General features: G+C 46.9%; 1 protein-coding gene across 1 annotated transcript; it reads left to right on the plus strand.

Moving 5' to 3' along the window:
* Positions 1 to 7,875: 7,875 nt before the first annotated feature.
* On the plus strand, positions 7,876 to 54,282 carry LOC144819315 (uncharacterized). Its single transcript, XM_078677265.1, has 5 exons — positions 7,876 to 7,937; positions 10,783 to 10,892; positions 23,802 to 23,915; positions 52,744 to 52,890; positions 53,801 to 54,282. The coding sequence occupies exons 2-5, from the start codon at positions 10,842 to 10,844 to the stop codon at positions 54,041 to 54,043; spliced, it is 555 nt and encodes a 184-aa protein (XP_078533391.1). The 5' UTR covers positions 7,876 to 7,937; positions 10,783 to 10,841; the 3' UTR covers positions 54,044 to 54,282.
* The last annotated feature ends 17,807 nt before the right edge of the window (positions 54,283 to 72,089 follow it).

Here is a 72,089-nt window from a genome sequence, read left to right on the forward strand (position 1 = left end):
GGGTACAAACAGATCATCGGCCCCTGCAATGGCTCATGCAAATGCGGGGGGAGAATCCCAAACTATTGCGGTGGTCCATCTCCCTGCAGGGGATGGACTTCACGGTAAAGCATCGCCCTGGTCAAGACCACGCCAACGCGGACGGCCTGTCCCGCTTTTTCCGCCTCGACGAGGAAAGTCCCCAAGAGGATGGGTGACTCTCCCCGCCTTCAGCTGGGGGGGACGCATGTTGGACAGGCCCCATGAAGGGCTCGCTCCCTCCCCGCATGACAGGGCCCTGGTACCGGCCTTCCAGGTACTACCCGCAGAAGCAACCCCCACCCCGTCCCCCATGGGACGTCTGCTCCCGGGAATCCCTGTGTCCCTGGCCTGGTCCACCGTCAGCACCCTTGCCCGGACCAGCCGCCATCTTAGACACTGCGCCACGAGGCCGCGTGGCCTCAGCTCGACCCCAACCCCGGGCCTGGCCAGGTCCCGACATCCCGGCACCACCATCCACCCAGGAGGTGAACGGACCACTTGGCAGGTCAATGGGAGTAAGAAGTGTCGATGGCTCTCTCCCGCCAGGTGCCGATCACCCCCAGCCTCCCCGGGCGCTGGCTCCACCCCCCTGCTGGGTGTCTGGACTCCCTCATCCCGGACCTCCCGACCTCCAAGAGCGAGGGTCCGGACATCAAAGAGCGCCAGACCTATAACTGAGGCAGCCCCAGAACAGGAAGGCAGTTGTATCCTGGAGTCGAGAGACACCGCGACGAACTCATCCTTGTCGGACTGCTGGCGCTGCCGCAGCCCTGCCTTGTGAACTATTGTCCTGCCTGCTGGCGCTGCCGCGGCCTTCTGCAACCTTCATCCTCGTGGGACCTGCTGGCGCTGCCGCGGCCCGTTGTAACCTTCATCCTCGTGGGACCTGCTGGCGCTGCCGCGGCCCGTTGTAACCTTCATCCTCGTGGGACCTGCTGGCGCTGCCGCGGCCCGTTGTAACCTTCATCCTCGTGGGACCTGCTGGCGCTGCCGCGGCCCGTTGTAACCTTCATCCTCGTGGGACCTGCTGGCGCTGCCGCGGCCCGTTGTAACCGGCATCCTCGTTGGGACCTGCTGGCGCTGCCGCAGCCCGTTACCACCTACGCCCTCTTCGGGACCTGCTGGCGCTGCCGCGGTCTGACCCGTCCGAACACCGAGCTCGAGGATTGTGAGCTACCACCGTTTCACCTCCGTACCTGCGGGTACCAAGACTGTCCCACTACCCCCTTTCCCTAATAGAGACTAGAATTGAGAGGATCATCGTGTCCTGATCTCATTGTATCGTACTACCTTACTTCCAGAACTGCCTATAAAAGGTGTTAATCTGATCTTCGTGTGGTGTCCATCTGTGGGGGGGAAGTTACTTGTCTGTACGATCGCTGGAGACGGCCCTCACCGGAGGCCTCTCCCCTTGTGCTCGGCCGACCCTCCAGGTCCCCGTCTAACACCCAGCATTCCGTCTGTTCTTTTTTTCTGTCTTCGACAGTTGTTTGATGTTGGATGCTGGTGCTGCTCCTGCTGGGCTTGAGTGGCTTCTGTTCCTGTTTTCCCCATCCGGCTGCCTGGCTGTGCGGTTGGGGTTCCTGGTTCCTTGCCTCCTGGCCTGCTGGGCTTGCTGGGTGGCCTGGTTTCTGTGCCGGCTCTTTGTTTCCTCTGTTTGAGGTATCTGGCGGCCCTTTGCGGCTGGTGAGCCGGCCTCCCGAGGGGATCCTTCCGGGTTACTGGAGGCTCGTCTTCCTGTGCTGGGCTGGGTGGATTTCGAGCCGGTTTCCTTTTTCTCCGGGGCTCCTGCCGGATCTCTGCTGCCTGTGCTGCTGGTGAGGGCTTCCGGGATCCTGGATGGCGGCTGGGGGGGGGGGCCCTGTGGTTGGATGCGGCCCCTCCTCCGGGTGAGTTCCGCATGGCGGTTTTCGTTTCATGTACTAATGCTGTGCATGCCTTTTTCCCTGAGCGCTGGCTGTGGGGGTCTTGTTGTCTGTTGGCCCCCGCTGCCGCTGGGTGATGCTTCCTTGGACCGTTATGTATGCCGCTGTTTCCTTGGGGGCTGGGTTTGTGCCTAGGGTTCCTCTGCCTCCTGGGGGCCGTTCTTTGGGCCGGTCTCCTGTGGTCCTGGTCATGGGCGGAGGGGGGGCTTTTTCCTTGGGTTCGCCCCTCTCCTTCGTGTTTGTCCCGCTTGCCTGCCTCCGTGGGGTCCTGCTCGGGTGGGTGAGTCGGTCCTGGGCTCGCCCTGGTTGCCCGTGTGGTCTGCAGCTCCTGCCTCTGGGGATTTGACTCTGTTGGTTGGTCTTGGCTCCGTGGACAGATTTTGCTGCTGTGCCTGGTTCCTTGTGCTCTTCTGTGAGGTTGCCTGGTGTTGCGGTGGCTGTTTTTGGGAGTGCCCCTGGGGTTTGCTGGGGTTTGTCCCTGGGGCCTCTTGCTTGCAATGCCTGCGCTCTGCCGCTTCCCTGCTTCAGCGCTTGTGTCCGCGCCTCCTTGTCTTGGTGCTGCCTCGTTGGGCTCCCCTGGCTGCTCCTGGGTTTTCTTGCCCTGGTCGTGTGCCTTGGGTTGGGTCTCTCTTCTTGTGTTTGGCATTCTGTTGGCTCCCCTGGTGGGGGCTTCCTTTGGGGGCTCCTCTCTCCTCTCTGGTTGCCTTGGTGCTCTTCCTCCTGGGGCTCCCTGCCCTCGCCCCCCCCCCCCTTTGTGGCTTGAGTGTCTGGCCCAGGGTCTGTTCCGGTGGGCTCGTTTCCTGCTCTCGTAACCCTTGCTTTCCGTGGCTGGCCTCTGGTTCGGGTGCTGGCCTGTTTCCAGGTTCGGTGCTCTTTGGCCTCCGCTGCCCCTCGGTTGCCTTTGGCTTTGGCGCGGGCTTCCTGGGCCTGGGATTGTGGGTTTTTGCCTGGGCTTCTCCCTTGGTTCGCTGCCTTCTGGTGGTGCCTCTGCTCCTGGCCTCTCATGCTCCTGTGTTTTCTTTCGGGCGCTTTGGGGGGCGGGGGGATCCTCCTCTCCTCTCCCTGGCGTGAGTTGGCTGCTTCTCTGTGTTGGCCTTCGCTCTTTTTGTTTGGTGGCCTGCCTCTGTTTGACGTGGGTTCCTGTCGCCTCTGCGGTGGCTTTTTCCCTTTTTTCCTGGCCCCGTGTGTGCTTGCTCCTGGGTTTCCCTTTGGTTGGGGTCTCTCCTGCCTGCTTGCTTCCGCCTTGCCCTTTGCGGCTTTTGTTTCGGGGTCGCCTTTCGCTTCCTCTGCGGCGGTTTTTGGGGTTGCGCTTCTGTTTCCCCTTCTCCCGGTTCCTCTGCGGCTCCCTGCCCCTGGCTGCTGGTGGGTCGGTGTTCGGGCTTCTGGGGGGCTGCATGGGGGTGGGTCCTGTTGGCTCCCCTGGTTTTCTGTTCCCTGCCGCGGGTTTGTTTTTTCCTGCTTTTCTTTGTGTTCCTCTGCAGACGCCCGACCCCTGAGACTCTGGGCTATTGCTGGCGCCCCGGCTAGGGCGGCTGACTCCGGTATCTGGGGATCGCGGTTCGCTCCCCGGCACCGGCGGCGGATTGGCCCAGCTCCATGTGTCTCTGGGCGTTAGCTTGCTTGCTCTTCCCGACGGCCCCTAGCGCCTTGGGTCCCTTACGGGTGCTTGTGCGCTTTACGTGTGTATTGTTATAGCTCCTTCTAGAGTGGGGCCTTGTCTCCGCTGCGGCCTGGCTGTTGTTTTGTGGCCTATGCTCCGCTTGCCTGCTGGCTCTGCGCCTCCGCTTCCTGGCTTTGGCTTGATTGGTGGGGGTGTGGGGCTCGTGGTTTGTGCCTTTGTTTCTCCCGTCCCTTGGGGGCGCCTGGTCCTTGTTCGGTCTCCTGGTGTCCTTCCTGGTGCTCTCTGGGTGTTCGGCCTGCCTCCTCGGGGGTTCGTCGTGCCTTGGTTGTGACTGTTCGGTTCTCCTTTGCTCCGGCCTGGGGCTTCGGGTGTTGTCCCGGGGCCTTCTTTGTGCTTGGTTGCTTCTGGGGTTGGGCCGCTTCTGTTCTACCTTGCTCTTGCCCTGGTTTTCCCTGTGCCTGCCTTTGGCTTGCTTTGGGTGCTTTCCTGCCTGCCCCTCTTGGTGCTGCCTGTGTTCCTGTCTGGTTTGTTCCGGGTTGGGGCCTCCTGTGGGTGCCTGGTGCGGCTTCTCTGGCTGCTGTTGTTGGGCTCCTGCTCTTCCTGTCTGTGGTGCTTCCCGCTCGCCGGGTTGTTTTTCTGGTGGTGGTCCGCCTTTTGGGCCCTGGGGTTTGTGCCTCTGCTTTTTGGGCCTGGCTGTCGTTTGCGGTTTGCCTTGTCCTTGGCGGGGTGCCTGTTTTCCCCTCTTTTGGTCTCCGGTTCTCCCGGTTGGGGGCCTATAGCCGTGCTCCCGTTCTTCTTAATTTTGGGCTCTTCGTCCTTGTGTGGGCTCGCTTTGGTGTCCTGGCAGGGCGCTCTGCTGTTATGGCCGCTTCCTGGTGGGTTCTTCGGGGCCTCTTCCTGACGGCGGTTCTCTTGCCGGTCTTCTTTCGACTGGGTTGGGGCCTTGGTGGGTTCCTGTGGCTCCGGTGGTCTGCTGGATTCCTGCTTGTTCTGGTTGTCCTCGGGCTGTGCCTCCTGGGCTTCCTGGCTGTTTTTGCCTGCTCTGGGGAGTGTTTTCTGGTGCGTTTCCTGGTTTTTGGTGTCCTGGTTCGCCTCTGGCTCCCTTGCTGCTCCTGGCTTGGTTCCCGCCCCGTCCAGCTGCCTGTCTGTGCGGTCGGGGTGTCTACTGTCCTGCCTCCTGGCCTGCCGGGCTTGCTGGGTGGCGGGTTTCTTCGTGTCCCTGGCTTTGTGGTTGCGGGCCTCCGTGGTGTTCTTGCCTCGGTGGGGTCCTCCCCCCTGGCGGCGGGTTGTCTGGGGTCTCCTGCTGCATGGCCCTCTGCTTCTCTCCTTCCTCCGGCTTCCGCTTTGGCGGTTGTCTTTGTTTCTTTCCGGCCTTCTGTGTGGTCGACAGTGGTGTGCTGGGGGTTCCCTGTTCTTTCCTGCCCTTTTGCTGTGGCCTGGGCTTTGCGTGGGCTCCCTCCAGGGTGTTCTTGGGCCTGCGGGTCCGGCTCCTTGGTCCGGTTGCTTGGCTCTGGTCCTAGCTTCCTGGTTCCTTTGGCGTTTGATGCCCTGGTTTCTCCTGTTTTCTGGGCCCCTCTCCGACTTTGCTGGTGTCGGGCCTTGTGGGCTTTTGGTCTGGGTGCTGTGCGCCCTTTTGCTGTTTGTTTTTCCGCTGCTCCTGCCCGTGCTGTCTGCTTGGACGGGGTGTAGGGTGCTTGTACGGTCCTCTGCCGTGTGGGCGCCTGTTTTTTTCCTGCCCTCTGAGCCTGGTGTGGGGGCGGCTGGGTGTTTCCCGGTTGCTCTGGCCCCCGGTCCTGTTGCTTTCCCGTCCCTTTGGGGTTCGGGTTTTCTGTGGGCTCTGGCAGGTTGCTTTGTCCCCGCCTTTGTTGGGCTTGTTCGTTTTTCCGGTCTTGTTGGCCTTTCCTTTGTTGGTCGGCTTCGGCTGGTGCTTCCGGGGCCGTCTCTGGCCTGTGGTTTTTGGGTTGGCCTTGCCTTCCCCTGCTGTTTTGGGTTCGGTGGCCTTCCTGTTTTGGTTGGTGGCCTCCTTCCCTGTGGGGTTTTTCCCCTCCTGGGTTTTTGGGTGTTTTTCCCTTACCTGTCTCTGGTGCCGCGTTGTTCAGTTTTGTGGGGTGGGCCTGTTTCTGTCCTGTCCTTCCTCTTTTGGTCCGTGCCTTGGTGGCTGGCTTGTCCTGTGGCCTTCGCCTTGGTTCTGGGCTGGGCGGCCTTGTCTGGTGGGTTGCTTGGCTGTGTCCTTTGGGTCTTGGTTCCGGTTGCTCGGTTCCGGGTTTCTCTGGTTGGCGGCCTTCTTGTTGGTGCCCTGGCCTTCTGGGTTTTGGGCTGCCTCCGGTCCTTGTTTTGGCCCTGCTGTCCTGGGCTGCGGCTCGGTTGTTTCCTGTGGTTTCCTTTCCTCCTTCTCGGTGCTCCCTTGGGTTGCTGCTTTTGTTGTGGTTTCCTGGGTGTGCTTCTGGGTGCGGAAGGCCGGTTTCTGCTTTGGTATTCTCCACATGTTATTAAGAAGGTGTCGAGGACGGAGGGACCAGGGGGTAATGTCCTATTACTTACCGGTAATCTTCATTACTCCGGGTCCCGTAGTCCTCGACACCTTCTTACGCCCCTCCCTCCCTCCCGGGCGGCCGGCCTTCCTGTCTGGGCTTGGTTGTACAGACGGAATGCTGGGTAAGTACTGCTTATGTACTCCCGGTGGGAGGGGCAGTATTAGGGTCCCAGCATGCCTCTGTTCTTTTTTTCTGTCGGGAGATAGTTATCTCCACATGTTATTAAGAAGGTGTCGAGGACTACGGGACCCGGAGTAATGAAGATTACCGGTAAGTAATAGGACATCTTCACAGCTCTGTGAAATTGCAAAAGATTGTGGACTCGATGTAAAAATTGATTCGGAGGAGATTGCTAATATATTTTATTCATGGGAATTCTGTCACCAAAAGAGATTTATCATGCCATTTTTCCTTATTTTCACCAAACCCTATGTTCCAACATTGTTCTACTGATTTTTTAAAGGTTAGAAAATATCAGTCGGATTCACACTCTGCAGTATGTTTTTCGAACATTCTCTTCCACTGTATATAGGTTCGTTTTGATTCAAATTAGGGAAAATATGGGGAAATTTGAGTCAACACAGTGAAGGACCAGAATTTGGTGATTCCCACAAGCATAGTTGTTTTGTGAGTCCCATGAGCAGCGGGAAATACCCAATGTGCATGCGAAACAACTTAAGCAATTTCACATTCTGGGGTGGTTTGATGTACTGTGCCTCGGGGCTCCACCAGGTCTTGGTACACTACTATGACAGAAGGGTCTTCAGATGCTTGTGCGGCCCCTTCTGGAACACAAATAATGCTGATGCACATATAGCACTGGTGCTATCTAAACAGGGTGGTGTCTCATTTGCATGCAACCTAGCCTTATGCAAATGAGTGAAGCACTTTGCCTCTGTGCATGTGCCTTTTTATTGATGCAGGAGTAGAGGTAAAAAGCTGATGGGCAGTCAGTGCATCCTCTGAGGGCAGCCCTCTGGATATTGGAAGTGGGTCCCATACCCCCTGGTACATCCTGGTGCAGACCCCTAAAGGGCGATCTCTGCACCCTCTTTGAAGTGCAAGCAGGTACCGCCTGTACATGACTGACAGAGCAACTAATCCAAGTAGTGCTTCATATTTCACTAATACGCTGCCCCCCAGGGGATTCACAAGTTCGTATCTGCCCTGGTAGCACCAAATTATGTGTAACAGAATACATTATCAATATTAGTTAAATGTGTGCTGTGGCACAAAGAGGGACAGTGCCCCCTCTTTGTACTACATTTTTGATCTTTTACAATACTGCAGGTGGGTTACAAAACTGATGAAATAAGAATGAAAATGAATTTGCCCATCTTTGCACACCTACTAAATCTTCTTCTAAAACCAACATCAATGAGAGAGAATCCAGCCCTTCCTCATCTCTCAGGCTCCTTCCTTTTTCACAGTCAAGCCTCCTTTGGAGGCCATTGATATTGTCAGGAGTTAGTGTCATAGGAAATAAATAATTTACATTGACGTTTTAGAAAATGACCTCCTCTATCTATAATGTATGTAACACCGCCAATTGATAACTTCAATGAAATTTAATATAATCTTTTGTTTGCATTACAAACTGTTTAACTATTAACTTATAGCAATTGTTTTATAGATGGAGTTTTTGTACATGAACCCTGAAGTGATCTTTATTTCTTTTTTAGGGATTTGGAGGAATCCCCTGTATTAAAACTATAGTGAGACCAAATGGAGACAACGTTATAAGCCTTCCATCCAACTTGGCTGATCTGATGTACAATGCTACCTACACCCAGTCTGCAAATGCACTTGTGTGGAGATATTATTATAGTCTACCAGGTACATTATTTAAAAAGTATGTGATGGGAGTTAATAAAGTACTGCAGTTGCATAGAATTAGGGAGTGCATTTATATAGGGGTTTTTATATAATTACCTATGAGCAGGAGTTTATGATCCGGGTCACTTTTATCAACTTCATGTGATGTTAGAATGGCCACTGGATTGGCAATGATCTTCTATATATACTACGCAAATATTTGTTCAAATGACAGATTAATTACTATTAAAAAGGTAATGAGCTCTCAAAATTGGAATCCCAATGTTCTCGATTGCTTAATATGAGTTTCTATGGCATGATAGTCATCAGTTCCACACCCATTGCATAATTTCTTTTACTTTCCTATTGTGAAAAAAGTCAACGGCTGGTGCTGACTCCAGGTTCAGGTGGTGTATCTTGCTATGATATCATCAGGGTCTAAGGGTGGGGGGTAATTGTATAGCAGCAATTGTATAGCAGGTACAGCCCCTATTTGGGAAGCTGAATCATTTCCCTTGCAGATAGGTCCTCATGCCAGCTCCCCCTTTGACGGCCCTCCTGTCCACAGTCTACTACCCTCTGCTACCTTCGGTTTTGCACCTCCTCTACTCATTTCCTGCTCGCTTTCTGCTTCTTCACTGCTCGCTCCTTCTCTCTATTTTGCCTTTTTCTACACGTTCTGCCAGTTATTTTGCCTCTTTTTGCTCACTCCTGATCTTTATTTTGCCTCTTTCTGCTAATTTTTGTCCTTTATTCTGCCTCTTTTACTCATTTCGGACCTTTATTTTGCCTCTTGCTGATTGTTTCACAATGGGTATTTTGCCTCTTTCTGCTTGTTTCTGACCTTCATTCGGACGTCGCATCCAATGTGCCAAAATACCCCTAGGGGTGACCGGGTTGCATTATACAAATGTTGATTGATTGATTGATAGCAAGCTACACCTTGCATGGTTGGAGGTTGTTGTTTTTGTTTTGAGCCCATATGGAAAGTATTTTCATTCCATGCGTGGTGACAAACAAGGTACGGATATCGTATTATGGGGAGAGGTACCTAGAGTTGTGATGGTTGAGGGTTTGTGAAAGATACACACACAAATTATAAATATGGCAAGGACTAATCAGCTTAGCCACAGAGACAGATAGGGGGTAATCAAAGACGGCACCATAATCAATACAGTAACTTGTGCCAGGTAAATATGCTGTTGAAGGAGTAAAAAGATGCCAAAAGGGTAAGAATCGGGATTAGTGTCATAATCAGTAGTGTGCGCCATTTTGTTTTAATTTATGTTTCTTTGAAAGGTAGGAGCACTATTACTGCTGAACACATACATCCGATGCAGGAGGAAGGATGTGGAAGAGCAACCATGGCTAGCAATCTGAACAGACACTTTAAAAGGCCCAGATTAAACCTACTCCTGCTAGGCCGAAGGAAGTCAGAATTTTGAGCATGGGTTCACAACTAAATCCGCTCCCAGGCTCTCAAGCCTTTCAAAGGCGAACGATCACCAGGCGGGTGTTGTCACCAGTACCTAATTTGTAAAGAAATGTGCCAGGGCCCTCGTCAGAAGGACAGTGCAGCTTGAACCACCCATTGCCCCTGCCAGCGCCACCGATGAGACTACCAATACTAGTACTTACTATCACAATGCTACAAGTGTGACAATTCATATTACTTCAGGCCCCAAAGCTTTAGGAATGGTTTGGACAGCTATTATTAGTAACTTTTCATGTATATTGAATTAATAACAACTGTTGTACTCATCTCAATAAGTTAAACAATGCCACCATATGACAGACTGTCATAAGATTTGACAAATAAGTGCTGAAACCATCAGCTCAAATTAAGCACTGGTTGTCACTTTCACTTACTACAAGATTACATGAAAAGAAGCCAGGGATTAGAAACATGGATTCTTGATTAGAATTATGGATTCTTAGCCATGGTGTACCCCTTGGCTGCTTCACTATGCTCAACCTCTGGCAGGCTATGCATTTATTTTAAGTAATATTACTATTTCTGAAATATTATTATTAACATTATTACCTATTTTTATATGATGGTTCAAACCCTACTGCTATCCTTTTCTAAGTGTTATAAAAACAGACAATACCATCACTCCATGTAGCAACCTCTGAAAGATGGAAGGCTGAGTCAAGTGGTATAAAGAAAGGTAGACAGCGTGTCTTAAAGAACCATTTTCAGAACTTCAAAATTATTCTGCCTTGGTTGGCACATGAGAATATATAGTTCAAACTATAGCTCATGAACAATATACACATCCCAAAATGCAGGACTTGCTTAAAGGAATAGTGAAACTGTTTACTACAAAAAGGTCCATTCACAGTATCACCAGGTATACTGAGAAAACGAGGGGCATCAAAAACAGTTATTTAAATCAAGGAATATGCTGCTATCTACATTTGCTTTGAAAATATGTTAACCATGCAAATATGTGTTCCTTAAGTAGATCAAAAGCAAGCAATGGCAAAGCCAACAGGTCTGTCATTGACTGCAAACGTTTGGCTTTGCCAATGTTTGTGAAAGCTTTTTGTAGAACTGTACAAGGGGGCGACTTTCTGTGTGTCAGTGCACATTGTGCAAGAGGGAAATCCCATCACTTAGTGAGAGGTAAGCCATTGGCTGATGTGTCCTGACCCTGTGATGAATGCTCTGGTGGGCAGAACAAAAATGTGAATGACAGCATACCAAAGGATGAAGAGAGCTGACTGAAACCCCTAAAATCAACAGAACTAAAAATCATTCTGTACAGTTCCTTTTTTAAGGGGGGTGGTGTAAAGTGAAGAATATACATTGAATTGTCGTTCGTGTGTGCTCAAATTAACTCAATTGGGGCTCTTACCATAGGTGCCAGACTACTTATATACCAAGGCGGTCTAGCACAGTGGGCAAGGTGCTACCTGAACATGAAAACCCTGGCAAATAGGACTGCGACCTTCAGTGCATCCTTGCTCTCGGTAAGCAGATCTTATAAAAGAAATCTGATGGCTCAACATGTATGTTTTTCATAAATATTTGTTCACATTGGTCACTAGAGAACTGACACCTATTTTCAAGGAACCCAATATTGTATTACGATTTTGGAATATGAGTGTTTTATCAAATTAGCATAGTACAGTTTCCGCATTCCAACACACCACATTAGCCATATCACAGCACGTACGTCTAGGCCATCCTATTAAAAGCCATAATGCAATATACCTGTTGCTGCACCACAGATGATCCAATACCAAACCATACTCTACCACACTGTAGAAATTTCCCACATCAAACTATAGCATACAATACAGCACCATTTTGAAAAATACCACTCTACAAAACAACACAATACAACTTACAGTCCAACTTACTAAAGCTCACAATGGCAATTCACATAATACCTGATCCGTCCCTTCAACAAACCCTGCTATACCATGCCACGCTGCCAATGCTGCATTGTAAATTTCAACTCCACATCACACCACCAAGCCCCACATCCCAAAATCAGTCACCATATCTGTTAGAAACGGTGTAGCGTGGTGCGGAGCGAGTAGGCTAAACTCAGAGACATTGTGTAAAGCATCTGCGCAGCACACTCACAGGCGACACACTAGGCACACTAAAAAAAGAGACCACACCAGGTTAGGTGTAAAAAACAGCATATGTATTATGCAGAACACGTCATAAGGCTATCACAGTTGTAACACTGTGCCAACTGGCACCGGGTAACAGTCTACAGAGGGACTATATACACGGCAGGGCCAATCGGGCCGCTGCCCGAACCAGCACAAGTTCAAAGAAAGAATACATCTACTCATCAGTCATGACCGTAAAGCAGCCAGTACCTCCCGGCAAGATCATGAGCCTTAGCATCATGGCAATAAACATTAGGCATAAACACAAAGCATCACATGAAGCATCATCGTGAGCATAAATGCATTATTCATAAATCCTAGGCCCAGTATGCATAAATCCAGCAGTACAGGCCTTCGGGGAAGTAAATCATTACCAGCATAAACGTAACACTTGAGGCATTTCAATAAGCACATGAGGATGAAGTGTAAGAAATAAATGTAAAGTCCATCAGCACTAGATGAATAACAGCCAGTAGCTTCGGCAAGTCCATGCACATAGTTTAAACACATTAGCATAAAAGCATTAGGCATAACATGTGAGTATAAACATGAGGCCTCATAACGTGGCATGAAAGCATTAAACATGCACACTAGGCATAATCATATGCATTAGGCATCCTTGTTGGCATAAATATTAGGCAGAACACCAACAGCATTGGGCATACACTGAAAGCCTAGAATGAAAACATCTGGTCAGGTATATAAACACACTATGTGCAAACCCTATTAGACTGGTGCCTAAAACCTATGCGCATGAAGGCAGACATCGGCAGTGGGCATCATCCTCAGTGTAGGAGCATTAGGCGTTATCATTAGGCATCACTCCCATTAGCATAAACACATGGGGCATCTCAATCACAACAACAATATTAACATGCGCCCAGTATGCCTAGCCTTATCAACATTGCAAGGAACATAGAAGCTTTATCATTAAGCATAAACCTGTGGGCATGAAGGCATCAGCGTAAGTAGGAAAACATTATGCATAACATTAGGCCTGCTCCTTTTAGCATAGGGCACAATGGCGTTTGCAGTAGGTATAGGCTGAAGACCCGGTCATGTAGGCCTTAGGGAGAAAACATTATTAGCATAAAGGCAACGTCATTAGCATAGCCCAGTAGTATAAAACCCATCAGCATGTGGCATCTCAGTAGGCAAAAAAAAAACATTATCATCAGTGTAAATACATCCCGCAGAGTCACCACCATCAGTGTAAAAGCATTAGGCATACCCATATGGGCATGGGCAAACATAGGGACCCCTCCAACAAGGACGATTAGTCTTTGGCACCACTGCGCATAAGGAGCCTCCCTGTGGGACTCTGGAATGATAATTGCCCACTTGTTGCAACTGCCAACTGTCCAGCGGGCATTTGGGTATGGTAAAGTTCAGGTGGTCCAGTTGGAGTCCCCAACCGGGACTCGGGAATGCCCCAAAACGTTGCAGCAGCCCGCTGTCAGGCGGGGCAGCTGTCAAATTAGCGCAGGCACCACGGTGCCCTCAGAGTGGCACAGGGGGAGGCGAGCACTGGCAATGGGCTCCGACCCCACCACCACCAAGCTAAACCTGGGCCCCACTCACCGGGAACTTGAGGGAGCTGTTCAGGTCTCTGCTCCGGCTTCCCGGAGACTTCTCTCGACGGGACTCCTGTCCTTTGGCCTCCGGGCAGCGGGCTCAGCTCACGTGGCTCCCATCAGCTCCTGGGAGCCCGACCACGGCAGCACCTCTCCAGACTCCACCCGGGACTTAAATGGGGAGCTTGGAGGCTCAGTACGGCTTCGCTAGCCCCACCAACAACCAGGCTTAAGCTTCCGGGTCGCCGCAGGCAGTGCGGCGGCCCTCTCCTTACTCGTGGCCCGGGCTGCGGCGGTGATTTGCAGCAATGTAGAAGTGCAGGGTGGGCACCCGCTACTAAAGTATGCGTAAAGCGGGCTAGGCTCCCGCTGTATTGTTATAACAAGATCGCGGCAAAACGCGGGTTGAGCACCCTCTCTTCCTTGGAACACGGGGCTCCCCCTAGCACACAGGAGCCAGCCCTGCAGGGTGGGCTCCTGCTGTTTTTTAAAATGTTCAGAGGCAGCCCACACGTGGGGAGGACACCCGCTGTTTTCAGTAACACACAAAGCGAGGTGGATAACTGCGGTACTTTTAAATAAAACATCTCTCCCTGGCAGCACAGCGGCACTGGATCCATGCTCCTTCTTCTTCATGGGGGGTATGGTACAGCGTTCACCATGCGCAAGAAGGCACCACAGCTCCAGAAACAAGAACTGCGCACAGCACAATTAAAGTATAGCGCTGCAGGCGTCAGCCCCTCTTCGGGCAACTTGGGTCTATCGCTCACGAAGTGCTAGGGCCCAGGAGTGCAGGCAGCCCCCCCCCCTCGGGATAAAGCTGCCGCACTCCCAAGGCGCTAGGTAGCAGGCAGGGAAGACCAGTCACTTCAAATAGAATGCCCACGAGGTGCTAGGGGAACATGCAGGGGGGTTCCCTCACCAGACGTGAGCTGCAGGATCCACGCTCCTCCTCTCTTTGGGGATGGAGGTACAGCGCTATGACAACACCGCACTGAAGGCATCAGCTCCTCCACTGACAATCAGGAAAGTAGGGCCTACCAGGCACTAGGGAGTTGGCAAGGATCCAGAGTCCCACACAAGGAAGTAATGCCCACACTCCTAACCTCCTTGGAATACAGGCAGTCAAAGTATAGCGCTCATAAGGCGCTATGGCAGCAGAGCAGGCAGGCCAGGCTGAGCGAGATCTGCAGACAGTGGGCACTCATCAGTACAGGACAGCAGTTCCTAGAAGCAGTCATCTCCCATAAAGTTGCACTCCTCCTGACATAGCAGTCTTCACTCCAGCAAAGGCTCTCACTGGCCCTGTAGACAACAGAGGGGTACAGATGGGCTCAGGGGCCAGCACAGAGGCCCTTGCAGCGGTACCTCCTGGCAGAGTGTCCCCTCTCAATCAAGTCCACGTTCAGTCTGAGTACATGGAGGCACAGCCCCCCTATATATGCCCCCTCCCCACCTACCAGAAAGCGCTAGAACCTTCTAGAAGGCTCCTGGCAGTTCCAGTCTCAACTGTCACTATGGGGGAGGTGTAGGGCACCCTATCACTTCGAACACTAGACCACCAACCCACCGCAGGCAGGCGGCACAAAGCACACAACAATGGTGTCCATTTTAAAAGTGACATTTCCTTTACTGATGAAAATAAACCTCTGCACCCCATTGCGCAGCATTCCATCATGCACATAGAGCAAAAAGGCTAGGGGGAAAGGCGAAAAAGTTCGGGATGACCCTGCAAGCAGGGCCAAGTCCAACAATATCACACTATTCTACAGCAATCACACAGCATCTCACCATAGAATATTGTACCATATCATTCCACTTCGTAACTCCAGTACCATATAACCCTCCTTCACATTGCTCAACATATGATCACTCTTTTCAATTCAACACTATCCCTTCATCCACTCTGCACTGTTTTATTCCACAAATCGTAAAGTATACAGCAGAACACTCTAATATATCAATCAACCTAACACTGCTTCAAAGCATTGGAAACCACATAAAACTACCTCTGAACACAGCACACCTTACCTATACAGAACCATCCAACAGCACTCTAAGTAAAACAGAACACCATACACCTCAATGCCATACCACTTAACACCATGCCACACAAACCAAAGTAAGGGAATCAACTCATAGACAGTCTCAGAATTAGAGTAAGGCTTGTGAGACATAAACCTCAAAAATTCACCCTCAACCTAGGCCAGTCCATCATCTTTTAAAATGGAACAGCATCAAGGTTCTCTGGAAAAAAATAAACAATGTAAAATAAAATAATATTACATCCTTAGAACGTATACCATACATATTAAAACATTTAACATCATTCAACTCAATTGCTCTTATGCCTGAACCGCATCACTGTGTAGCATTCTATAAAACTCCACAGTACTTAACAGCATACAAAACACATCCTACCAAACTGCACTTTCCCAGATGTAAGAAATTGTGTTGCCCGTTGAGGAGGGTGGAACCCATTTAAAGCAGCAACCAAATTCTTCTCAAGGAGAAGTCACAAGCAACCCCCAAATAAACCTCTGCTCAGCCCTCGGGTAACTAGGCCCACAGCAGTCAGACTTAACTCAGACACAATGTATGAAGCATTTAATCAACAATTCAAACAGTAACACAGTGACAAAACACCACAAAAGGGACCCACAACAAATTTAGACAAATAGAGTTGTTTTTAACTAATAAAAAAAGTACAAAACGAAAAGAATCTGATTAGTAAAACCGAAGCTATTCAGTCTTAAAGATGTTGGTGAAAATGCACCAAAAGGCGCAAAACGCCAACTGTGACAATCTGGTTATGCTCGAATGGAACAAAGTCACAAATACAGGCCAACCACAATAGAGCATGAGCCAGAGATGGGACCCAGTTAGGTCAGCTGAACAGAGTACCTTAAATCCTGTTTTGCTGTGCATTGGTGCAGATCAGGTCAAAGATGCGGCACACAGTTGAAGCGATGCGTCAGTTCCGGGCTGCGGAAAGGCTGTGATGCAAGGTCTTTATGTGTTGACGTTGAAGATCTAGTGGACGATCGCTTGCGATGCACAGTCTGCAGTCGAAAAAGCATTCGAGCAGGAGCTACGAGGCTCTGAGGTAGAGTCTGTCGTCATCGTAAAGGCTGCGAGGACTTACAAGGGTCCAGGACTGGGGTGGTGCCCTTGAGCAGGGTAGACTCATAGATGGCAGAGTCCAGGTGCTAGATTCAAGGTTGTATGAACCTTCTGTCCCTGAAACTGAAGTCAGGAGACCAGCCAACTAGCCGTTGGAGTCACTCAGGTGGATTGGGTTCAAGGGATGCAGGCCCAGTTTTTCTCGCCTAGGCAAAAGGACAGCTGGTCAGCATAATAAAGCAGCATCACAGAAAGGCAGCATCACAGCAAGGCAGCAGTCTGGCAGAATGGCAGTCCTTCAGCAGCTAAGCGTCCTTCTTCCTCGCAGAGCTTCCACGGGTCTAGAAGTGAAGAGCTGGTGTTTGAGATCCCATATTTATATCAAAATGGGCCTTTGAAGTGGAGTTGAAGGTCCTAGAGGTTTCCCTTTGAATTCTCAAGGCATCCTGTTTCACCTGTCATGGCTCCAAGCTAACTACAGCCCTTTGTGTGGAGGCAGGACACAGCCTATTCAAGTGCACGTGGGGCTGTGGCCAGCCCCTCCCTCTAATCCAGCCAGCGGTGGCCCATCCAAGCACACCCAAGCTCCCTGTTGTGTGTGGCTGTCCAGGAGGAATACACAAACTCAACTATCAGCTACATCCAGTCAAGTGAACCATGTACAGGCTAAAGGCACTAAATCGCTAAGACAGGAAAATGTGTCATTTTCAAAATTGTAATTTAAAATCTGACGTCAATAGAAGTTAAGATTTTTCATTACAATTACAAAGAAACAAAACATGAACTAGGTAACTGGTCCCATTTGGAACTTACAGCTTATTAAATGTAATAAGGTCCCTCCAATGTTAGTCAATGGGAGAGGTAGGCCTTGCTGCAGTGAAAAACGAATTTAACAGTTTTTCACTACCAGGACATGTCCTATCTTTTAAGCACACTGCACCCTGCCCCTGAGTTGTCCAGGGAATACCCTAAAGGTGACTTAAATGTATAAAAAAGGAAGTTTTGGGCCTGGCAAAAGGTTTATATTGCCAGTTCGACATGGCAGTCAAAACCTGGTAGATAGAACCTGCCAAGAAAGGCTGCAAAGGGCTACTTAAGTGGGTGTCCCAATCAGTGCTGCAGGCCCACCATTAGTATTTAATGTACTGGCCCGGGGCACATGTAGTGCCACTTCACTAGGAACCTGGCAGTTTAAACCTGCCCAGAAAGGCTGTAAGGGGCTACTTACGTGGGTGGCACAATCGATGCTGCAGGCCCAATAGTAGCATTTATTTTAAAGGCCCTGGGCACATGTAGTGCTGCTTCAGTTGGAACTGAGAGTAAATTAAATATGCCAAATGGCGGACCAGCCAATGTTTTAAGGACTGAGCACATGCATTTTAGCACTGGTTAGCAGTGGTAAAGTGCACAGAGTCCTGAGGCCAGCAAAAAGAGATCAGCAAAATAAATAGAGGAGAAAGGCAAAAGGTTTGGGGGGAAGACCATCCTAAGGCTGTCAGGTCTAACACCAGATCACTTCACAACTCACCACACAGTCCATGTATCATAGATCATGGACACTGAAGCACTATGTCGTTGTCACATATGCCACCTAAGCTTTTCACATCTTACTTATGGAATTGAGAAAAGAGTGAGATCTTTGATAATTGGAGGCATTTTGAAGCAGCTTGCGCTCAAAACGTAGGTACCCATTTTAGGAAGAGGTAAATATTTGCTGAAACACGAAAACCAGACGAAACATTATACCTAACAACAATCTTCTAGTATACTGTTAAACTTATGATAATATTGACCTAGAATTCGTACATTTGGTATCAGGCTACTTAATGACAACATTGATGCAATGATTATTATTTGTTTATATATGGATGCTGGACAATTCAAATACAATTTAAATTCATTACACAATTGCGAAGGACATCAGACACACCTGCACCTGATCTTTAATGCTCAGGTTGTTCCTGGTCCATATAGCGCATTGGAAGAATATTTTGTCCTTGAAGATTTTAAAAACCATGTAACCCCATTAGGTTTGACTGAAACTTCTCTAAGGGCCATATGTATCATACTTCCGTTTAGCGAATTCCAAATAGCGAATTTTAAGGAATCGCTATTTGGAATTCGCAAAACGGTATGTATGTACAGAATCGCTTTTCAATAGCGATTCCTTACCATTCCTAATTTGCGATTAGCAAAATGCTAATCGCAAATTACCCATTCATTTCTATGGGCCAGGAGGCCCATAGGAATGAAAGTGCAATTTGCGATTAGCAATTTGCTAATCGCAAATTAGGAATTTTTTCAAGGCTGCAGGGGTGTCTCAAGAACACCCTGCTGCACCCCTGAAAAAGACATTTGGGGGCATATGACACCTTTGGTTTTTTGTAAAAAAGCTTTTTGAAAAGAATTCGCGACTTACCACCAACTAGAAGTTGGTGGTAATTTGCGAATCCTTAATGGCAATTGTTGAATATTTTTTGTTTGATACATTGCATTTAAGGAATCACAAAATTTGCGATTCCTTAAGTGCAATCACAAAATAAGGTATAGCAAATTTTGCAATTCCTTATTTTGCATCTAACATTTTTGATACATACCATTTATCTAATTAGCATTCGCAAAGGCCGAAATTCGCAGAATTTCGGCCTTTGCGAATGCTAATTAGCTTGATACATATGGCCCTAAATCCTCTGGCTGCAAACATGTAGGTATTTTTACCACTTTGCACATGTTCTATCCACTGCCACCTGCTAACAAGACCACCTGACTTCCCACCGAAGCTACTCTCATGGGATCTGAAAACTTGGATGTACCAGAACTTACAAATCTTTCTTACTTAACTTTAACCCAGTCGCTTACGCAGAGTTCTACGGATGTTGTGTTTTTAGGTATTGTTGCAAACTGACCTACACTATGCGTTTCTAGAAAATGTTTGTTTTCTCTCAACTTTGGTTTGGCACTATCTTGAACCTTACCTTCTACAATGTTCACCGTCCACATTTGTTTCATAGCACATGTTGCAACTCTTCCCCTCATCTTCTTAAATAGGGCTTTGTCTCCAGGCACTCTCAGTTTAATCTTCAATCTTTACCATTGGCACTAGATAATTGAATGCCCTCCACCAATATACTTATCCATCTCGCCACAATCCGATTACTTTGTGGATAACATACTGACGCATGGATGTGTTCTGTACCATGACTAGGAAGGAATGTCATATTTTCAGAAGACATCAATCGTTCTCCATTTTGGTTACAACACTGTTTGGAAAATCCTCTCCTTTGAGAACTTCTGCCTAGAAATTAATGACAATCTTAGATGCTACTTGATTTGCATTCTTAACTTCTTGCCACTGAGACATCTGATCTATTAAAAAGAAAAAGTGATTCTTACATTCCGTTATGCACATTGGTCCATCAATATCTACAATATCTAATAAGACTCTTTTCCATGCTCTACTTGATCTGAATGGTGGTATTTTGGGATGGTCAACTACCTTTCAACGATTTATCACTTAACTCAAGGCCATCAGAACCCACTTCTCACCTTTCTATTTCATACTACTTTTTGGACCAGGCCCGCTTTGCAGGCTAATACTTTGTGTTTACCTTTTTTTTTTGCTTAATTTGTTTTCGTTGGCTTTAGGACTCTACCACTGCTAATCAGTGTTAAAATGTGTTCTCTCCTTTAAATATGGTAAAAATGGCTTAAACCCAATTGGCACATATCATTTATTTTGACGACCCTAGTCAAGTGATACTACATGTACCCAGGGCATGTAAACTAAATTCTATTAGTGGACCTGTAGAACTAATTGTGCTACCCAATAAAGCACTAAAGCAGCTTTTTAAAACATGCCTCAGGCCAGCCGTTGCAGCCTGCGTCCAGTTTTAAACTGTCATTTTGACCTGGCTAAAAAAAAGATTCCCACGCCTAAATCTTCCTTTTTCATGCATATAAGTAACCCCTCAGGTAGGCCCTAAACACCCCATTAGTCTGGGTGCAGTGTATTTAAAAAGTTGGACATGTACTTTCAAATTTTACATATCATGGTAGTAAAAAAAACCTTCAATTAGTTTTTCAGTACTGACAGGCCTACCTCTTCCATAGTATAACACTTGATTACCTTATTACATTTTATAAATGATAACATTTGATTGGGTGCAGGTAAGAATGTCTAGTTTGGTCTCAAATGAATTGTAATTTAAACCCCTTTTTTAATGGTGAAGTCGGATTTTGAGGCACAATTCTGAGAAAACTACTTTTCGAAAGTTGGCATTTTCTTGTCCAATTCATTTGGTGGCTGCAGTCTGTATCCTGGGTCACATGATTACGCGTACTTGGCAGTTGGCCTTTGTGTATTCCAGACTGTATCACAAAGGGGGATTGGGTGTTGGCAAGATGGGCCATCCTGAGCTGATGGCTACCTCACTTGCAATGAGCACCCTTACTAAGGACTTCACACTCATCTATTGTCATCCCAGGCCCATGGTGCCAGGGTAGGGGAAGGAAGAAAACTTCCGATCCAGATGTTGGAGGAAGCCTAGAAGTTTCTCCCACTTCAAAGTTGGCACCAGGTATAAATATTGGACCCTCATACCAACTCTTTAAATCACTTCTGGCCCTGTGCAAGACTTACCAGAAGAACTGCTGTGCTGCCCTGCTCCTGGAAGGACTGCCCAAATGCAATTATGAGTTACCTTTTGCTCTGTTGCCTGAGGATAGAACACTGGACGTGCTCCTTCAGCCCAGAACCACCAGAGTGACTCCAGAGGCTATCTGACTGGCCTCTTGTTCTGAACTACAGGGACATACGTTCCAGAGAACTGTCCTGCATCCGCCCGCTGCCTAGATTCAAATGGACCTGCCTGTGCCCTGCTGCTGGCCTCTGCTGGAGTGAGTCCTGAACCCCAAGAGGTGCCCGTCAGGACCTGACTCCTTTGCTTTCCTTGGTATGTACTCCTCCTGGCCCAACTGTGGGCTTCCCCAGATTGTATGCAGCGCATTGCAACTTGAAACAGCACAATGCAGAACCTTGCTTCACAGGACCTCGCCGCTCCTCGAAATAACCTGCGCAGGACGATGCAACTCAATGCAGGACCTCACATCACTACCCTTGCAGTCTTCAATGAAATTGACGCAGCGTGACGCAACTTAACGCAGGACCATGCATCGAAGCTCCTGCATTACCTTATCGGAACCGACACAGCCCGACGCAACGCCCTGCATCAAGGACCTAAGGTACTATTCTCAGTGAGACTAACCTGGTACCTGTACCTGACCCACGTTCCATCGTGGTCGGCCACAACTTTGTGCCAGTCCAGAATGACCAAATAACCCCAGTTGGCGATTTCTGTTTTTTTGGAGCTGTTTTCATTTCAAACTTTCAAAATTCATAACTCCAGTTCTCCTGATTGTTTTTCTCATTTTCGTGTTACATTTGAATCTATTTGTCTAAATTGGTGAGGGAGTGACCAAATAACCCCAGTTGGCGTTTTCTTTTTTTTTTTGGAACTGTTTTCACTTTAGTCTTTCAAAATTCAAAACTCCGGTTCTACTGATTGGATTTTTCTCATTTTGGTGTTAGATAATGTGTTAAATTGTACTCTGTTAGTCTAAATTGGTGAGGGATTTTTCTTGTGTTGTGTTTTCACTATAGTACTTCTTGTGTGCTGCATGCATTTTTGTGCCAAGCTACCAGAGGGTTAAGCACAGGATAATTTAGTGGAATTTAGTGACTTTTGTGATTCACCCTCATGAGGTTGTTGCAAGAAAAGGGTCTCACCTACCTCAACTATGCATTGTCTCACACTATTCGTTCCAGGAAGTCCTTCATGAGCCATATCTAGTCATTTGTCCTAGATATTCTCAAACTACCAACTGTTCATCCGTGTCTTTAATTTAATTTAATTGTGGGTTTATATAGCGCTAGAATCAACTCCCGGAGGAGTATCTCCACGCTTCGACCGCTGGGGAACCCGTCCTGGCTCACCCTGAGAGATGGTCCCTAATGTGCGACCAAGCATCCCCGGCGGTCTGGGGGGCCGTTGTGAAGATGAGGCAAGCTAATGCCCAGAGTTGCCGAGTGTGGTCCCTGACTGGAGTAGGCACCGAGGCGAGAATTATCGAGCCCGCTGACCCTGGTCCACAACCCTGCCGCGTCGGGAATCGAACCCTGGTCCCGGGCCGTCCTCTGCTTACGGGTCTGCCGCCTCTAACCAGTGAGCCACACCACTCCATAGGTAAATGTGACAAATAATCTGCTAGAATGTTTCTGATTCCTGCAATATATTCTACACGAAAATTAAACTCGTGAAGTTGTACTGTCATGCTGCAATTCTAGGAGTTGCTTTTCTGCACCCTTTTGTGGTAAACAACTCAACTTAAGGACGAATTTCGTTTATGACCCTGAATATGGAGTCATATATACATATTTTTGTGTAATGTTTTTCTCCTACTAAACAATGTTTTAAAATTTCAAGTTTACGTTTATCTGTGTGAATGTTCACCTCCAATAGCTTCTAAGTAATCTTCAAAACATTCTTTCCCCTGTACCTATTCACCTGGATTCTGTAAAAAAAAGTTGTAGGTGCTATTATACGCTCCATTACTTCACTTTCGCTTTGTGGCGTAACCATGGTGGGCCTCAGGCCTTGCGCCACTGGTACGTCACTTTTTCCCATTTTCAAAGTGACACACCGGCGGCGCAAGATCTTCATAAATAAGGCCCTGTGTGTATATCACTGTGACACACTTTTCTTTTTTTTAAGGTTGCACTTACAGTTGATATGCTAATTCTTTCCCAATTAAAGATGGGCGCCACACTTACGTTGTGTTACGAGCGCGTGCCGTTGCTGTGTTCTCACAACCACGTGTGAAGATCTGCTCTGTGCGCAGACCGCTGATTGATGTCCTTGCATTGACACTGGCACTTTGGTCTGTATGGCACTCGTGAAGATATGCTGCATGTGGCAGGCCACTGGATGATGCCCTCACCCTGCCGCTGATTTCTCTCACATTATATTCGTGGTTAATTTTTTTCTTCCTTTGACGCTTCACCTAGTTACCCCTTGTCAGATCAACACCTTTGGCAATTGTCATGTGGAACGTATTCAGTTCTTTCTCCTACCTCTTGTCTATTGCCTTTGTTTATTGACAAATAATCAAGCATCGGTTTGAAGGGGAGCCTAGGCCAACTGACAACTTCTAGAACCTGTGTGCTGATATCACAAATAGAGTCAGTAATTATAATAATATAGATCTCAAAGCAATTATTTTCAATTATAAAGTCCATCCAAAATAGTCTCCAAATGATGTCATTCAAAGTGCTCATCTTTATTCAATGTGTCTCTGATTTAAAACCAGCTGATCCTTAGCTGCTCAGTGTGGTATTAACTTGAGCGCGGAACATAAACCTCCCACACATATTTCAGTAAGAATAACACATATTCACAGCATATATTGCAATAACTCATTAATTTTCTTCTTTTTCCCTAATAGCATGCACAACTCAGCACTGTACATTTACATTACCTTCCTTCCTTTTCCTTCACAGCATCCCAACACGCTAGGTCTTCAAGTTCTTCGATTAAACTCTTCTGCGATTGTTACACCTCATTCTAATACCAATGCCAATGGAATGGGATACGTGATAAGAGGTTGTGGAAAGGTAAGCACTGGAAAATTAAAAGTGACAACATGTGTAATTATATGACCTTTGTGTCCCACACTGAATACTGAGGTAGGAATGAGAACAGCTATTTTTAAAGATCAGAAGAATTAAATATAACTCAGCACTCTTGATGCATACTAGTGTTTAAAATACATTTATGATATGACCACATGGTGAGGATCAATGTCAATCCGCGATTGTCCTTATAAGAAAGCAATAGATGGTTCTGGATGTGGTTTATAACCAATTCCTCTATTGTTTCATTATTCTTATTAAAAAAAAAATCTATTCCGTTGTAGACAAAAAGGATATCCAAAATGGAAAACCAACATATTTTGTCCCCTTGGGACTACTTCAGGGCTTAAGAGTTCTAAGCAAACAATGTAGTGCTTTTAGAATGTTAAATATCCTTCATGTATATTTATAGGCCTTTTTGGCATAGCAATACCTCATAGGTTTTATGTTGTAAAAAGTAATAATTCACAGGTGATCTTTATGCTCCAGATACAGGCAGGTGGCAAACAGTTCGGACCCCTGGATTAATGGACTCCAGCTGTCTGCTGAACAGTGTGTTCTTGGCATGCTGAAAGGCCTATGAATATACATGTTTGTTACAGAAACTTGGGGAGATGCTGCTTCTGGACCAGATTTTTGCTCTGCCACCCCTGAGGGCTTCCTAGTATCTAAAATGGACAGACCCGTAGGTAGGGGTGGGGGACTTGCCATAGTCCATAAAGCCAAGTTTGGTTTAAAAACTGATTTTACTCCAACCTTGAGCAGTGAGACCCTTAAATTTTCCATCACACTTAATACTAATCAAGTTTTTAGGGGCTGTCTGCTTTATCGGCCACCAGGCACACGCACTCAGTTTCTCTCCAATCTTGCCGAAACTGTACAAATGTGCATAGACTCATCGGACTATACAGTCCTGGGAGATTTTAATTTTCACCTTGAATCTCCCGTGGACAGAGATACCATCCAACTTATTACTGATTTGGAAGCATTAGGATTACGCCAACTAGTTACAGTTCCGACACATCAAGCCGGCCACACTTTGGACGGGCTATTTACTAATAATCCTGCTATCTCATTTGCCAAGGTGTTACCTCTGACTTGGTCAGACCATTATGCGGTTATCTTTAGTATCAAAGTATATTGCCCGAATCCAGCACAACTGAAATCAAAAACCCCTCAGAGTATTCGCGACTGGAGAAAATTGGACCTCCCCTTGCTTACCCAATCACTTACAACACCTCATTTCGAGATTCCTGTTGATCCAGCTGAATCATCTGCCAAATTTCATGAATGGCTTGTGAACGCACTCCATTTAGCGACTCCCTCTAAAGTCATCTTTCCAAACCGTTCTACTAAATCTGCGGGTTGGTTTTCTGAAGAACTCAGATTGCAGAGGCAGCACTGCAGGAATCTTGAGAGACATTGGCGAAGACATTATAATCTGCACGACAAACAAACTTATAAAGCTGCTATAGCCATTTATAAACGTGCCATAATCTCTCACAAGAGGGTGTACTATCTATCTCAAATAGAGTCCGCACAAAATTCCTCCAGGAAACTCTTTCAAATAGTCAATTTGTTATCCACCCCTCCTTCTGTCCCTGTAGTTGAGCCATCCCAAGACCTTTGTAATTCCCTAGCTGATTATTTTTCCATCAAAGTCACTAGTATCTATGCCACCTTTACATCGTTGGTTCAAACTAAAGGTCCTGATTCTCAACCCACTTCAAATCTTGTCACTGGCCCTACTTTTTCTTTATTTCACCCTGTTCCTGCGGAAACAATTAATAAATACATTATCACTACTACCTCAGGCTCACCTCTGGACCCGTGCCCTGCATCGGTATTTAATCAACTCAGTGAACTTATTACATTTCCTCTTACCAAGATTTGTAATTCCATGTTCCTTACAGGCGAGTACCCTAAAATCTGGAAGAAAACCATAATTAAACCTTTGTTGAAAAAACCTTCTCTGGACCCTTTAGAACCAGCTAGTTATAGACCCATAGCTGCTCTTCCCTTCCCAGCAAAAATCTGTGAAACAATCATGAATTACCAACTGTCTGACTTCATTGAACAACATCACTTGCTGGATGATACCCAATTTGGTTTCAGAAGGAACCATGGGACGGAAACAGCGCTGATAAAGGCGGCTGATGAGATCAGAGCTATTTTAGATCATAATGGGGCAGCTGCTCTCATTCTGCTAGATCTCTCAGCCGCCTTTGACACGGTCGATCACTCTATCTTGATCGACCGTGTCTCAGCATTGGGGTTCAATCTTCGAGCCAGAGACCTAATAGCTTCCTTTTTGGCCAACCGTTCCCAAGCTGTGAAACTTGGTACTTTTTACTCGCCCACTACCACATTACCCTGTGGAGTACCCCAGGGATCCTCGCTAAGTCCGACACTATTTAACATCTATGTGTCGGACTTGGCGAGGGTCATAAAAACTTATGGACTGAATCTGACCACCTATGCAGACGACACCCAACTGGTGTTGGCGGTCCATAAGAATGGTTTGGCAGTTGCCTCAAGATTTCAGGAGGCTTTACTAGCCATAGGTTCCTGGATGTTGGGGAACTGCCTTAAACTAAATTCGAACAAAACCGAGGTGATGACCTTTGGCAACCTGTCTCCGGTGTGGTCTGACATCTGGTGGCCCACTGAACTCGGCCCCCCACCGGTGCCGGTTGCCAAGGTCAGGAACCTGGGGGTCACGTTTGACACCAAACTAACTTTTATCCATCATGTCAACAATGTGACCTCAGCCTCTTTTTTTATCCTCAGGAAAATTAAAAAACTACTTCCTTTTTTACCCCTAGCTGCAGGAATGACATTGATTTCCACACTTATATTTTCGAAATTGGACTATTGCAATGCCCTCCTGCTAAATGCCCAACAGCAGGTTGTGGATAAATTGCAATTAGTCCAAAATGCAGCGGCCAGGGTACTTCTTTCCATCCCCAAATATAAATCTGTTGCAGCTGCCATACGTCAACTCCATTGGCTTAGAGTTAGAAGCCGCATAAAATTCAAGGCCCTCTGTATTGCATACAAGGCAATACATAACTCAGGCCCTCAATTTTTAAGAAATGCTTTTAGGATTTACACCCCTAGCAGGTCTCTCCGTTCGGCATCCAACTTTCTGCTGCCCCTTCCTCGCACCAGAACAGTTACCTGGGGAGACAGACGCTTTCTGGTAGCTACGGCGAGACTATGGAACTCCCTTCCGCTTTGTATTAAAATCAGTCCAACCTTGTTAATTTTCCGAAAACAGCTCAAAACATGGCTTTTTGATCAATAAATTCTTTTTTTCTTTTCAGTTTACTGTTCAAATCCTCTGCGCCGAGACACCCTCGGGTATTTGTGCGCATTACAAATTGAATAAACATAAACATAAACATAAACATAAACATGAAGCATATTGAAAATTCTAGTACTACTACATTGTTTGCTTAAACGTTCTAAGCCTTCTAATAATGAAGGTTGGACATTGATCCTCACCATGTGGTCATAAATGCATATTAAACGTGTGTATGCATCAAGAATGCTAAGAAATATTTAAAACTGTAGTCAATACTTTATCCTTGACAGAGGGTTTATGGTGGCTGATCCTTCATACTCGTGCACCTGTTTCATTTGTTATTGTTTACTCTTCTGGCTTTGATAATTAGGAGATAGTGGTAGGTGTGGTCTTCTTTCGCCTTGCCCCAGCCATCAATTGTTAATTATTTTTAAAGATAAATCTTCTCATACGTAAAAGTTGACTCCCAAATGCATACAGTTAAAATTTAAACAGCAAATCAAAACATCTTAGAATTACTAATGTTCATTAGCTTGCAGTAGTATAACAAGCATTTGCAATGCAATCGGTCTCGCCTTTGGGACCTTATATATATTTTTTTTTTGTTATTTTTTTTGGGTTAAATTTTTTTTATTGAGCAATCATATAAAATACAAGGATGGGCCCACAACCACACGGGCTGGCCGCTAAGTCACATAGCATGACACATGAATTAAACAATCATTTCCGAGGCCAGGCCAAATCATAGAATGAAATTGCTCCAGACAGAGAACAGGATACAACAATTTTCTATATAAAACATGAAAATAACGAACACAAAAACAAGGCGAGTGCAATAATCAAGTCAGCCCAAAAAGCAGCGGGGAAGGTCACTAAACAGGAGAACAGACGTAAATCAATGAGATTCGGTAAGGCCGTGAGGGGGGGGGGGGAGCAGGGAGGACAGGAAGATCCTAGAACAGAGTGAAAAATTTCGGGAACGTCGGCCTAAGGAGACAGGGTAACATCGGAGGTGGCAACCAAGGGAGGGGTACAAATTTCTCCACGGTACGCATTCCATTGACCCCAGATTTTCGTCCACGCCCCTGGCCTGCCCCTAGCCACGTAGACTGTCTTCTCACGGAACATGGACCAGTCCATGTTGTCCTCCCACACCGAAACGTCAGGAGGTCGGGATGCGCAATGTCGCGCTTCGCGACCATGTAACCCAGGGTTGCCCATCTAGTCTGGGCCACAGAGTAATCGGAGGGTTCCCACACATTCAGCAGGCATCGTCGGGCCTCAGGTCGCAGGGCAACACCCGTCACTACAGTCATTATCGCAAGCACATCCACCTAATAGGCCGCCACCACAGGACACTCCCAAAGTATGTGCAAAAAAAGTAGCTCTCATCCCACAGCCACGCTTACACAAACCATCTGGGGAAAAACCCATCACGACTAGACGCGGACCAGTCACATACACCCAGTGGCGGATCTTAAGTTGCACCAAACGAAGACGGGAATGGCGACCTCCTTTGGGGAGGAGAGTGCCGACTGCCAGTCCTCGTCATCCAGTTCCAATCCATCACCGACCCACATCTCCCAGAGTCGGACCAACAAATCCGCACGATTATGAATCAGTTTCTTGTAGATGAGCGAGATAGTGCTGTCGGGCAAGTGTCCATCTAGTATACGATCTTCAAGGGGGGAAGACTCGGGTAGGGTCACATCAGGAGTCAAAACCGAGGCCAAGGCATGTCGGACTTGCAGATACCGGAAAAACTCTCTATCACTCAGGTCGTATTCCGCCTTAAGGGCCTGGAATGACTTCACGCGACCATTCACACAAACGTCACCCACCTTACAAATCCCAATCACATCCCAGCGTTCAAAACCTTTAGTAGACCAGAGACATCCCAAACGTTCAGAAGCATAAAGCGGAGTCGCCAGCGTCAGTCGATTCTCCCACCCTAAACTCACATTCGCAGCACGCCACACTTTGACCGCAGCCCTGGACGGGCCCACAAGATGGCTCCCGGCTGATCTAGAGTATAGCGCTCTATTAAAGTCCCCTCCCGGCAACTGGAGCCTATCCATCTCAAAAGCCGGATCGCGACCCGGCGAGTACATCGCGTGATTAATGGCCGATAGCTGGGCAGCCCAGTAGTATCTCTTGATGTCGGGGAGCGCCATGCCCCCGTCGTACCAAGGGATAGTAAGTTTCGCAAGGGCTATACGTGGGCGCCCGTCCCAAATCAATTGTCTTTGCAGACTCTCGATTTCTCTGAAATAAGTAGCGGGAATGTCGTCGAAGGAGTTCTGAAGGGCGTAGAGGAACCGCGGCAAGGACATCATTTTAAATAGAGCCGCCCGACCCAGAGGAGACAGGGGTAGCTTACGCCAACGGGCCACATCCAGTCGTAATCGAAGAAGCGGGGGGAGGAGATTACGCTCAAACCGGAGGGAGGGATCCAGGGTAATAAAAATCCCTAAATACTTGAAGCCAGACTGGACCACCTGGATAGGGAACCTGGCCGGCAAAGAGGGCAAAACACCCGAGAGAACATACACGCAGGACTTAGCCCAATTAATAACAAGGCCCGAGTTAGCACCGAACGAAGTAAGAACATCAAATAAGACGTTCAAGGATTTACGCGGGGATGTAAGATATAGAAGAATGTCGTCCGCGTAAAGAGAGACACGGTCTTCAAAGTCCGGTGACCAACGGATCCCTTTGAGTGAAGGCTCCCATCGAAGCCACGCAGCCAACGGTTCCAGGGCCAGCGCGAAAAGCAATGGAGATAAGGGGCAACCCTGACGGGTCCCTCTACCAAGGCCGAAGGGGACAGAAACTCTACCGTTCACCACCACTTGCGCTAAGGGTTCCACATACAACAACTTCACCCATCCGATAAATTCAGGTCCAAAACCAAATTTTTCGAGAGCTGCCCAAAGATAGGGCCACTCGACCGTGTCAAAAGCCATCGAGGCATCCAACGAGGCCAAAATGGCCAGCTCCGTCAGACGCCCCGCCCTCGCAACAGCACCGTGGAGACGAAGTAGGTTAAGAGCCGTGTTGCGATGCGGGATAAATCCGGACTGATCCGGATGAACCAAGTCGCTAATGACCGTCAGTAGGCGGGTCGCCAGGAGCTTAGCCAGGACCTTAGGCTCAACATTTAACAGGGAAATGGGCCTATAAGACGAACAAAGGTCCCGCGGTTTCCCGTCCTTGGGAATTACAACTATCGTAGCAAGACGCTGGTCATACGGGAGAATACCCCGTTCCCGGGACTCCAAAAACATAGCACGAAGATGGGGCGCTACCTTGTCAGGGCGTAGCTTGTACAGCTCAATTGGCAACCCGTTCGGGCCCAAGGCCTTGCCCGAACGGAGCGAACGAATGGCAGTCGCTATTTCATCCGTAGTAAAAGGGGACTCTAACGAGACACGGTCTAAATCGGAAACACTGGGCAAAGCTATATCGCGCAACAAAAGGCAAGAGTCAGCCACATCCCGTCCAGACACAGGGGTATAAACCACACGAAAATATTCTGCAAAACATTCCACTATTCCAACCGGGTCTGTCACTTCGACACCATTCGACGACTGAATCACAGGCACCACACGATTCGCTCTCTCTTTCTTATCCAACCACGCCAGCAATTTACCCGCTTTGTCCCCCACATCATACAGACGACCCTGCTGTTCCCGAAACATCAGTCTAGCCGCATCCGTGACCAAGGATTTATAAGCAAATTGTTTCAGACCCAAGGCGTGGAGTTTATCAGAGGTGACTTCAGACTCTAAGTCGGCCTCCCTCTCCGCAATCTCTGTCTCAAGGTCCACCACCTCCCGATTCCTAGCCTTCTTGGATTTAGCAATAAGGGAAAGGGCCTGCCCACGTATCACTGTTTAAAAAGCCTCCCACAGGGACACAGCCGAGGAAACCGACCCCTCGTTGTCCAAAAAATAGGCATCTAAAGACTTAGTCAAAAGGTTTCGGGTCTCAGGGGAGGCAATATACCAGGGGTTAATAGGAGCCACTCGGCCCGCCGCCTCCACCCCAAACTCAAAACAAAGCCAGAGCGGAGAATGATCGGAGATGCCCCGGGGGAGGTGTTTGATCTCACGCACCGCCGGCGTCTGCGCCGCGGGCATCAGGAAATAATCCAGTCTAGACAGACTCCCATGGGCCCCCGAATGGAAGGTGTATTGGAGCTGGGTAGGATGCATGACCTCCAGCAATCCACCAGACCAAACGTGTCCAAAAACCCACCTAGCCATTGTTGGGCCGAAGGAGTATCCCTGGGGGGGTAGCGATCTTGTAGACCGGAGATCACAGAATTAAAATCGCCTGCAAGAAAAAGGGTACTGTCAGGAAGGTTCAGCAACACACGGCTCAAATCGGAAAAGGTGGAAGTCTGTAGGCCGGGGGGCACATAAACAGTAAACAAGGAGAGGGTACGACCCTCATAGCGACCCACGAGGACAGCATAACGCCCCCGATCATCAAGGATCACATCATCAATGGCTAGGGGGAGGGAAGCCCGAACAAGGATACCCACCCCCCTGGAACCAGTGGTAAACCCCGAATGTGCAGCAAGGCGATATCCCCACCTATTCATCGCACGACAAGAATTGCCCACCAAATGAGTTTCCTGCAAAAAAACAATATCTGGAGATAAACGGCGTAGACATTTTAACACCACGCTCCGCTTAATGCGGTCTCCCAGACCATTAACATTCCACGAAACCAGCCTCAACCCGCTACCCCCCATCCCACACAGCAACGCCGAAACCCCTACGCAATGAGCATGACATAAAAAATATCAGAAACAAGATTGATTCGCCTTGAAAACATAACACTGAAACATCGAACAACCCAATCACCCACCCCCAACAATTAAGAAAACACCCCCCACCCTGCACCCCTGCAAAATGCTAAATAGCCACCCCAACATGCAGTGTGCCTGTCGCCCAAGAACCCCTATTCTACAAAAAGAACCCCGGAGGAGGAAAGGCTCTGGCCCACCCGCCACCCCGAGTAGGACAGATAATGAGGAGAACACACAAACAGTAGAGGCACTGAGGCATTAAATCCCCGAAGAGTTTACTCTATTCGAGGGCCCAGGTGTAGGCGGATTGTTCAGCTCTCCACGCCACCCTCAGCACCACCCGGGTGGGCGGCGGACTCAGTCCCAGGAGGTCGGTCAGGCAGAGAGTCCATCCAGTCATTTACAGAATCAGGCCGATCAAAGAAGAAGGTTCGGTCGTTGTACTCGACGCGCAGCCTGGTCGGAAAAAGCATGGCGTAGCGAAGCCCCATGTCTCGGAAACGTTTCTTGACATCACGGAAGCCCATACGCTGTCTCTGGACCTGTTGAGAAAAGTCCGGATAGAAGTTCACCGTGGCGTTCTCAAAGGCCACCGGGCCCTTCACACGCGATGCTTGCAGGATAGCATCCCGATCCCTATAATGGAAGAGTTTCGCAACAATAGGCCTCGGCGGGGCACCCGGCTTACCCTTGCCCCCCGGAACATGATGGGCACGTTCCACTGCGAAAAACTTAGTCAAACCAGACGGGGAGAGGTGGTTCTGGATCAAGTCCTCAACAAGGAGATCAACAGAGTGAGGTTCTGGATTTTCCGGAACTCCGACCACGCGCACGTTACAGCGACGGGCCCTGTTCTCAAAGTCCTCCAAGCGCCGGGTCACGAAGTCGTTCACCTTACGAAGGTTGCCGATCTCCGTCTGTATCTCCGAAACGTCTTCCATGAGAGTGGATGACTTGAGATCCAATGACTTCACCTTCTCATTGGTTTTCGACAGGTCAGCACGAATCAAGTTCACATCAATGGCCACGGTGTCAATTTTGTGGGCCAAAGCTTCATATTGTTGGCCTATCGTCTCCTTCATGGCAGAAATGGCGCCCATGACGTCCTGCAAGGATGGCTCCGTTGACGCATCCACAGTGTGATCAGCGGTACTCGATCCGGGCAGGGCGGCTCCGGGAGACCCCTTGGAATGGGTGTAGCGGTCCATAACGTTGGACTGGACCGGGCCCCCACGCAGGGGCGTCTTGGTCTTCCGAGTCTCTCGGTCCCCTCGGCCAGCCATAATAGAACTGCGTCACCAGGAGATTAACCAGGCTCGATGGAATGGCCACCGGAAAGCAGGGCCTCGGGACCAAAGAACGGCAGCCAGGGTACCACTATTAGGAGGGCCAACAGACAGGAGAAGAAACCAGCCAAAGGCCCGACAGCCGTTCCGTGCCCCGACTTCAGCCCAGGCCAGGCTCCTCTGCCAGATGTCTCAGTCTGAGGCAGAAACGAAACCGAAACTTAAGAGGGGGACCCACAAGTCGAATCCCCCTGCCGTTGTTGTTCAACTGCAAGACGGCCACTGAGCCTCACCCAGTCCCGGGCGTACCTCGAGGGCGGAGCCCGAAAGTTCGAATCGATGTAACTCCGGCACCCCGTGTCACGGTTGTGTCTCCTCAGGATCGGAGAGATGCTCTATAGGGGTCCACCTCCAGACGTTCCTGCACTCTGGTGTCTTCACGATACAGAGTGCAAGACAGTCAGGCGAGGGAAAAAGTCGGGGCTAAAGAACCCCTGGGAGTCAGGTCCTGAAACAACAAAGAAAAGAATATGTATCAGAACACGTTCTCTTTTCCTGTTACAGCAAATGACCGATAACATACAGGAGCGTACCTGAGATGTTTCCAGGAGGCGACCCCTTCCCGTTCCGGCTCCGTCGAGTAGGGAACAATCGGAGCTCCAACCAGGGTGGAAGAACAACTTCCCACAGGAAACGGGAAATGACTGACTCCCCAGTGCAAAACAAAGAAGAAAACAAACTAAACTCTCCCAAAACAGGAATGGAAAGAAAACGAGTTCCAAGAGGGTGCAATCCCGCGTCTCTTGACTCTTCAGTGAAGTTAGCTCTCAGCAAGGGGATAGCACTCAGCAGAGCGTCCAAAATAACCCCACCCAAGAATGAGGAAGAGTGTGGAGGGGGCAATCCTGCGTCTCTCACACTACTGCATAAGACTACAGGGCGGTGATGCCAGCCGGCACACCGCAAGCTCACGGAACTTCCTAGGCAAACGTGGAGGGGGCAATCCAGCGTCTCACACGTGGCGCCTAGCAAGCGTACCTGGACAACAGTTCCAGCCGGTAACTGCTGCGTCCCACCGGACCAGGAAAGTACAAGTTGAACGGCAAGAGCGCTGAGGGGGCAATCCTGCGTCTCACGCGTCTCACCGAACCCTAGACAACTGAAGACAACACCAGCCGGTGTTGTCGAAAGATTCCCAAAATAGGTGAGAGAGCGGAGGGGGCAATCCTGCGTCTCCCGTCTCACTCACCGCAATCGAGGTAGGCAGCCCAGTCGGTACCTGCCGCAACAAAGTCCGTGTTCCACACCGTAGACAACACCAGCCGGTGTTGCCGGATGGAGTCCCAAAACCGGTGAGAGAGCGGAGGGGGCAATCCTGCGTCTCCCGTCTCGCTCACCGCAATCGAGGTAGGCAGCCCAGCCGGTACCTGCCGCAACAAAATCCGTGGTTCAGCCGAACCACGAAAACGGGGGTCTTGTTCCACAACCACAGAACAAGCACCAGAACTCCGTCAAACTCCGCGAACTCCGAGAGGACAGACGTCCGCCTCTCCCAAGTCCAGAATGACGAATCACGAGCACCGTTGGTTCGTTCCCATGAGGCTTATGCTTTCTCGGGCCCTGCCCACCTCCCTAAGCCTTCTGGGAGATGTAGTCCTATAGTTTAGGCAGGCACCCAGGTCAGTTCCTGACAGTACGCCCCCCGTCCCGGTGCCTCCTAGCGCCAGGCTTCCGTGGGTGACTGGCGTAGAAAAGCCGAACCAGCCGCGGAGCATGCACCTCCTCGCTGGGCTCCCAAGAATCGTCCTCCGACCCGTACCCCTTCCAAGAGACCAGGAACCACAGTTTCCCCTGTCGGAACCTGGCATCCACAATGCGACGCACCTCGTACTCCATCTGTCCATCTCGCAGGAGAGGAGGCGTCGCCTTACGCCTGACTGGACCAGCCGGTTTTAACAGACTGCTGTGGAACACCGGATGGATTCTCATGGAAGCCGGTAGTTTAAGCTTGTACGCCACAGGGTTGATTTGACGAAGAACAGCGTACGGACCTATGTACCGGGGGTGAAAGATGCTCCGATAACGGAATCGAATGTTCTTCGTTGAGAGCCAAACCCTATCACCCACCTTGTACTGAGGTCCTTCCTGACGGTGTACGTCAGCCCATTTTTTGTACTTAGTTTTTGCTTGAGCCAAGGTTTTCTGTATTCGCCGGTGCGTGGACAACAAGGCTTTTACATGGGAGGCCACCGACGGATGATTCTGAACTTCTCCGGGTATGGTCAAAGGCAAAGTGTTAGCATGAAATCCCGTATTAGCCTTGAATGGGGTCTCACCTATCGAACCATGCCATGCATTATTATAAGATAGTTCTGCCAGCCATAATAAGGAGACCCAGGACTGTTGGGCCTCTTCGGAGTAACATCGCAGGTACTGCTTGAGTGTCTGGTTTAACCGCTCCGTTTGGCCGTCTGTCTGCGGGTGGAAGCTGGTGGAAAGGGCGTCTTCCACCCGAAGAGCCTTACACCACATGTGCCAGAAGCGCGCCACAAATTGGGGCCCTCTGTCCGAAATGATCACTCGTGGTATGCCATGCAGACGTACTACATTGGCCAACATCAGCTGAGCGGTTTGACTGGCCGTTGGCAGGTTCTTACAAGGGATGAAGTGGCCCATCTTGGTCAAACTATCGACCACTACCATGATCGCGTTGAAACCCTGATTCATGGGAAGACCTACTATAAAATCAACGCTGATCGTATGCCAAGGACGCGACGGAGTTGGGAGAGGCAACAGTTTCCCCCGACTCCTGGTGTGGTCCCCCTTGGCTCTAGCGCAGGTATCACACTGCTTGATCCACCCCTTGACGTCCAAATGCAGGGTCTCCCACCAGAAGTGACGTTTCATCAGATGGATCGTTTTGGTGTTCCCCGGATGACCGGCCAATGCGTCATTGTGACACCAGTTGAACGCCTTTATTCGCAAGGCATGAGTAGGCACATAAAGCTTACCAGCATGTAATGGTATACCATGTTTTAGTGTTCTCAGCTTGTTTAAGCCTACCCATTCCTGCCACTGCTTCGGACTCCGGTCACTTCGAACAAGATCGATGAACTGGTCTGCTTGTACTATGCACACCACCTTCTCAGGGGATATGATGGCTCTCTGGACTTCTGGTGCAGAGACGGCTTCTCCCCCTTGACGAGATAGCGAATCTGCCTTTTTGTTTTCTGCCCCTGGGCGAAAAGTAATAACAAAATTATACTCCGCGAAGAACAGCATCCACCTCATTTGGCGTTGAGAGAGGTGGCGTGCCGTTTTCATAAATTGGAGGTTCCTATGATCGGAGTATACGGTTATGGGATGTTGTGTTCCCCAGAGATAGTGTCTCCACTCTTGAAAGGCTCTTTTGACGGCCAGCAGCTCTTTCTCGGACACCGTGTAGTTCGTCTCAGCCGCGTTGAGTTTTTTAGACAAAAAGGCTACAGGGTGCAGCTGACCGGTTTCTTTGTCTCTCTGAGACAATACTGCTCCCACCGCCTCATCAGAGGCATCTGCCTCCACAATGAATGGTAGTTCCAACTGCGGATGTTTTAGGATGGGTGCAGTGCTGAACGCTTTCTTCATGAGTTCGAAGGCTTCTGTAGCTTCGGGGGTCCATTGGAACAACGCCCCCTTCCTCAGTAAACGAGTTATAGGTGAGGCTAGCAGCGAAAACTGGGAAATGAATCGCCTATAGTAATTGGCGAAACCAAGAAAACATTGCACTTCTTTTACGTTGGTGGGCACCGGCCATGCCCGTACTGCTTCTACCTTTCGCTCCGCCATTCGGAAGCCTTTTGGTGTTAAAATGACTCCCAGGAACTCGACTACCTCCACATCGAACTCACACTTGCTGAGCTTGCAATATAGTCCATTCTCTAACAGCCTCTGTAAGATCAGGATAACATGACCGACGTGTTGTGCCTGAGTTGCCGAGTATACCAGGATGTCGTCAATGTATACCACGACGAAATGGTCTATGTAGTCCCTCAGCACATCGTTGAGGAAGTACTGGAATGCCGCCGGGGCGTTGCACAACCCGAACGGCATCACCAAGTACTCGAACAACCCGTACCGGGTTTTAAAGGCTGTCTTCCATTCATCTCCCTCGCGTATGCGGACCAGGTGGTAGGCCCCCCGAAGGTCCAATCGGGTATAGACCACTGCATTCCTCACCTGGTCCAACAATACGGGAATGAGAGGGAGCGGATAGCGATTCCGAACAGTTTGTTTGTTCAACTGGCGATAGTCAATGCACGTGCGCAACTCGCCGTTAGCTTTTGACGTGAAAAACAAAGGGGATGCCGCAGGGGATCGAGATGGTCTAATGAACCCTATCTCCAAAAAATGCTGTAGGTATTCCTGCAAATGTTGAGTCTCAGGTACCGACAGTGCGTACACTCTGCAGGACGGTATGATAGCTCCTTCTACCAGGTCAATCCGGCAGTCATATTCCCGATGTGGTGGGAGCACTTCTGCCTTAGCCTCACTGAACACCTCTTGGAACTTCTCGTAGGCTACCGGCAATATGGTGTCTTTTTCTGCTGCCGTGGCGATGTGCCACACATGTGCCAAGGCCACCGTGTGTGCCGTAGACGCTTTCATGCAATCGACTACACAGGTCTCTGATACGAAGCTCACTGTTTTCTCCCGCCAATCTATGGATGGGTTGTGTTGTTCCAGCCAAGGGATACCAAGAATGATCTCGTACTGGGGTGCCTCTATAATGTTCAACACAATCTTCTCTTCATGTTGGACAGATCCGTTCTCGAGAATCAACACCACCTCTTCGGTGTGTTCGGTGATGGGACCCGACTTCAGTGGAGTGCCGTCAACAGCCAACACCGCCTCGGGCTTGACGTAGGGGACTCGGCCCAAACCTAACCGGCGAACCAACCCCTCATCCACGAAGTTCCCGGTAGCCCCGGAGTCTATCATGCTCCACACCTCATGGCATCGATTGTTTTCCTGCAGCACCGTGGATAAGGAGAGGTGAGCAACAGGCTTCCTATTCGCTGTTGATGCCAAGGTGGTGAGTCTCCATTCCTTGACCTCAGGTCCTCGTTGGGTTGCTCCGCTGTTTGCCGGAGTCGTTGTTTCTACCGTGGTTAGGGCCACCTTCTTTCCTGGGAAAAATGGCCGGGATTTCTTAGGTTTGTGGGGACAGTCCCGGACGTAATGGCCTTTTTTCCCACAATACATGCACAATCCAAGCGCCCGGCGGTTTTCTCTTTCAGCCTTGGTTAATGGTGCTCGAATGGCTCCCACGTCCATGGGTTCTGGGGTATGTTCCCCGGACTTCTGGACGGGTTGGGAGACCTGTCCTATCCCACCATGTGAACGGTCGTGTCTCTTGCGTTCACCTCCCCTCTCTCCCATTCTATGATCTAACCGAAGGGTAAGGTTAATTAGATCTACACAGGTGGTAGGTTGGGGATCAATTTGGGCTATAACGTCTTTGAGGTCCTCCGAAAGGCCCTGGTAGTACAAGGCCATCCGTTTGTCCTCTGGCCACCCGGTTTCGGCCACCAGCCGATTAAAGGTGGTCATGTACGCGACCAGATCGTTCTTCCCTTGGCGGAGCTGCAGGAGTTCCCTGTCTGCGCTAAGAGTGGTCGCTCTGCGGTCGAACACTCTCTCGAACTCCTTCCGAAATGCAGACCAATCTGACAGGATGGGGTCATCGTTCCTCACATATGGAACTGCCCAATTGGCGGCGTCACCAGATAAATAGGAGATAGCAAAGGCCACCCTAGACAAGTTCGAAGGAAACGAGGCAGGACGGCAAGAAAAATGTAGAGTGATCTGCGTTAAGAACGCCTGTATCTTCTGGGGATCTCCCGAAAAACGTTCGGGACTGGCCAACGGAATCGGAGGAGGGACGGTTACCTGAATCGACCGTGCCCCTGATACATCAAATGGATTTCCCTGTTGACGATCTAATCGTTCCTTTAGGGCTGTGGTCTCTGCCTTAGACGCTGCCAGTTCCTGCTGTACCAACACCAGGGCCTGAAGCACGTCATCCAAGTTAGCCATAATAGAGGATCCGTCCGACCAGGAGGAGTGATATGCCGTGGGCTCGTGATTCTGTCACGGTTGTGTCTCCTCAGGATCGGAGAGATGCTCTATAGGGGTCCACCTCCAGACGTTCCTGCACTCTGGTGTCTTCACGATACAGAGTGCAAGACAGTCAGGCGAGGGAAAAAGTCGGGGCTAAAGAACCCCTGGGAGTCAGGTCCTGAAACAACAAAGAAAAGAATATGTATCAGAACACGTTCTCTTTTCCTGTTACAGCAAATGACCGATAACATACAGGAGCGTACCTGAGATGTTTCCAGGAGGCGACCCCTTCCCGTTCCGGCTCCGTCGAGTAGGGAACAATCGGAGCTCCAACCAGGGTGGAAGAACAACTTCCCACAGGAAACGGGAAATGACTGACTCCCCAGTGCAAAACAAAGAAGAAAACAAACTAAACTCTCCCAAAACAGGAATGGAAAGAAAACGAGTTCCAAGAGGGTGCAATCCCGCGTCTCTTGACTCTTCAGTGAAGTTAGCTCTCAGCAAGGGGATAGCACTCAGCAGAGCGTCCAAAATAACCCCACCCAAGAATGAGGAAGAGTGTGGAGGGGGCAATCCTGCGTCTCTCACACTACTGCATAAGACTACAGGGCGGTGATGCCAGCCGGCACACCGCAAGCTCACGGAACTTCCTAGGCAAACGTGGAGGGGGCAATCCAGCGTCTCACACGTGGCGCCTAGCAAGCGTACCTGGACAACAGTTCCAGCCGGTAACTGCTGCGTCCCACCGGACCAGGAAAGTACAAGTTGAACGGCAAGAGCGCTGAGGGGGCAATCCTGCGTCTCACGCGTCTCACCGAACCCTAGACAACTGAAGACAACACCAGCCGGTGTTGTCGAAAGATTCCCAAAATAGGTGAGAGAGCGGAGGGGGCAATCCTGCGTCTCCCGTCTCACTCACCGCAATCGAGGTAGGCAGCCCAGCCGGTACCTGCCGCAACAAAGTCCGTGTTCCACACCGTAGACAACACCAGCCGGTGTTGCCGGATGGAGTCCCAAAACCGGTGAGAGAGCGGAGGGGGCAATCCTGCGTCTCCCGTCTCGCTCACCGCAATCGAGGTAGGCAGCCCAGCCGGTACCTGCCGCAACAAAATCCGTGGTTCAGCCGAACCACGAAAACGGGGGTCTTGTTCCACAACCACAGAACAAGCACCAGAACTCCGTCAAACTCCGCGAACTCCGAGAGGACAGACGTCCGCCTCTCCCAAGTCCAGAATGACGAATCACGAGCACCGTTGGTTCGTTCCCATGAGGCTTATGCTTTCTCGGGCCCTGCCCACCTCCCTAAGCCTTCTGGGAGATGTAGTCCTATAGTTTAGGCAGGCACCCAGGTCAGTTCCTGACACCCCGGGTCCAAATCAAATTTCAAAAAGTCCAGGGCAATCAGCCCAGTGTCCTCTACACAAATCCTCGTAAAAAGTCAGGATTAATTCAGGATATCATGCCGGGAGTGGCGGGGGTCCGGGGAGCGCTGTGCTCACGCGGCCATCTCGGATGCCCGCCAAGCTCCTCCTTGGGACCTTATATGTATTTAGCTATGCATCACATTAGCCTGGGTGCTGAAACATCTATTGTTTTTTAACACTGATGGAAAGTAAGCACCAAACTGCGTGACACGCCTGGTATGGGAACATATAGAGAGAAATATTGCCTTTCAGTGGGAAATGGTATAGTCCAAAGCTCTGTTTTTAATATAAAATCAGGGCCTTCACTGGTCATATCACTGGAATGACAAGAATTGAAAAAAAATTATTGTCTACGGGTGCTTGTGGAAGACAATTTCTATGAACAAGAATCTAGAAAATGCTAAACTGATTCTGGTATTTTACTGACCTCTGCTGGTCGTTTTCTGTCAAGAAAGTTAAATAGAGGCTTTTGCCAGAAATATCAAAAAAGGAAAGTCCCTCAGCAGAAAGCAATTCTGGTATTATACTGACCTCTGCTGGTCATTTTTCATCAAGACAGTTAAATAGAGGCAGTTGAACAGAAAAAAAAGTCCCTAAGCAGAAGGGCCTGGGAGCTGATCTCCAGGGCCCACAAAGTACATACACATCTAAGTATATACTAAATTATAGAAGTATATACTAAAGTATATACAAGAGGTCTCGAATGCTCGACCAAAAAATGGTAGATGAACAAATCATTAGTTCAGACAATATCACAAATATTTCAATATACTTTGAGAGTTTTTACCATATGCGGTTAAAAAATTTACTTTTCTAAAAATACAAGCTAAATGTAAATTGTTTATTTTAGTTTGATTGCGATTTTTGTTTGTACCTGTATGTACAGACCAAATGCAATAAACATCTACTTCCAGGCAAATAGAACCTATTACGTTCAGGCTGGCTGACAGCTTAAAAGTTTTAATGCTTTATTTATATTTATATATTAGCTTTGCATCGGTTATGGTTAGTGTTAGAAATTGGGGTTCTGGTCAGCAGAGGTATGCAAAACCAATAGTTGATGGACAGAATTCGGAACAATGTCATACATTCACCCCAGTACAGAGATCTGGGCCTAAATCCATCGTTTTTTTGTTTACCATGCATTTCCAGTTTGAACCTAGCCATATGCAAATCAGTCTTGACCCTGTGCCCCATGGGAACAGAATGCAGAACAATGTCATACATTCACCCCAGTACAGAGATCTGGGCCTAAATCCATCGTTTTTTTGCACTCCACACCACCCCAGCTCAGACATGGCCATATGCAAATCAGCCTTGACCCTGTGCCTCATGGGAACAGTCCAGCCCGAACTGCCAAGCCAGGTCCTCCCTGGACTGGACACAAGCATCCTAGGACCGGTTTCTGGCTATCAGCCGTCTTCAGCCAGGATAGCGGACTCCAGTGGTGTGGAGAGCATGGGACTCACGTCTGAGCATACCCATCCCACTCGGGGTGACAAATGCTCAGATGTGAGTCCCATGCTCTCCACACCACTGGAGTCAAGCTATCCTGGCTGAAGACGGCTGATAGCCAGAAACCGGTCCTAGGATGCTTGATTCCGGTCCAGGAAAGACATGGCTTGGCAGTTCGGGCTGGACTGTTCCCATGAGGCACAGGGTCAAGGCTGATTTGCATATGGCCATTTCTGAACTGGGGTGGTGTGCAATGCAAAAAAACGATGGATTTAGGCCCATATCTCTGTACTGGGGTGAATGTATGACATTGTTCTGCATTCTGTCCATCAACTGTAGTTTTGCATTCGGCAGAGGTATGCACCCTGTCCGAGAAGAAACCATATCCTAGTCAGGCTAAGTCAGATACACATCCTAAATTACCCTTTGCTCACTGGTAGCATGGCACAGGGCAGGCAACCTTAATTTAAGAGGCAATGTGTCAAATATTTGTGCAATACTTCAAACAGTACACAGTGAAAACATCACAAAAAGACTCCACACCAGTTTAGAAACACTGCTTATATTTCTATGAACAAAACAAGCCCAAAACAACAAAATCAATTTGTGAAGTTGAGTTATGACTTTTTTTTAAAATGATAATTCTTTTTTATTAAACAACATGAATCAACATAAGTTACATGAATCAGGTCACAAGCAGGAGGAAGTCATTAAACAACATTTTTACAGGCACTGTGACTACAGGGATTGAGCAATGATACATTACTGGATACATTCTTTATAGTGAGGACACATTGTCAGAGATGGGGCTGCATGGGGGACCACAAATCTCCCTTCGGTATGTGTTCATGCCCCCCAGATTTGGGACCACTTCCTATGGCATCTCCTCGCTGTGTATACAGTTTTCTCCCAGAACATACACCAGTCCATTTGTTTCTTCAATTCTGTTATGGTTGGTGGGGTTGTGGCTCCCCAGAGCTGAGCAATATTTCTTTTTACTACTATGATGCCCAGTGTTACCCATGTCCTACCCATCCTTCTCAGGTCAGTGGGTTCCCACACATTCAGTAAGCACCTTTTCGCTTCAAGGCGGATGGCCAGACCCAACACTTTACCAAGAACTGCATGTATTTGCCGCCAGTATCTCTGAATGTGGTCACATTACCATAGGATATGCATAAACGTTCCCTCGTGACCACTTTGTCTCCGACATTCACCCCCTTCTGCCCTTCCCTTTCAAACCAATCCAATAATGTATACCCTGTGTAAGATTTTGAGTTGGACAAGCCGTAGTCCTGCCGAAATGGACACTTCCCTAGAGGAGGACAGTGCCTCCTGCCATTCCTCATCGTCCATTTCAAGGCCATCCCCTTCCCAAATTACCCTAGTAGCCTGGAGAGGAACAGCCGTGTTGTTTATCAGCATTTTGTATCGATCAATCAATCAATCAATCAATCATTTGTAAAGTGCACTACATACCCGCGAGGGTCTCAAGGCGCTGGGGGGTGCTACTGATCGAACAGCCAGGTCTTCAGTATCCTCCTGAAGGCCAGCAGGTCTTGGGTCTGTCGTAGGCTCAGTGGGAGGGGGTTCCATGTCTTGGTGGCGATGTGGGAGAAGGATCTCCCACCCTAGGTTGTTCACCGGATGCGCGGGACTGTGGCGAGTGAGAGGTCGGCGGAGCGTAGCTGGCGGTTAGGAATGTAGAAGGAGAGCCGTCTGTTGAGGTAGGTTGGGCCGGTCTTGTGGAGTTTGAATGATATCCTCTTGTTGATAGGGAGCCAGTGCAGGTTTATCAGGAGGGGGGTGATGTGGCCGTGGCGTGGTAGGTCAAGGATCAGTCATGCCGAGGCATTTTGGATGCGTTGTAGTCGTTTGATGAGCTTGGTCGGGGCCCCCGCGTACAGGACTTTTCCGTAGTCGAGTCTGCTGCTGACGAGGGCCTGGGTGACTGTCTTTCTTGTATCTGTCGGGATCCATCTGTAGATCTTGCGGAGCATGCGGAGGGTGTTGAAGCAGGAGGAGGAGACGGCGTTGACTTGCTTGGTCATTGAGAGCGTTGAGTCGAGGATGATTCCCAGGTTGCGTGCATGGTCGGTGGGTGTAGGGGCTGCCCCCAGTGCCGTCGGCCACCAGGAGTTGTCCCAGGCTGAAGGGTTGGAGCCGAGGATGAGGACCTCGTGCTTGTCGGAGTTCAGCTTCAGACAGCTGGACTTCATCCAGTCGGCGACGGCCTTCATTCCTTCGTGGAGATTGTCTTTGGCGGTGATGGGGTCCTTGGTGAGGCAGAGGATCAGCTGAGTGTTGGCGGCATAGGAGATTATGTTGAGGTCGTGCTGTCGGGCTACGTGTGCGAGCGGGGCCTTGTAAATGTTGAACAGCGTCGGGCTGACGGAGGATCCCTGGGGTACGCCGCAGAAGATCTCGAAGGCTTTGGAATGGAATGGAGGGAGGCGGACGCTCTGGGTTCTGCTGGAGAGGAAGGAGCTGGTCCAATACAGAGCCTTGTCTCTGATCCCTGCGACGTGGAGGCCTGCGCGTAGTGTACGGTGGTAGATGGTGTCGAAGGCGGCAGAGAGGTCTAGGAGGATGAGTGCTGCAGTCTCACCGTTGTCCAGCAGGGTCCTGATTTCGACGGTGGCCGTGATGAGGGCAGTCTCGGTGCTGTGGTTGCTGCGGAACTCTGACTGGGAAGGGTCCAGGATTCTGTTTTCTTCGAGGTATCGGGTTAGCTGTCTGTTGACGGTTTTCTCTATGACCTTGGCCGGGCAGGGGAGCCGAGAGATGGGCCGAAGTTCTTGAGGTCTATTGGGTCTGCCTTAGGTTTTTTGAGTAGAGCGTTGATCTCGGGGTGTTTCCAGATCTCTGGAAAGGTCGTGGTCTAGAGGGAGAGATTGATGACGTTGCGCAGGTCGGGTGCGATGGAGCTACTTGCTCTGTTGAAGACGTGGTGTGGGAATAGGTCTGACGGAGAGCTGGAGTGGATTGTGTGCATGGTCTTGATGGTGTCATCGATGTTCATGCTGGCCCAGGCTAGCAGGGGGTTGTGGTCGATGGTGTGCATAGGGTCTGTTGTGTTGCTGTCTGTTAGGGCTGTCTGAGTGTTGAAGCTGTCGTGGATGTCTCCTATCTTGCAGTGGAAGAAGGTGGTGAGGGAGTCGTCCAGGGCTTGTGACGGCAGGATGTCGTTGGTGTTGGAGCTGGGGTTGGAGAATTCCTTCACGATTTTGAAGAGCTCCTTGCTACTGTGTGCGTTGTTGTCGATGCGGTCTTTGAAGGAGGTCCTCTTGGATGCCCTGATGAGATGGTGGTGGTATACATATTACTGTTATAGGAAAGAGATTTCGAGAGGGGTGTACAAAAAATGTTGATTTCACCCTCGCTCTATCATAAACAGCCACTCCATATTTCAATGAATGTGCTGCACCAGGGGCTATTAAATGTAATTGGGTGTACTGCACCTGTTTGCGTCTGGCACACCGGTTTAAAGGTGCACCATTGGCACAAACAAGGACAGTGCACCCTGTCTGTAATTGGAGCCTTGGACGCTTTGCCAGCATTGTCAGCTATCCAAACCCTGAAAATACATTTACAGACTGCCTGTGCTTCTTGCGAGTACGTTATTTTACTTGAAATTCCTTACCTCAGCTCCAAAGTGGTTTGGGCTCGTGGCTCAGTGTTCTCTTATAAATAACAATATAAAGCTGTGAAGAGCCCTGTTGCAAAGGGCAGCTGGGTAACAATAAATCATTTCCAAGCCAATCACTGATTTTCAGGAGACTTCAAACATCTAAATTGAAGAAGAATAGCAGATGGTAAAGTTAAAGAAGGCCTGGGTGAAATTTCAATTACACCGGAGTAATTGTGGTACTTGTGTGTCAGTACTTGACTTTGAATTACTGTCAATAATGCAATTACCCCCACGTATGTATTTAAGAGTAGTTTAAGGGAAAATCGTACCGCAAAAGCACATTTAGTGAGCACGAGCAACTGCTCACACTTGCTATTTGTCTTCTGTTGCATTCAGCGCTATTCCTTGGTGCAAAATACAAGCTTGCATCCATTTTGGATGCAAAGGTGCATTTTGCGCTAAGAAAATAGTGCTAAAGGCTGGGAGTAAGTTGGGGGAAATCCCACCCCAAGTACACATTTAGCATGCCTGAGAAGCTGCACATGCTCACTATTCATGTTCTGTTGCATTTATCGCTATTTCATAGTGAAAAATGCATTCCGCCTCCATTTTGGAAGTAAGAGGGCATTTTTGCGCTAAGAAATTGCAGAATTATTTGTGCAATTCCAATTAATCTGACGGAAGCTTTGGGTACTTCTGCATGATTCCGCTGCACCGAAGTACACGAGTAATGCCCACCCCTAATTTGAAGCTGGTGAAAGATGCTGTTCCCTGTAGTCTCCTTATCAAACGTGGGCATGAGGTAATGATGTCCAAATGAGACTGAAACATTGGAAAGCTATGAACAGAAGCCAGCCCACTGACGCCCAGAGTTTAACCATGATGATTATAGATAGATTCACTATTACCCACTTTACTCTGTCCCATATGCTCCTCTCCAAATGGATAATACTGGGGTCCATCAGTTGCAGGGCACAAATTCCACCTCCATAATTAAAATTATTTCCCCCACCAAACTGGCAAATTGCCTCATGTCATCTGACAAACCAGTCCTATCTAACTGATCCAGACTGCAGTTTATAGCCCATGTTTACAACTGTAAAAGTGTAGTTGAAAGTAAATTGTATAATGAAATGCAATCGGGGTGCTTAAGCCTAAAAACACAACGATTACGCTATTTCTTGTAGATAACCATGAAAGAGACAGTTAGTCAGAAGCTAAGGGAGGAAGGGATGGAGGACTGTGTTGAGGAAACCTGGACGAGAAGTAAGGAAGATTACCAGGAAGTAATCCGGACATTACCACCTTATATGTCTTCTTCATTACAGTCCGAACATGTGAGGATGTACAAAGCAGTCACATAGGACTGCTGAGAGAAATACATCAAGAGCAGATGGAAGCCAGAGCATACTGATCACATTGAAAATCACCAACAAAGATTCAAACCGACAGACAACAGGGGCAGCGATCAACCTGCAAACTGTAGCCAAACTACCCATACAGAAATTATTTTGCATGAAACACAATACAAATGCCAAGGGTTGAATCAGTGAAGAATTATGAAGTGGTGATCCTTGAATCTCAATCCCTTAGTAAAGTCATCAAAATGGCTTCCCCAATGGTTGTATGGATCTTTGCTTGTCGATTTGAAGGATAAGGAAGTATCGATTATCAGCAATACATTTCAATTACAGTGAAAGAAATGTGGCTTTGCAAAAACAACAGAGAGGATGATGTTCAAACCTTGAAGGTTTTATTAACAAATTAGTCAAATCACAGGTCAAATTTATTAGCAAACGTTTAGCAAATATATCATCAGAGCATATATATTAAAATGATTAAACAATCAGAATTTCTGTATTATTAGAAAGAAAGATGCAAAATATGAACATGTAAGAAAGACAAAATATCCAAAATAAGTGTTCCATAAATGACTGTTCATAATCTAAATAAAACATTTAAAAGTGACAAGGGAATCTCTATGAGTGGAGAAAGGTGTCAGCTGAACCAAGTTTAAGGGCCAGGTGAGAAGCACAAGTGTTCAAGCATGAAGCTCAACCCTCTGGGCAAAAGAAATCAGCAGAGAAGACTCCTCTCAATGAAGCCAGGACAGGGTTTGCTAAACTATGCTAAGGAGCACACAATAAAAGCATGAAAGATGTTTCTAGAAGACCCTTCATATCAGTTCCCACCAAACTAACCAATTTCTAAACAGTGCTCTCTGGGAGAAGGTAGACTCCCTCGTTTCCCATCTTCAAGCAAAGAGCCACAACTCTGTGTGTCCTTGAATGTATCATCGTTCTGGTCTACCTGGTACAGGAGGCTCCTTTCACCTTCTCAATCTTCTCATCGGAAGCCAAGTTCTCATTACTGCAGCTACTTATCAATCAAATACAATAAACCCATTCTAGCTAATGAGGCATCTTGTAAGATACCTACTGAGGAGAGACAAACAAGACACTGGCAAACCTTTATGAAAGTGCAACATGTGCAATTCAGGCAGGTTACAGATAAGGGTAACATTTGATTGAAAATGGTTTCTAAATTAGTACAGTCAGCTTAAGTAAATATTGAGTACATTGAAATAAGCTGTACATTTAAAATGAATGCACATACATTGACTATAAGACAGCTAGATATACAAGTGGCTCTTCTTGCTGTTAAATGAGGCCACTTACTACATTTGATTCATAAAATGCACACAGATTAATATGGTTAAATACACGTTGAATGTATACGTTGCATATATAGAGATGAGACTCTAAATTATGGTACTCCAAAAATACAAGCAACAGAAGTCCAACAAAGGAGCAAAACAGAAGAGTAAGGCAAATCCCAGCACAGATGAAGGCCATAGGCTGAAAACCACCAGTTAGAAGCCACACCAAACAATCACAATGATGCCAGGAGAATCACGAAACAGAAAGTCCGGGAAGGAAAATAAAAGTGACAAAAGAGCTCTAAACTATCACAGTGCCGAAGAAGCTGTACTAAGTAGCACAGAAAAAGGTATAACTAAATCTAGTAAGGGGAAAAGTCACATTATTTTGAGGCAATCTGAAAGCATAAACTTGGAATAACCCTCAAGGTGCAAGGCAAAGAACAAAACTGGAAGTGAGGAGACACAATCAGAGACACATGTACCCACAGTCATCCCATAATCTGTCAGGCAGATTTTAGGGAAGCAATGTATGCAACTAGATATAGCTTTCAAACACCTAACCAGGGGAGGTCAAATACAGAAGATGCAAGGAGGTGTATATAACACAATATAAGAATCTAAAAATAAATGCCATAAAAGACAAACAATGAGAGAGAATCTTACATTGCCCAAGAAATGAACTGTAGTGCAAAACGGCACAGACCTACTTGAATAGAGACCTCAACAGCACAGCAAGAGTTAGAGTACTGCATTTCTAGAGTACCTGGGACACCAGACTATATGGACAAATAAGTCCACTGCAAGGAAGCATAAAGGTAGTCTACTAAAGAGGAACAGGAAATATGGGGTCTGATGGGCACAATAAACACACTGAGCCACTTGTATTACAGGAATAGAAGTTTGTAGGGCTTTCCCCGAAAGACCATTTGCAAAGAAAATGCAGACTTACAAAACACCTGTATTAAAGGCACAAGCCAGTCATAGGAACTGATTGCCAGACTGGTAAACTAACTTTGAACCTTCAAAAGTGGCACAACAAAATTGTGTGACCAAAGCAACTGCCCAAGAAACAACCTAGGTAGACCATTTACCTGGCCTGATAAAACCCAGACGTCCACCTAGCAGAACCCCATTGTAACCAAGAGCAAAGGAAAACTACTCTATGATATATCAAGAATTTGAAGATCATAGAACAGATGTACAGGTAGAAAACAGGGAGAGACATCAACTCCATCCGTATCTGAAACTCTTGCATTTTGAGAGATATCCTTAAAACAGCTTGTGCTTGATCATACCTTCAATCAGATAAATTACAACAGAGACAGTAGAACTCAGCCTTCTGACTAAGAGTCACAGTCCCTATCCACTAAGTCATCAGTGATTCTCCCAAACAGAAAGCCACGAGATCAGAAGTCTAAATAGTCCTTGCCAAGACTTAGCTGATGATGTGATTATGACTGACACTAAGCGATGTGAGCGCTTAACCCATTGAACCAGCTTGCCACAGTTCACTAGACAAAAACTGGAATGCAAGCATTTCTAAAAATGATCAAGAAAGAACAGGAGAAGCTGCACTCAGCAATATATATCTTTCGAAGCAAGAATAAGGGCAAAGTAAACAAGTGGCCTAAATCCACTAAAAAGAGAGGATTTAGAAGACCCTAAAAAGAATGTGAAAGCAGGACTGTCCCCAACAACAGAGCCAAAAGAGCAATGAAATCATAGCCCTTTAATGAAGGACCACTCCACAAGATCCAGTTTGGGACTAGAACCTATCCCCAGGACCAATCAAACAAAGAACAGAAAATACTGTACAACTGAAAACTCTGCCAGTCAACCAAGCTTAGGGCCAAAAGAAAAGAATGAGAAGTCTGAGGCGGAGGTGCCAATTAGACTAGATGTTATGTTATGTTGATTTGTATAGCGCACTAATCACCCGAGAAGGTATCCAGGTGTGTGGGCAGGTGGGTAGGTTTGTAATCCCAAAGGTGCTTACACTAACAATCAGGTTTTCAGCTTCTTGTGAAACCCAAGAAGTTAGGAGGAAGCTCTGATGTGTGGAGGGAGGTTGTTTCATGTCTTGGGTGCAATGTAGAATGAACGACCTTCACTTTTACTTTTGCATATGCGGGGAATGTGTGCGAGTGAGAGTGAGGCAGAGAATAGGTGTCTGGTGGGTTAGTGAAAGTGTATGCAGCTGTTCAGGTATTGTGGTCCTGTGCTGTATGGGGCTTTGAATGTGTGAGTGAGAAGTTTGAATTGGCAGCGCTTGCGAATGTGAAGCCAGTGAAGCTTCCTGAGATGCTGTGTGATGTGGGTGCAGCATGGGAGAACAAGTATTATTCTTGCAGCGGTGTTCTGGATGGTCTAGATTCTGTGTAGGAGTTGTTTGGAGATTCTGATGTAGAAAATGTTGCAGTAGTCCAGCCGGCTGGTGATGAGTGCTTGCATGACAGTCGGTCTGGTGTTCTGTGGGAGGTCTTGTTGCTGAAGACCAGTACTTCCACCTTGTTGGAGTTGAGCTGCAGGCAGTTGGTTCGTATCCAGTCTGCTACCATGGTCATACAGTGGAAGAAGCTGGTTCTGGGGGTGGTTGATTTTTCCATCAGGGAGAGGATGAGTTGGAAACCTGAACCAAAAGTACAGTCCTCAAGAAGAACACAAAGCAGAGTAAGCAAGGATAGTTCATGGCCTTATTCAATAGAGCTGGATCAAAAGGAAATAAAAATGTAACTTTACCACTGGTCATGGGAGCCCTGATAACCATATGCTGTAGTTTGTTTTGATAACACCTTTTCTATTAAAAAAAAACATGCTAATGGTTTAGATGCATTTTTTACCAGCAGGAATGTGCTTGGTAGCAGATGCTAGGGAAACAATACAAGTTAAACACGCATCCTATGTTTTGGGAGTTTGTGCAAAAAAGGGATCCACCACACTTATTCCCATATCTGTTCTCTGTTCAGTTGCACAGATTTCCTGCACAGAGAGAACAGCTTTACCTGATTGTCATGAAATTTGGAAAATAGAAATGGATGTCTATTTAAACATTGTATATGTGGCTGAGTCTATTCAGAATGCTTCTGGTGCTGAAAATGCAAAGGCATAACTATTTGAGGAGCAAATTGAATTAAGTGTTAGCTTTAGTTATTCTTGCGTGATTTGACAACATCATGCCTACCCAGAAGGCCCTATACTGACTCCTGCTAGAGTACAGAGTACAGGTCAAAACAATCTGATGGCAGCACAAACAACTGCTCAGTGGCGGCTCCTCCGCTATGGCAGAGGAGCGTTGCCCTACTGCTTTCTCACAGTGCGAGAAGCAAAAACAATAAATGATAATAACTTACAGTTATTACCATTTTGTGTTTCCTTTGTTCGGGGCTGCTATGCTTACGGAACAGGCAGGGGGGGGGGAGTGGTTTGCCAACTCCTAAGTGTGCAATGACTGTTTTGGCCCAAACCAGTCATGCGCACTTCCCCCTTCTACATGCAGGCTGCATTGCAGCCTTCATGGAGAGCATAACCACCCATCCAGCCACTGCCTGAACGCTGTGTCACGGCGCTCAGATCAATCACAAATCTGCATTGCAGCATTGTGTTTGGCTTAGGGGAGGGAGCCTTGCTGCCTGCCTTCTATTCCTGTCGGAGCAGGAGAGCAGGAGCAGAGAAGACGTGGTGCCCGGCCTCAAGGTAAGTGTTTTTTAAATGTTATTATTACACCCTGACCCCTCCCCCAGATGTCTAAGACTAGACTGCCACATGTGATTAGCAATCCACATGTGCTAACGTCAGCTTGCAACTTATAGGTCATTAACCCCTTTACCGCGGCGATAATTTCGCCGCAGTGCGGGGGTTCTATTTTGTGGGCGGGGCCGCGGCGGCCAACGGACCTGCGCAGCACTACCAAGGTAGTGCTCGTGACGGCCGTTGGCCAACGGCAGCAACGATGGGGTTAAAAACTAAAATAAACATGTGCTTCGGATTCTCTACTCCTATAGCACAAATCATCTATTCCTGCGATCAAATGGCGAAGGAAAACTTATAACAACAAGGATCTTGTATAACCCTGAATGTGTTACTCTTTGCACCAAGCATTTACTGACAAGGCCTTTCTCCCTTAGGCAGGTGTAGTTGGTTCTGCGGCTGCTGCTGACTTTAGCATCAGTGCTGGCGATGTTGTCTTCTTCCCTATGGGAATGTCCTATTATATTCGAAGCACGTGTGATGGAGACTTGATTTTGGCGCTAGCCTACAGCACTTGTGGCAAGGTAAGAAAACACGAGGTCAAATGAAAGTCAAGTACATGGCATTGATTATTAGGCTGTTGGTGGGCATCTCAGTATTCTTCTTTAGGTTGTATTTTGTAAATGATGTGCCCTGTGGTACATAGAAATGACACAGAAGGACGTATTAATTCAAACGTCCCTACCACTGAAGGGGACTATTTTCTCTTTTCTTTTGGGATGATAATAGTGTGCTTGCTGTCACTCACTCATAGGGGAACTAAAGCCTAAAGTTGGTGACATATTGCCCATTTCCTGTGTTTGTTGGTGGATGTAAGGAAAATGTGATCACTCTACAGGCCAGTAGATGAAAAGTTCTGGCCAAAAGCACATGTATGTATGTATGTATTTATGTATGTTTCAATGTGTATTTGTAAAGATTTTGTTTTAAAAAAATGTCTTGGGTAACACTAAAAAAACAAGTTAGTGTGGAATTTTGTTGTTGGTCTAGATTTTGTTGAATATTCTAGGCTACAAAAAATCTATCGGTTTTCCGCTGTCCAGATGTGCATATCCACGTCTCCCTTTCTCAGTAATCATGTTTGTGTCTTCTCTCTTGTCTCTGCCTCAGTGTCAGGGCTTCCCTGGTTCCAAAGACAATCTCTGTTCATATTTCTCGCTGTCTAGTTTCCACGGTTTGTGTTACTTTCTTGCCAGTTCCACGGTTGGTGTTTCTTATATAGTATCAATGCCTAAAAGCAAAAACTTTACAAAATATTTACAGATATTTACATGTAGTGCATGCACACCAAATCCATGTACATGATCAGTGTGAATCTCTAATATATCTAGCATGGACCTCGCGACTCTGGGCACACATTAGGTACTCCTGCTGTAGAACATTCCACAATGTATCATGCATATTAACATGAATTGTTTTTGTTCGCCTTGACAGCTGCAGACACTTTACATGGACGACTACATGCATGCCCTCAGAGGTACTGTTCTGGCACAGGTCTTTGGCACAAATGAGACATGCGTGGATCGACCCGCAAATCAGAGGCATAATGCCACTATCCGTGATCCCGCTGAAGACAAGAGCCTGAATATGAATGAAGAAACTACTGACCACATCGCCTTTACAGCGGACAGTCATGCAGTGAATCCTTTCTCTGGCCTCAAAAACATTCTGCACTAGAGACTGCCTGGAAGGGTCTGGGGAGTGTGAGACCTCAGCATTGAGGCTGTCGTGAAGGGTCTGGGGAGTGTGAGACCCAGCATTGAGGCTGCCGGGAAGGGTCTGGGGAGCGTGAGACCCAGCATTGAGGCTGCCGGGAAGGTTCTGGGAAGTGTGAGACCTCAGCATTGAGGCTACCAGGAAGGGTCTGGGGAGTGTGAGACTTCAGCACTTGAGGCTGCCGGGAAGGGTCTGGGGAGAGTGAGACCTCAGCATTGAGGCTGCCGGGAAGGCTCTGGGGTGTGTGAGACCCAGCATTGAGGCTGCTGGGAAGGGTCTGGGGAGTGTGAGACCCAGCATTGAGGCTGCCGGGAAGGGTCTGGGGAGTGTGAGACCCAGCATTGAGGCTGCCGGGAAGGGTCTGGGGAGTGTGAGACCTCAGCATTGAGGCTGCCGGGAAGGCTCTGAGGTGTGTGAGACCCAGCATTGAGGCTGCTGGGAAGGGTCTGGGGAGTGTGAGACCCAGCATTGAGGCTGTCGGGAAGGGTCTGGGGAGTGTGAGACCCAGCATTGAGGCTGCCGGGAAGGCTCTGGGGAGTGTGAGACCCAGCATTGAGGCTGCAGGGAAGGTTTCTGGGGAGTGTGAGACCTCAGCATTGAGGCTGCCAGGAAGGGTCTGGGGAGTGTGAGACCTTAGCACTTGAGGCTGTAGCTGCAAGAATCCCTGGAACAAATGGCTGCAGCAGACAACACTGACTTTGGAAACATATGCACTTCATTATACAAGAGGTAGCACTGAGCTGAGGCGGAAGTGAGTCCAAGGGTAGTCCAATGCAGGCCGTAGAGAACATCTACTAGCTGGAGAAGTTGAAATAAATATTCATTGTAGGGCTGGACTCATTTACTCATGGAAATGCACAACTGAGTTAGGCTCATAGGGTATTTTCACTTAATATGTGCGAGATGAATTTACATATATTGAAATACCTGTATATTATTTGCATATTATTTGGTTATTCTTAAAATCAGAATGTTTATTTTGGGGATTTCGATAAACCCAGCTATTGTCTTCGCATTAATGACTACTGGGTCCTGCTTGCCTTAGTCCGGTGTAACCATTGCTTGTAACAGTGTGAATCGATGGATTCTGAGGGGCAGATTTACAATAAACTAACGCAGCATGGTCCAACAAGTCATTTTGCTGCGCTGCTCAGCAGTAGGATGCGACATATTTACAACAATATGTCGCGTCTCTGTGCTTTCCCCTGCTGCTGCCATGCACCGACGCAGACACCCTTGCACCATGGTGCAAGGGTGTCAGCATCACGGGGATGATTGTTTATGTGCAGGAAAGGTTCCCTGCTTGCACATAAACAATCAGCTGGAGTTTTCTTTAGCGCGAACTTGACCCGTAAGTATCAGAGCGCTTTACATGAGCACCAGTTACGTTACAGATGGACACATTCATTTTTTGTTAGGCACTGGGAGATTAAGGGATTTGCCCAGAACCACAGGCTGTTGAGCGTCCCTGCAGAGACTCGAACCCGGTTCAGCAGCATCAAGATCGACCGCTCTAACTGTTAATATTACTAGTAGTTCGAGATAGTTTTTGTTGAACATAAGTAACTCTGGTTTCATAAAAGGTTGGAGACGCCTGAACTAGAACATATTATTATTATTAAATCTAGAAATGATTTGTAAGCAAATGCATTTCAGGTGATTATATATCTATGAGTATGGTCCATATAGGGATAGTTCCAAACAGGAGGAACCAGATTCCCAAGCCAATGCCTCACTGGGTTAGGTGGGCCTCAAAACAAATAAGAAAGAAAGACACAAAACAAGAGTTATAAGAAAGAACATGTGAAAAAATGAAGTATAAAATAACAAAAACAAAGAAGCAAAAAAATCCCACAGCACAAAAGTGGTCAAGAAAAATATTTTAATACACTACAACAAGGTTATATGTAACTAACGTAATGCACTGAATGCACTCAGTGGCAACAACATATCAGTAGGTGAACGAATTCTATGGCCTGTCTGAAACTATGTCATGTAATGTTCATATTGAACAGACATCTAGACTGTTTGTCAGAGTGTAAATATCATGTCAACTTAACCACAGAGATGACAAACCTTTATTTGTACATCATCAATAAAACTTTATTTCGGTTATATTGCAAACCATAAAAAGTACACATACAGTATAAAATCATATCAGAAATAGATGTACATGTCATATAAAGTGCCATTAGTGAAATAAAGTCCATAGAGTAGGGTCAAGACAAAAATGGGGTTAAGAATAGTGCAAAGTTCACAATGATTCATTACTGGTCCAAACAATTTCTTATTTTGACAGTCAATTCCTTGATTTGGAGGATACAGTCGCTATACAAAAGTTGTAAGTACATTAACGCCGGTCTGATTTGTAAAAAATTCAGTTTTTTTAAAAGTGATACTAGATAACGCTTGCGTGGGAATTCATAAAACTTACATAAAAATATAAAATGCAGCATATCCTGTGGAGACTTTCCGTCGCAGCCACAGGGAGCTGCCAATTTGTTAAAAGTGTCTGATTTTGGTCTGATCAGCAGATGATGAAATATATTTACCCTGAACCTTGTTAGGAGATATTTTTCATGGGAGGTCAATGAGCCAGCCAGGTATGGTTCTATAGTTTCACAAGTTTTTAGCATGGCACATTTCCTCACACTTTGTTTCTGGAGCTCCACTTCCTCTCTCTGCATCCTCCTATCCAGGATGAAGGCCCGTTTGATGAGCTCCAGATCCTCTGTTGTAATTTTATTTGGATGTTCAAACAGGTCCAGGCGACCCAATCTGGCAAAATTAGACTTCAAGTATTTCAACCAGGGGGTGCACATTACAGACAAAGACCCTCGCAATCAAGTGCGTTAGTGGAATATCCTCATTCAACCACATTCTTAGCCAGCAGATCAAAGGCCGTAGGGAAAACAAGTCACTTAGATATTGAATCCCTAGCTCTTCATGTACAGAGAAATTGGCAGTGCCTACCGGGACACACAAAAGATGCTTCAGGAAACAATTTTCAGCGATCTGCAACTGCTCACCACCAAGATACCCCCAGATTTCACTTCCATACATGACAGTTGCCACTGACTTAGCATTGTACAATTTCAGCATGGCACAAATAGGTTTTTGCCCCAATTTTGTAGCAAAGTTAAAAATGGAGGCATTAACCCGCACAAGATCTCCCCTTTTTTTGGGAAGATAAGGGGTCCAATTGAGTTTAGTGTCAAAGAGAACCCCAAGATAAGAAAACGTCTTTGTAGAAGGGATTACAGCTTCACCAATTCTAAAAATAAAAGATTTATTTAGTGGCTGGCCTACTTGCATAACAAATGATTTTGAGTTGTTCACTAAGAGATCTCTGTCTGTCATTATTTGTACATTTGTTTTGGTAATATAAAGTATATTTATTATTTCAAGACTGTGGTATGTTTTTTAAATAAATTATTTAGAGGCATATGATTACATTTTTCTTTAGTGCTGACATGTTATTGTCTGCAGTAATTCTACTTGTATGTGATAACATAAAGTGAATAAACTGAAAAGATATTAATTTTCTCTATCTTAGTCTTGAGTGGTTTTATTTGGGTACACTCCCCTCTGTGTTGATCATACCCGAACCACTATTTCCTAACTCGTTGGTCATTGTGGAAGGCTGAGAGAAACTTTGACCCGCTCTCATTGAACTGCAGCCCTCTGGCATGGTGCTATATGATACACAGATGTTTGCGCTGAACGTTGACGTTAGCACAGAGCTGACAAAATAATGCACCCCTCAGTGCTCAACATTGGAATAAGAGGGCAGGAACAGCACACACACTCCTAGACTTCAATGCAAACCAGGCCAGTTAAAGACACGGAAACTTGACTGACCAGGGTTTGCCTGGCAGGGACGTGCCAAGGGAAAATGGGTGCAAACATTGGGCAAACAATGAACGCCATGATTGTTCCACAAGTAATAGTTGAACATTAGGTGAAATACATCATATTAAGTGATGTGCCATTAATAGCGTGTTAATACCTTAAGTATAACACTCACACAAGGTAGCACTCCTAAACCTTTGTGCCATGGTGCAAAGCTAAATCATGTATAACATTGGGCAGACAACTCATTTTAGTGGAAGCATAACAACATTGACATGAGACATATAGTAAATATGCCTCAGCCCAATGTCTTGCAGTTCTCACAATTCAATATTACAGGTTCCCAAAGAGCATTGCGTTCAACAGCTAGAACTGGAAGATCTTACTCAAAAGACACTGTTAAAGCTGTCATCGATCCATGGTAAACAAAGCAATATTTAATGATGGAACCTGTGAATGATGGTCAAATATTCATGTCCCCCCACTGAGTATGTGCTGGAAAGATGAAACCGTAGCAGCTCTAGAGCAAGTCTTTTGTAATAACCCACACACACAAATGATGAACAACTATTGGCAATACCAAGAGGTGTTGCTTATAAATAAAAATGTTTCTTCAGACATTAATGAACATAAGTCATCATACATGCATTCTGTCTCTCATCCTCCCACTCATCCGTCCATTTATTCAACAGCTGACCCATTCTAGCTTTCACTTGCCTCCTCATCTGCAGTAAAAAACAGACACACAAAAGAAAACAAAGTAATAAAAAGTAAACATGCTGCCAGCTAAACTTGGCGAGCCATTCTTGCGATGCAAAAATAAAAATAAACCTAGCAGTGGGAGGTAATCTTGTAATGGTATCGTTTTAAAGTTTCAACATAGCAGTAACTTTTAGAAGCAACGTGATGGTTATCTTGGAGCAATAAAACCAATGATAAACTATGCACAGTACCATTGCAATATAGTTTCTCAGGAAATTTCGCACTCAGAGGCCATCTTCAAATGCTGCAGTGCATAGTCTGTCATAGTTGTACTGATTCAAGGTGAACAATATAATGCTTCCTAACATGGTGGCTACATTTGAACGATAAACGAATGACACACTATGGACAGTGCCATTCCAAGATGGCCTCCCAGTTTAGAACTAGTGGCTGAATTGGATGTAGAACACTGCAGATTAAAAGAGTGGCCTGGTAGAAGTGCTTGGGGGTAGGGTGGGGGTGATAGGACACTCTAAAATAAAAGGGAGAAGAAGTAATTACGTGAAAGGAGACTTATAATAGGAAACAATGTAAAGCTTGCAGAAGGCTTCAATCCTAGACATTGAAGCCCACTCATGTCAAGGAAGATGTGCACATATGAGTAGTCAAAATGACGCTACTCACAGACCAATAGAGCCTATGGCAGAAATAGCTAATCCTATGCCCCTTGCACTATGCTGTCATGGGATTAAGTAGAATGTGAATTACACTCCAACGAAAAGAAAGGGGCTTAATCAAAGACCCTCTAATTATGTTAATACATGTAGAGATTGTGTTCTTAAAAGGGCCTGGCAGATAACTGCACCTGCCATGCTTTCCCAAGAGGTTCTAGCAAGGACTGCAACAGTACAAATGTTCTACCCCAGTGCTCTGACAAAGGATGTAGCCAACACCAAAATCCACGTTTACTACACTAACCTGTGAGATTCCATTTACCAAGATGCTTGGTTAAGGACATCAACAATCCACTTTGGCTTTAACATATGCTTTTCACAATCAGTCAAGTCCATTGCCTTTGTAATGTATGTTCATAATAAAAGATCCTATGACATCTGACATCACTTTCCCAATAAACCAGTCAGACCTTTAACCTTAATCATTAGTTTGTCACCATTAACAATTCAAGCCTACTATTTCGAGTACAAGCTTTCTCACAAGACAGCCCTCGGGCAAACAGTCTGCAAAAATACAAATATATATACATCTACTGTTGGCACAACAGTGTAAAATCCTCTTCAGTACTCCTCATAACAAGCATTATCACAGTATAAATGTTGGTCATCAAATTCCTTTTTACCTAAAGTAACTTCTGAGGTTCCATATAAGAACACACCAACCTTCAGCACAGTGTAATAGCAATCCACCCTAAATGCTCATTGGCTATAATAAATGCATTTCACAATACATAAGTCAGGCCTACTACCATTGCACTTTTCCTACAAAAACAAAGCAGAAGTATGCATCTGACATCATTTTTCCCTTTAAACCATTCAAGAGTTTAGCCTTAATGAAATGGACTGTCGCCATAGACACCTTAACCAACTGAGGCATCCTATATTGAGCATTAGCTTGAAACTATCAGGCATACAGTCAAAAAAGTACAAATATGTTCAAAATTACAGTTTGTAAAACAATATACAACCTCTCTGAAAAGGGCATATTAAAGATAGTCCCATTGCAAATTTTCAACTTCAAGTGTTTGTCAGAGGGGATAACTAACACCAAAACCCATGCCTACTATTGTAATCTGCAAGATTCCATGGACCTAAATGTCTGAAAACAGCCTGCAAAACAGTGAAATGACAATCCACCATTAAAGGCCTACCGCCTTTGTCTGAACTTTTCATATAAACACATCAGCCTTTGGATTCTGACATCCATTTTCCTGAAGAACCATTCAAGGCTATAGCCATTATCATGGGCTTATTACCATAATCAACTCAGACCTACTGAATTCGGCATAAGCTTTTCCATAAGGCAACCCTGAGACACTCAGTCCTAAAATTATAAATATGCTCAAAATCGCAGTGGGCAAAGTAGTATTAAACTCACCCTAGGAGAGTGCAAATCTTCTATCACAGAGTTTGTTAAAGGGGGAAGTCTCCAAACAATTAGTGCCTCGCCCATGTAAACATCCTTATTCTGCGTAGACCGGGTAGGGATATAAATTATCACTCCTACCTTGGATATGTCCAAGAACATAAACAAAAAGGGTCTGGATGTATTCTTTACAATTATAAAAATAAATCACACAGGACCAGATCATTCACCAACAGAAAAGTTGTGAGAAATAGAGAGAGTACCTCACGGTAGAACAACCCGAGGGGGTTCCCGGTCAGTGATTCCCGGTATACCCACTTCTCATCATCGGCGACTCTCTCTATTTGTGAAAAGACAAACGTGCACTCAACAGGAAAGTAGTGCGGACGTGAGAATAGTGAAAAAATGAAGAAAAAGCACAAATAGTGATCAACATGAAAAAGTGTACAGATACACGTAACGAAACCCCAAACAAACCACACCAAAACCGAATAAATTGGGTAGTGGTGCTATGCTTGCTGATACCGTTTTATTCTGATGTAGCAAAGCACTACCAATTAAAATTGGTTACTTATATACCAACACAGATTATATCCTCAAGCCGACATGTTTCATCGCTCCTTCTTGTGGCGATTTCATCAGGGCAATTGAGGGGTTTGTTATTCTCAAGCTTTTCACATAAAACTGGACCTGTGTGAAACAAAGACACGCTCAGGGCGTGATTCAAGTACCTCATCCAAGGGGCACTACTGATGCAGCGTATATAGACACACAGTTTAAGACTACTTTACCTGGAGTGCGCTATGTCAGCACATACCAGCGTCACTCCTCAGGACTCCGTGCCAAATGTTCACGTGTCCGTGACCGTGACCTGGACAATTCACAGTCACCTATTTGAGTTAAAAAAACAACAACAGTATTTTCAGAATCCCCACAGGTATGCGCGTGCAGACCAAGTCTATCACAAACCGGAAATGTATGCCCTTTCATGCAAACACCAGCGTATTCCGTCTAGATTGCTGTGTCAATGCTATCTGGCGATAAGATATAAAACCGCCAAACATATCGCCCCTTGTTGTAGTTCCCATTGGCCAGCACCCCCGCACTTTCATACTCCATGGACAGCCTCTGTTATCTCGAATTTCCTCGTGTTTAAGTCTGCGTGGCGTGGTAAAAACATAGCCCCCATTCCCTTTCGTACTATCAACAGATTTCGCAATTATACAAACACTGGGAAGATATTTAAAAGGATATGCAACGCGGCAAACGTCCCTGCACTCATTCGCTCGGTCACAACCACACTCTTACTCAAGCCGCGTCCCTCCGGCGCTTCCGACGGTCCACAAGCACAGACTGATTGTCGGTCAGGAAGTAACCTGCGCGGGCGGAGCCCCGCCCCCCACGTTACGTGCGGTGGCCATCTTGGAATGGGTTCGTTTCAGCAGCTGTGATGGCATTTTCCTTGCTATCTGAACACGGTGAAAAAAGTGGCACCCTGTCCCAATATAGGCAGAACCGTTCAAATGATGATACCATGCAAGGTGGTGCTGGAAATAAGCTGGCTGAATACAAAGCATACGTGCAAGGGAAATAGGCTGGCTGAATACAAAGCATACGTGCAAGGGAAGGGCACCCGGAATGCAAATGTATGTGTGTGCCTATAGGTGTATCGCTAAAAATGCGAGGAGGCATTAAGCTGGGGATGATCCACAGGGAAGGAATGTGAGAGGCATAAGCGTGTCTAGGGCAACTGCACCTACCAGAGGGTGGAGTCGATGGAATGGATCTCCTGTTCATGAAGTCTAGTGTACCCATCCTACTGAAGCACAAGGAAATGATACCTAGGGGCTCACGGGTGAGGTGGAAAGCGTATGACAGAGCCCTGTCAGCGCCTACTAATCTTGTTCCACTCAATATTTTCGTTGAGTCCCTCCCGGTCTGCCCTTTCCAAATATATCCATTTTGCCTCCTTTTTCGCCAAGATGTTCTCCAAATTGTGCGAATCGCCCACCACCTTTTCAAGGACAGTCCACTTCAGGTCCCTTGGGTCATGTCCTGATGTATTGAAATGTTGTACCAACCGCGTGGTCAACTTCTTAGCGCGGATGGTGCTCAGATGTTCCTGCACACGTATTTTTATTTTCCGGGTAGTCAGGCCAATATAATAGAGGCCGCAGCTGCACATCAGTCTGTAAATGACGTGTGTCGTATTGCAGTTGCTGAATCTATTGAGGAACCATGTCCTGCCACCACGTAAATTTACCATCTTAGTGGCCTCTGTGAGCCCACAGACAGAGCAGCTTCCACATGGATAATATTCAGCAGGTACAGTGCTGGTATTGACAGTGTTCCTATTGCGTGTGTGGACCAATTTATCTCGTAAATTAGGGGCTCTCCTGAAGGCAAATCGCGGCATGGGCATCTTGTTCTCCACTGTGTCAAGGATGGACCAGTTCTTCCGTATGATCTGTCTAATTTTGCTTGATAGGGGATCAAAGGTGGTCACTACTGGTAAACACACTTGCTTCTCTTTTGTGTTACGCTCCAGTAGGGCTTCTCTCGGGGTGTTCAAAGCCCTCTTCCGTGCATGTCTGATGACTTTGGCTGGGTAGTCCCGCTGTTGTAACCTGTTCACAAGTTCAGAGGACTGCTCAAGAAAAGTTTCTGTAGAAGAGCAATTCCGGCGGTAACGCAGAAATTGTCCCACCGGGAGGTTGTCACGCAACGACCTCGGATGGAATGAATGATAGTGGAGGATGGAGTTCCTGTCCGTGGCCTTGTGATGTACACTAGTTACCAGCTTGGAATCTGTCACAGTGATGTCTACGTCCAGGTACACTGCAGAGACATTACTAATGGACCAAGTGAACCGCAAGCTGGGGTCCACCTGGTTCAGCCATTGTAGGAATGTATTGAGCCGGTCCCCTGTACCTGTCCAGATACAGAGGACGTCGTCAATATAACGTCTCCACAGGGAGATATTATCTCTGTAGGGATTGGACTCATGGAGGACCACATTCTTCTCCACCTGACCCACATAAATGCAGGCCAGGCTCGGAGCAAATGTGGCCCCCATAGAAGTTCCAGAGGTCTGCAAGTATAATTGACCCCGGTACTCAAAGAAATTTCTCGTAAGTGCCAACTCGATACATTGCATGACGAAGGTTTGGGGTGTGTCATAAAACCACTCCATCGATCCCAGGGCCCGTGCTGCTGCCACCAGCGTGGCGTCCTGGGGGATGCTGGTATACAATGACTCTATGTCAATTGTAACCAGTAATTGGTTGTCAGAGTCAAAGGATATATCTTTCAAGATATTCAGGATGTCAGTCGTATCTTGTACATATGACTCTTGGGTGACCACCGCCTCCCTCAAAAAGAAATCTGCAAACTGGGAGAGGGGTTCCAAGATGGATTGAATCCCTGAAACAATAGGGCGTCCCGGGGGCGGGCGTTGGGGCTTATGGATCTTTGGCAAGATATAAAATGCCGGCACCCTCGGGTTACTATTGATGATAAAGTCCGCCTCTTTGGGTGAGATCCATTTTTTTGCGACTGCGTCTGCAACCAACTGCTTGATGGTATTATCAAGTTCAGGTGTGGGGTCCCGCGTGAGGGGGTGGCAGTTTGTTCGGACACCCAACAATTTCAGTATTTCCGTCTCGTAGTCAGTGGTGTTGAGTACTACTACGGCCCCGCCTTTATCGGCCGGCTTAATGGTGATAGCCAAGTTTTTTTGTAAGGTCCCGACCGCCTGCCATTCTGTCTTCGTCATACTGTGACTCAATTTATGTCCAGTGGTTTGTTCCAGGGATTCAATTTCCTGGATGACTCGTTGTTCGAATACAGCCACCTCAGGTCCCAATAGTGATGTAGGGGGGCAAAAGTTAGAAGGCCTATGTAGATTGGTGTTAAAGAGGGAAAGAGGCGTGCTGTCCTTATTCTCAAAAAACTTATGAAGTTTTATTTTCCTCATCATTTCAGAAACCTCTGTTCTACATAGAAAAGGGTCATGGCTGGGTGTCGGAACATAACCAAGTCCTTTATTTAACACAGTCCTTTCAATGGGTGATAGTTCGTAGGAAGATAAATTTACTACTATATCATTGGCAACTGTGGGAGGTGGAATATTCATTTCCCTTAATTGCGGAATGTGTTGGCCCTGCTCCGTGTGATGCGGGGGGAGAATGTTTGCCATGTTTGCTGTGTCCCCCTGCCTTGCCCCTGTGGTTGACCTCTGCCCCCCCGGGCCCCTCTCTGGGGCTGACCTAAAAAAGACCTTAGTAGTGCTCCCAAGTCCTCGTCAGATCTGCTATCAGGGGCAAAATTGACCCTGTTGTTTATTGGCGCTGTTTGGCGAGCTGGGCCCTCTTCGTCCTCACTACTCGTATTGTCAAACCGCCAGTTGTTGGGGGTTCGTCTATTGCCCCCTTGTCCCCTGTTGCCTCCTCTCTGATGGAACTGTCCCCATCTCTGGTATGGTTGAGTCCTTGCTTGCTCTAGTGGTCTGTCATAGTATTCATCCTCTGTGTAAGTCCTCGGTGTACCGTTCAAGGTTCTTTTTAAGGCCTTTGATTTTTTGATTGAGCATATATGTTCTGTATTCAGCGAAATCTGCCTGTATGCGTGCTAGCTGTTCTTTAGCATCGGTGAGGGCCTGATTGTTATTGAGGCTGTCCTCTAGCTCCAAGATTTCTGTAAGTAGAGCCTCACTCAGCCGTTTAGCCGTGTTGATTATCAAAATCAACCAATCTCGGGTGCATTTGTTCGCAATGCAACTCCAAACCACCCGAAATTGTTTGTCCTCGAGAAAGATCTTAGGCTCGAGTCGGACTATCAAGCTTGGGGGAGAGGCGCCTGCCCGGAGGTATTCAGTCATGAGCGCTCCATGTAGAGCCACACGAATTTGGCGTTTCTTCAGCACGCTCAGTTTTTCCCACTCTTCCCTGGCTGTGCCCTCAGTACTGAGGGGAGCATCTGGTAGTAGTGAGGGACCGGCTAAAATAAGGGCAATCTGCTCTTCAGAAAAGGCAAGGCAATTCATCTCTATAACACAGAACTAGTACTGGAGCGTCTCCGTCACAATGGTGTACCTCCTGTGTCACAAATTATGTTCTATACAAAAACTGTGTGCCTAATAACTGCTGCAAAAGTAACAATGATTTAAACAAAGGGTCAATTTAGTGTACCATTTCTTTAAAAAGGGAAAAACCCTCACGGCTGAGCCGCCGTACTTAATCCGCATAAATTAAAGGGGTACAGGGGGATGGGGATGTGCGAGGCAGCCCCCCACTCAAAAAGTCTTCAAACAATTAGTGCCTCGCCCATGTAAACATCCTTATTCTGCGTAGACCAGGTAGGGATATAAATTACCACTCCTACCTTGGATATGTCCAATGACATAAACAAAAAGGGTCTGGATGTATTCTTTACAATTATAAAAATAAATCACACAGGACCAGATCATTCACCAACAGAAAAGTTGTGAGAAATAGAGAGAGTACCTCACGGTAGAACAACCCGAGGGGGTTCCCGGTCAGTGATTCCCGGTATACCCACTTCTCATCATCGGCGACTCTCTCTATTTGTGAAAAGACAAACGTGCACTCAACAGGAAAGTAGTGCGGACGTGAGAATAGTGAAAAAATGAAGAAAAAGCACAAATAGTGATCAACATGAAAAAGTGTACAGATACAGGTAACGAAACCCCAAACAAACCACACCCAAAACGAATAAATTGGGTAGTGGTGCTATGCTTGCTGATACCGTTTTATTCTGATGCAGCAAAGCACTACCAATTAAAATTGGTTACTTATATACCAACACAGATTATATCCTCAAGCCGACATGTTTCATCGCTCCTTCTTGTGGCGATTTCATCAGGGCAATTGAGGGGTTTGTTATTATCAAGCTTTTCACATAAAACTGGACCTGTGTGAAACAAAGACACGCTCAGGGCGTGATTCAAGTACCTCATCCAAGGGGCACTACTGATGCAGCGTATATAGACACACAGTTTAAGACTACTTTACCTGGAGTGCAAGCTTTCTCACAAGGGGGAAGTCTCTCCAATTATTTTGTAAAAAAAAGATCCAGATGAGTTTTATTAATAGTCCTGCTAGGATTTCCACCCCCCAGGTCTAGGACAGGAATCTTTGTCACCTAAGTCTGTTTTGGCCATTTTTCAGCACATCTCTCTACATAAATCATAGCGAGCTGTTCTGATCTGCAAATCAGGCTCCCCGCTAGACCTCTGTCCTCTGAAGATCCTAAAGGAAGCTACTGAAGAAATCCATCCTGCTGTTAAAAAACATTTTGAATGCTTTCCTCTCCTCTGCTCTGGTACTAGATTCATGGAAACTGGCTGTTATTAAAATAAACCTACTGCTGATCCAAAAATCCGGTTCAATTTCAGACCCATGTCTCTTCTGCCCGCCCCAGCTGAGATGCTGGAAAAATTCGTCAATGATCAGCTAATGGACTTTCGTGGAACTACTTTAATTTTCCACTCTTTTTCAATCATGTTTTAGGACTCAGTAATCAACTGAAACAGCACTGCTAGATGTTTTTGAAACAGTTGACCTTAAGTTCGATGAAGGTCAGAACGCAGTGCTGATTCTTTTAGATCTGTCTGCAGCATTCAACATAATATTTCACTCAGTTCTTCTTCGACCTCTCATAGAGGTCTGCATCTGCTGTCAAGCCCTGGCATGGGCAGGAGGCAGGATACATCTATTGGTCAGTTCTCCTGAACAGGAAAAACCATCAGTTACAGGGTTCCACAGACCTCTGCATTAAGCCTGACCTATCTTGCTCTTTGTATTGTATGGAGGTTTGGGAAGGATTCACTGTCCTTCTGTCATCAAGTGCATAGTTATTTGGGACCTCTCATAATGTGGCTTCAATCTGTTCATATGGAGTACCCTTAAGGGGTGACCTCCCGTTGCTCTCTTTGATTTCATAGGGCTTGGTCTGCCAATACTGAAGGACTCTGGGTTCCACGAGCGCCAAGAAACGCACTTTTTGGCCAGGTTGGTATTCTACCAGAATGTCCAACTTGTTATACCACTTTTCACAATTTCCTGGCTGATCTCTAGGGTGGACATCTCTTATTTATTCTCTCATCCTTGCTCGGAGAGTCAATACATAGTCTACTAACTCTTTGTGGAATTTCTTGGCGGATTTCTCCCACCCCTCCTTCACTAGACTGAGAGGTCCTCTCACAGGGTGACCAAACAGAAGTTTAAAGCTGCTGAAGTCCATTCCTTCTCTGGTACCTCTCTGTAAGCAAACAAAATACATCACTGTAAGATGTACCGTTTATGTCTTAAGGGCTTAGTGAGGCTCTTAAACAAGCCTTTCAGGGTCTTGTGAAACCTTTCAACACCATTGGTCTGAGTATGAGGACATGAAATTGGTACCTCTATCAGACTAACTCCTGGGCAAACCTTTTTGGGTAAATATTCCCATCCTGGCGACTATGGGTGCAGTTACTGTTCTCCGGAGTATGGCTTCAGGGGACCGGTGGCATGGTTCACAAACACCAGGATAAAGCTATTCCCTGTGGCTATCTTGGGATCAAGCAGACCAACAATGTCCACTCCTATCTTCTCAAAATGTGTTCTCACTATAGGGAAATTCTAGAGGAGAGCCCTGCCCTTCCATCCTGATTGCAACTGGCATGACAAGTCACAATCAATCAATCAATCAATCAATCCAACTTTTATAGAGTGTGGCAAATCACCCGTCTCGAGGCGTTGTCACAAGAGGACCTACAAAAAGCTTCTGTTTTTAAGGGGAAACATCCTTTACAACGCAACTTTTACCACGCAGTGCTTTTACATCGCAACTTTTAAAACGCAAACCATTACAACGCATTGCGCTGGGGGGCGCTCTAGGATAGGGAATAGATTTAATTTACTATCCAACACCTTCCCTACTATCCACGTGACTGGAGTTGGAATAGTAAATTAAACTATTCACTATCCAGCACCCCAAAGCGCTATGCGTTGTAATGTATGCGTTGTAAAAACCGCGATGTAAAAGCATGCATGGTAAAAGCATGCGTTGTAATGTCATACATCCGTTTTTAAGTGGTAAGAGGCGAGCAGAGGTTTTGACTTGCTCCGGATAGCCTGCTGAAGAGGGATGTTGTGACTCAAGTCCATTAGGAAGGCCCGATAAGCACTGGGTGATCACCACACTCTTTCTGGGCCTCAGCCATTCGCTGAAGATTCTTTCGACATGGGCACTCCCTCTGCACCTTGCAGAACTCTTCCTGGAATGGCCTTCCTGCAGCTTACCAATCACTAAAGGATTCCAAACTCTGAAAAAGTGAGCAAGTGCAATTGTAGAAATATTGGCCACGCAGGGGAGCCAAATATATCCAACAGTCAAGAGGGCTTCCGTTCAAATTTCTCAGTCGCCTTCCAAAACCAGCAGCTTCTTTGGGACCTTGTTCAATGGCTATCTAACCCTGTGGAGCATTCTTAGGCTACATCCTGCTGCCACGTCCCGTTGAGGATGTTTTACTTCCATTTTTGATACTAGGTCCCAAGGAAAAACCTTTGTTCCTGTATCTGACATGTGCTCCACCAACTTTGGCCTCAAATCGTGCCTAGGACCTGATCTACTATGATCAGTTGACCGCAGTTAGCGCTTAATGCTTTTTGGCTCTATTTGTGGTGGAATTTTATTTATTAAGTTTACTCTATTTTTCTAGTTCAATTTGAGATTTCATCAGGTTGTGCTATTACTATTTTGGTACTTTACACTTTGCCCTTAGCTTATTCCTTTATCTCATCCTCTGCTACTGTACTCAGCATCTAATAGTTAAAAACCGTTGAATTGTCTGCCCCCCAGACCAAACTAGCCCCCATTTAAAACATTGCATGTCCAGAATGGGTTACTTTAAGAGGCTATACAAAAGACTGAGGGGCATTTTTACAAGCCCGTTGCGCCACATTTGCGTCACTTTTCACATGTTAAAAGTGACGCAAAAGTGGCGCAAGGGGGTTGTAAATCTGCCCCTGAGTGTTCTTGCATTGTTTTCATCCGCCAAATTCATAAACTTTGCTACCCACACTGAACATAAACCATTGCTCTCTACTAACATCATGCAGGCTAGCTTACTGCCTAAAGCAGAGCACTGGACATTTCCACTCAGAAAGGCCTACGCTGGTAGATTTACTTATACAAAACTTATGTACATTGGATTGAAAGCTTATTGTGGCAATGCCATTACCTCCCAACTGGTCTCAAACCACGACCCTCTAAGTCTATCTATTCATGAATCATGGAAGGTGCTCCAGAAGCTAAAATGAGAACACATTTTCTACACATTCAGAAATGTCTTACTCAGCCATGTCGGGAACAATCTGACATGCTTAGTAAAGCATGTACTTCCAAAAACAGCACCTGTCAGTTGATTGTCCTGTGTTATATTGCAACTTCAAAAGAGAGTTTTAGTGAACAGTTAGAGCGCAAACATTCTGTATTCATGACAAATGTGTGGTACACGTAAACGTCATGTTGCTGAAAACATTTCCTATGGATGGGAATGCAACGAAGGAACAAAAAGCATGGTTTCATTACATCTTATACATTCTAGCTCTAGAAAGCTAAAATGAGGACATATGTTCTATAAATTCTGAAATGCCTTCCTCAGCCATGTCAGAAAAAAAGTCTGCCATGTTTTCTACCCCAGCAGCTGTCTGTGATCTATTTCAACTTCACCACAGAGTTCTAAAATCCTAACATTCTATGTTCGATACAAAAATGAGGCATACCTGAATGACATTATGTTGGTATAGGAGCAGTTGGATTTAAAGTTTTGCTATTGATCAGGATAAATAAAATGGGCATCTAGGTTTTAAATGCAGAATATTTAAAGTAGTTAAAGAGAGAGATCCGTAAGTCCAGGTTCTCTTTTACACATCTCTTTACTCAGAATACCAATCTTCTCTGTTGCTTTATAAATCCCTACTTTTAAATTAGTTACATTTTGGTAGACAGTGGTGATATTTTAAGGTTACATTTAAAAGTGGGTGAGTAGGAAGCTATTTGATGACAGCTCTCATGTTGAAAATCGCTATATTTGTGCTCCAATGGGCAGTGAGACCATTTGAAGGAATTGTTCTTTGGAATTGTAATTTGCGCTTTTTATTTTTTACCCGCAGCTTTTTGTTAATAGTTATGTTGTGTTATATTGATCTGCATCGCACACTAATCATCCAAGAAGGTATTCAGGTGCTTGGGCAGGCCTGTATCTGTGTGTTCTCCATGGCGCTCCTTCATAGAGCCAGGTCTTCAGCTTCTTGCAGAACTCAAAAAGAGAGGAGGAGGTTCTGATGTGTTGAGGGAGGTTGTTCCATGTCTTGGGTGCGATGCAAGGAGTATGAGCAACCTCTAGTTTTGCTTTTGCAGTTGCAGGGAATGTGCGTGAGTGAAAGTGAGGCAGAGCATAGGTGCGTGGTTGCATCTTCCTGTACGAATGTGTACTAGCTTCAAAATATTTTTGTTATGAGTTAGATATGAGAGCTCTGCCAATTGGCACCCATCGTGGGATAGCATAACACATTTTAATGCTAATGCCCGCGTCACTGCACTAAAATGCATTACAATAATAATTAAAATTCCAGTGCATGAGGCACTGTAGCTCTAGTCTCAGACTGCCCAATGTGCTTGTGTGTTTGCTTTCCAGAACTGTCGGAGCTGTGCCCACCTCAAGGAGAAAAGAGTGGTTGTTATGGGTGCCACATCTCAATCTAGTCCCTGCTAAGTCTGGCACACCGTTACTGTAACACATTGAAAGAGGAGAGGGCCTTCCTTAGGCCCTCTCCTCCCATATCATCTTTCTCATCTACCTCAGGGTGCTCTTGTGCCACACAGCATCTAAGTCTGAGACATTTTGGGCCAGATGTAGGTAAATCTATTTTACCACTTCTTAAATACCGAATCATACCGATTCGGTATTTAAGAAGTGGTAAAATAGAGGGGGGATGTAGGTAATACAGACTCGGTAAATACCGAATCGTTAAGATTCGGTATTTACCAATTCTGTAAATACCGATTCGGTAATGCCCATTGATTCCTATGGACATTGAAGCCCATAGGAATCAATGGGCATTACCAAATCGGTATTTACAGATTCGGTAAATACCCATTTCAGCAAGGGTGCAGGGGGTGTCACTTTGACACCCTCTAGCACCCCAAATACAGGCATGTGTGCCATGTGGCACACAGACATGCCCTAAGGGCATGTCTGTCTGTCACATGGCATAGGTGTGCATGCACACATGTGCATGCACACCTGGATTCGGTATTTTACCAACCAATTGGATTGGGTGGTAAA

This window comes from Lissotriton helveticus, chromosome 2_1, assembly GCF_964261635.1.
Source record: "Lissotriton helveticus chromosome 2_1, aLisHel1.1, whole genome shotgun sequence".
NCBI classification, from domain to species: domain Eukaryota; kingdom Metazoa; phylum Chordata; class Amphibia; order Caudata; family Salamandridae; genus Lissotriton; species Lissotriton helveticus.

Bases quoted from the DNA above. Each gene is read 5' to 3' on its own strand.
- LOC144819315 (XM_078677265.1), top strand. From the start codon at position 10,842: ATGAAAACCCTGGCAAATAGGACTGCGACCTTCAGTGCATCCTTGCTC. The intron at 10,893-23,801 runs GTAAGCAGATCT...TTTCCTTCACAG, and splicing joins TCAGTGCATCCTTGCTCTCG to CATCCCAACACGCTAGGTCT. The intron at 23,916-52,743 runs GTAAGCACTGGA...TTTCTCCCTTAG, and splicing joins TGATAAGAGGTTGTGGAAAG to GCAGGTGTAGTTGGTTCTGC.